The 60,948-nt window shown below is 33.6% G+C and overlaps 3 protein-coding genes across 3 annotated transcripts in view; 2 read left to right on the forward strand and 1 right to left on the reverse strand.

The window, feature by feature from the left end:
* The window catches only part of LOC115887204 (activin receptor type-1), a 10,838-nt gene extending 4,207 nt beyond the window's left edge, over positions 1–6,631 (forward strand). Inside the window, exons 7-8 of the mRNA XM_030906564.1 lie at positions 2,743–2,968; positions 5,992–6,631. Coding sequence (XP_030762424.1) covers positions 2,743–2,968; positions 5,992–6,141 — 376 coding nt within the window. The 3' untranslated portion in view covers positions 6,142–6,631. The remainder of the gene's footprint in view (positions 1–2,742; positions 2,969–5,991) is intronic.
* Positions 6,632–19,098: 12,467 nt separating this feature from the next.
* LOC115887210 (opsin, ultraviolet-sensitive-like) lies at positions 19,099–25,906 on the reverse strand. The gene is made up of 7 exons (XM_030906577.1): positions 25,846–25,906; positions 25,515–25,709; positions 22,393–22,571; positions 22,019–22,186; positions 21,575–21,747; positions 19,617–19,876; positions 19,099–19,327 (listed from the first exon to the last, which is right to left on the reverse strand). The coding sequence occupies exons 1-7, from the start codon at positions 25,887–25,889 to the stop codon at positions 19,216–19,218; spliced, it is 1,131 nt and encodes a 376-aa protein (XP_030762437.1). The 5' UTR covers positions 25,890–25,906; the 3' UTR covers positions 19,099–19,215.
* Positions 25,907–33,576: 7,670 nt separating this feature from the next.
* LOC115887218 (probable 3',5'-cyclic phosphodiesterase pde-5) lies at positions 33,577–58,664 on the forward strand. Its single transcript, XM_030906588.1, has 17 exons — positions 33,577–33,630; positions 34,272–34,368; positions 37,275–37,374; positions 38,115–38,180; positions 38,236–38,401; positions 39,379–39,414; positions 40,444–40,584; positions 40,757–40,952; positions 41,132–41,358; positions 44,696–44,814; positions 48,624–48,830; positions 50,953–51,167; positions 51,246–51,445; positions 53,476–53,602; positions 57,429–57,587; positions 57,705–58,000; positions 58,382–58,664. Exons 2-17 carry the CDS (start codon positions 34,276–34,278, stop codon positions 58,605–58,607), a joined length of 2,574 nt encoding a protein of 857 aa, XP_030762448.1. The 5' UTR covers positions 33,577–33,630; positions 34,272–34,275; the 3' UTR covers positions 58,608–58,664.
* Positions 58,665–60,948: the final 2,284 nt, after the last annotated feature.

Consider the following 60,948-nt stretch of genomic DNA (forward strand, 5'->3'; position numbering starts at 1 on the left):
AACGCAGATATTTGACATAAGTTGACACAAAATTTTAACCTATAGTTTGGCAAGACTTTGACAAGTCTCAAAAATCTAAAGGCCAGTTCATACGTATCGGCGTCCGTTTGTCGTTCATCGTTCCGTCAAACCATAGACTTAAAATAAAATATAGACTACACTATTTACATCTCAACGCGGACAAACAACCTTTTTTGTACACATGTTTACTTCTGGGTACAGTCGACCGAGCCTTCCTCATCCAGCCTATGTTGTCATGTCTTTAATATTATCAATATTCTTTTTTCTTGTTATACACATATATTGAGATATTAATACTACAGTTTAATAAAGTAGGTTTTAATATTCCATAGATGTATTAAATAGTCCTTATACTACTAAATTATAAGTCGGATACTGTTTAAAAAGGATAAGTTCTTTACAATATGATAACACCGATTAGAGGCGAGGGAGCCTATTCATTCATTTATTACCTTGTAGTACGCGTGGCAAGTGTGCGGTAAAGCTTTGATGCCGCTATGTCCCCGGCTGTATTAACGCATTTTCTTAGTTTGTAGTCCTTAAGTGTTTATTTTATTGACTTTTTCTGTTCAAGAACTATAAAATATGGTTCGCCAGTGCCAAATTTGCAAGAAATTTGACTTAAATAATCCATTTAAGTCTTGAAACGACTTTCGACCGGTAGACAACTCTCAATTTGCCCATTGGGAGCCAGTGGCGTTGTTGTAGAAAGGCGCTTATTTAGATAATATTTTAGTAAAATGTAAAATCTGAATTTTTTCTCATTACATTATTTACTTACTTACATTGTAACAAAGTCATAATTATAACCCTGTTAATAATTAATAATGATTTTATTAAAAATATGGTTTATTCTAAAATTATCTTGAGCATATAAAATAACATACAAGAATTTTAAATTGATATTACATTATGAAACAATATTTTTTAATATACCGGGTCGTCTCAAAAGTGGCTCACCCCCTATAACTTTTTTATTTTTTCAGATAAAAAAAACAGATTTGTATGTTATAGGTATATGACATAAATTAGGATTTATTGATGTATTCAGTTGTTTTTGGTCTCTTCCTGTTTCACCGAAATGATTACATCTTTTTATTTTTAAAGGCAACCTCGGTATATTGCTACTTTATTCGATAAAAAATGACACTCTGAATAGAATGACATATCATATGTCAACTTTTGACATTGTCGCTGAAAAACAAATCGTATTTTAAATTTCAATCCAGGGTGCCATGGTGTTGTTAAAAACACTAAGTTTTAATCAAGGAGCCTTGGAAAAATAGTTTTGATCGTCTAATAGGTTTCGTGTCTTGTCTAAGTCGGTTAAAATATGTACAAATCGTATTTTTAATCATACATATGTCAATTTTTTCAAATGGAACAAGGGTGACTCATTAGCATATTTGGAAAAAGCATTTTTTTATGAATATATGATACCACACACTTGGTATTTCGAGTCAAATTGTCGTTATGAACCGCGTGTTACAATTACAATTAAACCATATGCGAAAATGTCAAAAGTTGACATATGATATGTCATTCTATTCAGAGTGTCATTTTCTATCGAATAAAGTAGAAATATACCGAGGGTGCCGTTTAAAAATTAAAAGTTATAGTCATTTCCGGTGAAACAGGAAGTGACCAAAAACAATTGAATGCGTCAATCAATCCTAATTTATTTCATATACTAACATACTAAATCTTGTTTTTTTTATTTGAAAATATAAAAAAATTATGGGGATGAGCCACTTTTGAGACGCACCCGGTATAATAAAGACAGTACCGAGTTATAAATGTAGTTTTTATTTTATCCACTTCCTATCACCTTCCTTGCTTTAATGGAACAGATTTATGTTTTCTCTAATTTACATAATAAGACATCACTTAACCAGAAAAAAAATTACAACAATCATATTTTTTTTCTCTCCCTGTTGCCGATTCTATTATATCTGTGGAATAGATCCTGTTTTGATTAATATTAGGGGTTGTAAATGTTTGACTAAAATTAATAATTTATTATTAATTTCAAAAATTACCTAATTTCGATGATAAAATTTCTTCTATAACGTGTATTTTATTATTTTTATCCTTTTTGGACTCTAAATTGTTTTTTCTAAACTTTTATTTAAAAAATCTTAATAAAATATAAAAAAGTTTAAATACGATATATTTTTAATTTAATTATAGCTTCATTAAAATAAAAAAATTACCCGGCTATGATACGGAGAGTTCAGGTGTACTTGAGAAACGAAAGACAGTGTTGTGTTTCTCGGCAGAGTCGTCAGGGAACGACCGTTACGACAGAGACAACCTATCTATCTCTCGTGTCGCACTCGTTATAACCTAAAACAATAACACAACAATAACAAGACAGTGTCTGACCGCATGTTCCAGCTATTTATGAATGAGATGCTCAGTCTATATTTTATTTTAAGTCTATGCGTCAAACCAATAAAATTGAAATATGATCTGTCATTTTTGAAATAATGGTTTATTTCAAAAATGTCCCAGACACCAATTTTCATCGAAATATTGACGTTACTTCTGAAATTATTTGAAAAAAATCGAAATAAAAATGAAACTTCTACACCCTGTATCTCCGAAACTAAGTATTTTAGGACATACATTTATACGAACTATTTCAGCATTGTTGCTCGCTAGGTATAGACTTATTTTATTAATAATTTATTCTATATGCTTATAATTTTTTCTTTACAGAATCCGCATGGATTACTTCGATTCGTTTAGACGTGCAGATATTTATGCCTTTGGTTTAGTTCTATGGGAAGTATGTCGTAGAACTGTAAGCAACGGCATAGCGGAGGAGTGCAAACCTCCGTTTTATGATGTAGTGCCCAGCGATCCTAGTTTCGATGATATGCGAAAGGTTGTTTCCATCGATCAGCAAAGGCCGAGTATGCCAAATCGTTGGACAAGCGATCCAGTAAGTTGAATAGCATTGATTTATTTTTATTGAATACATTTAAAAGTTTGTTTATACAGGGTGGCGCACCTCATTCGCCTCGGTTGATTATATGACAACGGAAAGATGTAGAAACAAAATATTTTATGGGTATATGTAGGCAATGTGCACAATTTAAAATTATTTCGAAATATACAGGGTGTTTCAGAACTAAGATCCATACCAAAGTTATATTTTTTCTTATAGAATATCCAGTATTTTATTCGATTTTTGGATTCTTGGGCCCAAAAAAGGCATTTATTATAAGGGTTAAATATGTTTAAAATCTTTGGTTTTTGAGATATTTAAATATATTTAAATATGCATGCTACAAATGAATAGATTATAAACATCCTGTACATTACTTTTCAGAATTAATTCTTGTGCTGAGTTTAAAGGTAAAGAAATATTTATTAAAAAATGTTATTGCTTCCTTAAATGTATACAGGGGTACCAAAAATTGCTGGTCTATTTTAAATATTTATTTTACATAAAAACTTTGTTATTTCGAATACTTAACCTAACCTAACACCCTGTATTTTTTAAAATAAACCGAAGCAGATTCAAATCAAAAAATCAATCAAAATCTTTCAAATTATATTAGGGTTTCCTATACCTATCTAGCTCAGATTTTGAATAAAGAGCAATTTTTCAATTAAATGGCAACCAAGAGGGCTAGTGTCGTCATGGCAAGTTTCTAGTGACAATTAGTAACTATTTTTAAAATCGAAATTAGTTTATGGACTTTATTTAAATTTATATCAGTTTATTTTTATTTAATTTACATACAATAGTTTAATAAATAATATTTATTAAATATGTATTTATTATTCTATTAAGAAAAACGAAGAAGTAGTTCTTTGTTTTATTTTACGATGATTTGTAGATATTATATGGATTATCTATAAAAGAGCCAAATTACGGCAAATTCATTTACTTCACTTCCAACGACAGGTTTCTGCCTAATAGGTTTTTTTTTATATACTACACTATCAACTCTGCGAAATAGGACAAGTAGTTTTTCAAAGGAACACTTATCAGAAAGATTCCTATTTGGATATCTTTGAGCATAATCTCTTGAGGCCAAGAAGCAATTTTCCTAACAAAATAAAACCACTAGTAACATATCCATTCGTTCCGCCAGCAGATACTGTTTAGTTTTCGTTTAAAAACTTTTTTGATGGCATCTTGGTGAACATCCCAAGGCGCAACTTTGCCCTAATTTAACCATCTTCATATCTATTAAGGTTTCCGAGATACCAATGCTCGTACCTCGAATTTGTAGCACCCTGTATAGGTCTTTCAACAGATCTTCTTCTTATACTTCCGAATGCATTTTGTACTCTTTGTTGTAAATGTTGAGGTGTATTAATTTCACTTTTACAAATGACGTCAAGTAATGCCCCCGCCCCTTTGGCTACATCAATATCATAACAATGAATAGATTAAATATTAAAAAAAAACAGAGCCGGACTTGAAATTAGTTTAAATAAATTGTGTTTAAATGCCCAAAACAAAAAAAAACATATTAAGTGTGGCACATCATAGATCAGGGGCTTGGAACACCCTCAAAAAGGAAATACCACTCCTGCAACTCCCAGTGGACGATATGCCAAGAACGTACAACTCTGAGAAACATCTCAATGTAGTATTGAGCAATAAAAAGGATTGGAAGAGCGAAACGCTTGCCCAGCAGTTAAAAGACCATACCATAACTTGGTATACTGCTGCTTCCAAAACCAATAGGGGAACAGGGATCGGAGTGTTTGGGCCGAGAGCTAAATACTCCGAACCAATGGGCACTTACCCTAGTATCCTACAGGCAGAAATCTACGCTATCGAAAGATGCGTACAACTTATCTTAGATAGGAACTATCGGAAACAAGAAATAGCCATCTTGTCTGATAGTCAAGCAGCGTTAAAAGGATCAACTCAGTATCAATCAATTCGAAATTGGCCAAAGAATGCATAGAGAAGCTGAATAAATTAGGCAAAGAAAACAAAGTCCTCCTACTCTGGGTGCCTGCTCACCAAGGGATAGAAGGCAATGAAAAAGCAAATGATCTAGCTAGAAAAGGAGCGAACACTCCACTAACTGGACCAGAACCGTTCTGCTTTCCAAGTGGTAATCAACTCAAGGCGGAACTCAAAAACTTGGAAGATTCCGTCCGCAACCTGGAGTGGGAATCTTGCAACGGTCTAAGACACTCGAAGAAGTTTCTGAGGGCTTATGATTAAGAAAAATCACAGATCTTCCTGGGTTTAAGTAAGAACAATCTTCGGATTGTCACGGGGTTTTTAACAGGACACTGTCTCCTCAATTAACACCTCAGTAGATTGAAACTAAGAAGAAACGGCGAATGCAGATTCTGTGGGGAAAATGAGGAAACACAGTACACCTCATCACTGAGTGCGCCGAGACGACAACCATTCGTGCCATGAACTTTGGTACGACTGATATTGGAGATGGAGAACTACCCTCTATAAAACCGTCCCAGATACTGGCTTTTGTCAAAGCCCTGGGACTGTATGATGAGTTATGACTCAAGAAAGGGGGACACAATGGATCTGTAAGGTCGCAGTGATTAACCCCCCTCCCACTCATTCTAAATGCTAAAAAAAATTCTAAGTGGCACATCATTGTACTCGGGAGACCGAATTCTTCCAAAATCTGAAATAAAAAATGCCGGTTGTGATCCGTTTTTTCCAAATAACTCGGCAATCCTTAAAAATTTTAAAACTTTTTTGATGGCATCTGGGTGAACATCCCAAGGCGCAACTTTGCCTCAATTTAAACATGTTCGTATCTATTATGGTTACCGAGATATCAATGCTGCTCGTACCCCGAATTTGTAGCACCCTGTATACTATATTAAATGTGTTAAAAATTCTTGGATACACGTATAATTATTTTGTTGTTGGGCAGAAATTTTTTGTGGCTGATTTTTTTATATAAATCTTTAATGATTGACTACTTCTAATGAAAGAATTTATTTAATTTGCAGGTTCTAAGCGGAATGGCAAAACTAGTAAAGGAGTGCTGGCATCATAATCCAAACGTGCGATTGCCTGCGCTTAGAATTAAGAAATCTCTTATTAAATTAGCTAGCTTAGACAATATTGTGATTTTGGAGGACGTTGAAGTATGTGTCTGAGAAATATAAATCATGATTCATAAGATATTTTTTGTTGGAGGTGTTGTAACAACGATTTGAAATACTTGTTGCTACAACAGAAAATTACTCTAATGTGGTTAAATCCACAATACACCAAAACACTTTATTTTCTACTTTGGTATTTTTTTAAATTATATTAAACATTGTTTTAGTAATTTGCTGTGTTTAGGTGTATTGTTGCAAATTCTGTCACTGGTGTAATTTTCTATGATTAAGTGTACTGTATGATAAAGCGAGGGACACATTTTAAAGTGACATAGACTGATTGAGCGTAGGCTAGGTTTAATAAATGCTTTAAAAATGTACTGTATAGTATGTCCAAATATATGTATCTTTTCACAGTATGGCAGAACACCAAAATATGTGTTATTTTTTCTTGGTAATTTATATTTAAATTGTTCTTTCAATATGAAGAATGGTTTTTAAAATATAAGTAACATAATATTAATACATCTTATACCATATGATCGAAAAAAAAACCGGCGTTAGCGATGGCTTTGAAATGAAGATCGCTGTCATTTTATATGTAAAATTATAAGGGGAGTGTCATTGATGTTTATTTCCAAGCCAACTGGACGCCGTTTTTTTTTTTCGATCATACGGTACAATATTATATACATCTTAAAATCAAAATTCATATTCTAAATACGGATTGTAATGTGGCCTTTACCACATAATGCATTTGTTATAGGTTTGTTGTACAGGGTGGGTCAAATTCGACGCTTTTAAATGGAAACACCCTTTTCTATAGGAGATAGACAAAAACTAATATCGGTGTCTGGAGCTCAATTTTTGTCAAAAACATAACGGTGAAAACCGCATATCGATATCTGTTACCGTTTCGGAGTTAAGGGGTGTTTTTCAAAAATATGCATTTTTAACAAATCGCTGTAACTTTTTTGCTATGGAAAATTTTGTTTTTTTATGAAAACATTTCCAAAGCACCTTTTTACGTAAAATTTAATGGTTTAAATATAATTTTTTAAAATTAATAATTTAAGAATTATCAACAGAAAATTTGATTTTTATATCGGACACCCTGTATATTTTTAATTTTTATTGAAAAGAATTTAAAAATTAGCTTTCCAAAAATATAACACATTTGATATTTTGCTCAATTCCTCTTCGAGATATAGAGTATATAAAAATTCGCCCTCTTTAAATAAGTAGGCTTTGAACGGCACCGGCTGTAATGCAAAAAAATTCTAGTTGTGAGCATCAATTAAAACGAAAATAATATTTGTTATGAGAGATGCAGAATTTTATAACAATTTAAAATATATTTAACCAACATCAACACATTTAAACTATATCTAATAACAATAAATATAAATAGCAAACCAAGACATGAGATTTTGCTACAGGTGTTCGACATATCAACCGTTCTTCTGTTATGGACAGACGGGTCAGTTTTTGAACATTTCTCGCGGAATTCATTAACTCGGTGGGGGTGAAAGATACCCCCTCATAACTGCTAAGTATTTTTAATTCTTGTCTAGATTATATGGAAGAATAAGGAACCTTTATTCTTCCGCAAATATATCCATAGGATTATATCCATGGGTACTAAGTTAGGCGGCCTCGACGGCCAATGGCTGGGATCTTGGTTAGCTATTCAATTATTCTTGAAATTGGCTGCAAAAATTTGCTGATAACTTCAGCGTTCAGAGGCGGTGCGTCGTCTTGCTGGAAATATAATGTTTTCGATTTCCATTAAGGGCATATCATCAATAAGGGGTCCAAAGCCTACTAATTAAAAGTGGCGAACTGTTAAAAATTCTGTATTTCGAAGGGGATTATAACAAAATATCAAGTGTGCTATATTTTTGGAAAGGTAATTTTAAATTCTTTTCAGTTAATTAAAAATATAGAGGGTGTCCCAAATAAAAAATCAAATTTTCTGTTGATAACTCTTAAATTATTAATTTTAAAAAAATTATACTTAAACCATTAAATTCTACGTAAAAGGTGCTTTGGAAATATTTTCATAGAAATACAAAATTTTTCATAGCAAAAAAGTTACAGCGATTTGTTAAAAATGCACATTTTTGAAAAACACCCCGTAACTCCGAAACGGTAACAGTTTGATGAAAATTGAGCTCCAGACACCGATATTAGTTTTCGTCTATCTCCTATAGAAAAGGGTGTTTCCATTTAAAAGCGTCGAATTTGACCCACCCTGTACATATATATTTGTACAGGGTGTCCCACTAAGAATAGCTCTCGGCTGTATCTCGGAAAGTATTTGTAACTAAAGAGGCTATGAGAAATTGCTGGAAATTATTTTCAAGTTTGTAGAAAGGTCGCAAGAAGGCGCAATTGCTATAAAAAATAAGAAAAAGGTGTTTTGTTGTGTTATTTTTTATTAGAATGAGCGTAATCAAGACGGCTAGTGATACCGTGTTAGAAAATAATGTAACTAAGGGCTTACTTTAAAAAAAGATATCAAGATGCGGTTTTTGCTGACTTTTTAAGCTTTTATTACTCTTTAGTATCAGCTAAAATTACATATACTATCGCATTTAACTTTTTTGGAAAAACGCGTAATGTTTGTTAAATTGTAAGACAGCGCCCCCTAGCGTCTACATTCAAAAGCTTATTTTTGATGTTTGTGTAGTATAATATAGAGCAAGAAACGCTCTTTTAAACGAGCCCTCATTTGTTGGATTTCGATCATCCAGTCCGGAGTTATTAACATTTAAATAAAAACATATCTAACCTTCCCCCACCACTTTATTTTAGCAGATAGGGAAAAATGGTTCTGACAAAAAATATTCAAAATTTACCAAAGATTATAAAGCTATTACTTATAATACATCGTATCTAGGCAAAAATTTCTTAAAAATTCGATTTTGTTATTTTCCATAACAGTTACGCCTTCTAGCGGCCGTTCTACAAACTTGAGAAAAATTTCCAGCAATTTATCATGGTCTCTTTAATTATTATAAATATTTTTTCCGCAAGCCCTCACATAACACAATTATGTATAGAGAAATATCACGAAAATCTTTTCCTTTCACAGACAAGCAGTGCAGATGTACCTACGTTGACCGTATACAGAGAGCAACTGACACAACACACGACACAACAGAGTTGCTCTCTGTATACGGTCAACGTAGGTACATCTGCACTGCTTGTCTGTGAAAGGAAAAGATTTTCGTGATATTTCTCTATACATAATTGTGTTATGTGTTTTTTTTATGTAAGTGTGTTATGTGTTTTAAAAGGAAAAAAGGGATATATACCACTCCCCTCTATACCATCCGTGTATTAATGGATATGACTAAGAAAGTCCAGATTTAAATTGTCCTGAAGATGCAAATAAATTTTGCGAAACGTCGACAAATTTAAAACAAAGGACTTCTGTTGATTTCTTTCGATCCTAATCCAATTTATAAAAAAAGAACACATTATTACTTATAGTACATCGTATCTAGGCAAAATTTCTTAAAAATTCAATTTTGTTTTTTTCCATAACAGTTACGCCCTCTAGCGGCCGTTCTACAAATTTGAGATTAATTTTCAGCAATTTCTCATGGTCTCTTTATAAATATTTTTTTCCGCAAGCCCTACGACTAATACTTTCCGAGATACAGCCGAGAGCTATTATTAGTGGGACACCCTGTACATTAAAATGTACAGTATGTTATAAATACTAATCAACGTGTTTGAGTATATTTACTACAAAACCAATATTTTTACGATTTACTGAATTTAATACCGGGTGCGTCTGAAAAGTGGCTCGCCCCTATAACTTTTTTATTTTTTCAGATAAATAAACGAGATTTGGTATATTAGTATATGACATAAATTAGGATTGATTGGTGTATTCAATTGATTTTGGTCACTTCCGGCTTCACCGGAAATTACTACAACTTTTGATTTTTAAATGGCACTCCCGGTATTTTTTTACTTTATTCGATAGAAAATGTCACTCTGAATAGAATGACATATCATATGTCAACTTTTGACATATTCGTATATGGTTTATTTGAAACTAAAACTTGCGGTTTGTAAGTGTGTGGTATCAAATTATTCGTAAAAAAATGCTTTTCCAAATATGCTAATGAGCCACCCTCGTTCCATTTGAAAAAATTGAGATATGATTAAAAATACAATTTGAGCATTTTCTAACGATCGAATCTATTTTTCCAAGGCTCCTTGATGAAGAATTAGTGCTTTTAACATAGCCATGGCACCCTAGATTGAATTTTAAAATACAATTTTTTATTAAGCGAGAATGTCAAAAGTTGACATATGATATGTCATTCTATTCAGAATGTCATTTTCTATCGAATAAAGTAAAAAAAACCGAGGGTACCATTTAAAAATCAAAAGTCATTTCCGGTGAAACCAGAAGTGACCAAAAACAATTGAATACACCAATCAATCCTAATTTATGTCATATACTAACATACCAAATCTCGTTTATTTATCTGAAAAAATATAAAAGTTATAGAGGTGAGCCACGTTTGAGACGCACCCGGTATAGTTTGATATAAAATGTCGAAGGGAAGGAAAACTCTTGATTTGTATTTGATTTTTTTTCTGTCTATTATTTGCTGTTGTCTGCCAAACTATTCTTTTGTTGGACAGTCTATACTTAGCAATACTCTGTACTATATAATTTTAAAATATATATTTTTTTAATGTATCAAGCATTTGTACAGTGTGTGCCAAATAGATTGCAATAAATGTGGAAAATATATAAATAAATATGTAATATAACATACAGGGTGTTCCAATATTCCATGGACATAGAATTACTACGTATTTTTGGAATCAAGATAAGTTCATTGGACACAATTTACCTTATACAAAAGTGCTTCGTTTGTCTATTACAGAGCATCAAACTTTAAAAATTTTAAACTTTAAAAAACTTTCATCAAACTTTAAAAAACACATTTTTTCAGATATTTTAAGAACCGTTATTCCGATTTGAATTAAATTTTGGGTGTCTATGTTTAGCTAAGTTCTTTAACATTTGACTTTCACAAAAACCGAGAAAAAGTACCTATAATATTTTCCAACTCGACCACACACAACCTTCTAGTATTTACTACATTTATTTTCTCATGTCAAAAAAACGTCACCGCGCTACTTTTTGAGAAAAAAAACTATTTGTCCAAAGCTGATTTCCAAAAAAATGTTTCTTATCACATCAAGCTATGGAGGCGCATAAAATCTATTATGTTCTAATAATTTAGTTGACGAAAATATGGAATTTTATGTTAGCATCACAAATTATATTTGATAGTAAGCTTCATAAAAAGCTTAAAAAAATAATAAATTTTAAAAGTTTGATGCCCTCTAGCGGATAAACGAAGCACTTTTGTATAGAGGTAAATTGTGTCCAATGAACTTATTTTGATTTCAAAATTACGTAGTAGTTCAATGTCCACGGAATATTGGGACACTTTGTATATAGAAGTAAATTAATTTTTATGAAAGAAGAACAATTCTTTTTACAATATTTTTTAGTGCCCTGTAAATAATTGTAAAAACTCGAAGAGTCAATTTCGAAGATGCAAACTTATTTTGTCATTAACTTATGGCTTTTATACTAAGACTCGTATAATCTAGAAATATTATTATAGAGTTGTAAAATAAAACTTTTACGTTTGACACTTTTTTACATATATAAATAGCATTTAATACTCCCGCGATGACAGTAGACACTTGACATGTCAAAATATCTTTTTGACGTTTGTAAAATTCTGGCACTCACTGTATATTTAATTTTAAGTTAGCTCTGAAAACGTGCCTCTTTAACTTAGGTGTATATTTTTATAACGATCGATCAAGACGTCAACTCTGTAATGTTGAGACTGCGCGTATCTGATATTTTTAGTAATATCAGTCGTACCAGAAAATCGTATAACACCTCTTTACATCAAAATTGAATTATTGATGCTATAGGCTTGTTGCATTCTCCGACGGTGCTGGGACCATCGAACTAAAACACTGACTTATACAAATACACGAGCTTAAATGGCGAGTACACGAAAAATTTGATATAATATTATTTGAAAAGTATTAGTAAGTGTAATTTGTACAAATTCTAAATAAAAAGGTAAAACTTTTGATAGCTTTTCAGGTCTATTATAATTTATTATTGAAGCTATTAAACTTTTTAAGGTGCGGTCACACAGGTTGCGCCGCTCCGCGCCGCGCCGCGGATAACATTTTTTTAACATTTCCTTTTGAAGTGTATTTTTTTTATGCGCGCACAAAAGTATATGTTAAAAAAACGATTTGCGCGGCGTGGCGCGGCGCAGTCGGGGTGAACGCACCTTTAGATTAGTTCGACTATGGTAGCTAGCATAGTTTGACGCTAAAAATGAAAATGAATCGCTGTTGAAATGTACCAAGCCTATATATTTTCACAGCTACACACAATCACATCAAAATTGGTATTCAGTTGTTATTGAATAATTTAATTAATTTACTATCTAGTTAATTAATTAGAGAATCGCATTTTTTAATTATTTAGAATCTCTTAGTACATAGGGTTATATCTCTATTGTCAATTTTTGATAGAGAATACGTTGAGGATTTCTGATTCTTACTGATGATTCTTGGCGTTATACGATTGTGGTTTCGACAACATATATTTTTCTTTAATAATTTGTCATTTATATTCTTATCGTAAATACTCATTAAAATAATTCACTCATTAAAAGTGATTTGTAATTAAAATTTGATCAAAAATTGCCATATTTAGAGTAGGGAAAATTTTATTTATTTAAATACAAACGTTTATTTTGAGATCAAATTTTAATAAGCATACAATTACATGTTATATGGTCAAAAAGCTTATAAATTAGATTCTTTAAACGTTGGTAGATGTAAAATATGTATAAGCTTGGTGCAATTCTCCGCCGGTGCTGCCACCATCTGAGAATACTGTAAACAGTGGACTAAACAAATACAAGGGTTTAAATAGTGAATACATGAAAAATTTGTTATGTAATTATTCTAAAAGTGTTAGGAAGTATAATTTGTGGAAACTTTAAACATACAAATAAAAACGTAAATATTTTGATATCTTCAGAAGGTCTAACTTGTATTATAATTTATTATTTAAGCTGATAAAACGTTTTAGATGAGTTCAACTACGGTAGCGAGCATTGTTTTACGCACCGGTTTTGCTAGTGGGGACATAACTGGGGTTATTTCGGCTATAACTATTTTTTTTAAAGATCCATAATTGTAAGTTTAGATACTCATAAAAAATTAAGAACTAGTTGAGTAAAAAAGTATAGCATTAATAATGCAAATTACATTTTCTCGTAGTATATTTACTTTTTGATTACGTAATGGGCACTTTCTTTACTCAGTTGTTTCGTCGAACTGCTTGAATCCATTTTTGCTTTTGATCAAACCGGTGTGAGAAGCTGCGAAGCTATAAAATATTGTTTCGGGAGTGTTGAACATTCGGGAAAGGTGATTTATTGAATGTTATTGCACTCAAAACCACGTAATTACGCCCTTCTTTACGCGTTAACATTTTTTCGGCAATTTTATTAACATTTGAAATACAAGAACAACACACTTTTCACTTAATTTTTACTATCCGAAACAGCGTTACATCACACAAACCTCGTACCTGAGTGTTTTATAGTTTAAATAACTGCACTCGTCAAAACGAAAATACTTAAATATTATGATAAAGTCACGATTTTAATAATATTTTAATTCGATCGGCATAAACGATAACGGGACTGCCTGAAATACTTTAGTCGGACACTTCTAATTTCTGCCGTATGGAGCGCTGCGGTCGGAATTTTTAAAATCAACTGAAATGCATCAAGCCTATAAGTTCCATTAGAATTTGTTTGTTTCATGATCATATAATAAAAATGTGTTAAGCCTTGTCTACATCTAAGGTTTTACCTTATGTTTTGCCTCTCAGTTAAAACGGAAGACATTATTTTTGAATGATTCCCTCAGTTCTCTAGACAGTATTCCGTCTTAATTTAGTTCAAGTAAAACGTCCACTTTTTGTCTACCCACAATCTTTTATTTGATACGTTTTGACCGAACAGACAAGACTGACAGGTAAAACGTTATGTGTTGGACGTGGCTTTATTATAAACTTTTTTTTGTTACAGTATGAGTGAATGTGCAAATATTTTTGTTTATAGGAATAGGTAATAAAATTATAATAGGTTACATCGTTAAAATTATACAAGTTTTGCTTTTATAACATTACAGTTCAAAATTGTAATAATATCATTTAAGTAATTTTATAAGAATTTATCTTTCTGTAACTAATTCATATCAGATTTATTTATCAGTAACTTAAAATGTAATGGTTATTATAAGAATTATTTGTTGTGACAGTAACTAATATTCATTTCATTTGTATATATACTTCATATTTGTTATGTATTTCATAGTTACTTGAGCAATATATTTAATTGAAATGAATTACTGTAATATTATTTTCTTGTAATATTGTTAAAATACTGTTGGGTATTTCGCCATTGAATCATAAAACTTAAAATAAAAATAGTTAAGTTATAGAATTCATTGGAAATCAGCTTTCAAGACACCAACAAAGGACACTTAACATGCTCTGTATTGTATTTCCGTAGAGTACTGTATCCTTTTACAGATGCTGACTTGTATTTCCTGATGATGTTCGGTGGCGTGAGGGTGATACAAATTGACTGCAGTATATAAGGCTCTTGTACAGGGTGTCCCATTTTGGCTACAAAAGAGGGTTATCTCTCTTATTAGCAAAGCTAGAATCTTGAGGATTTTGCGATCCTGAGTACGTTTTTGCGAAACCAAACATTTGTAGATAAAATTGTCATGATCTCCTTAGTTTTCAAGATACAGGATGATTTTAACAAAAAAGACACCTCTGGTTTCTCAGTTGTCTGACAACCTATCAAAAAGATATCAACGGATAGTTATACGACATTTTACGCGGAATTCACTGATATAGTTAATGTTTTTTCTTAATATTACCGTTTCTGAGATATTAACCGATTTTACGGGGTTTTAAATGGGACACCCTATATATTTGCCAAGCAATTAATTTGTCCTTTTATAAGCTTTTCAAAAATGTTTAACATTATGGGTCTATTTTAATAAAGAACGACCAAAAATCATAACTTTAAATTTAGACATCGAAAATTTTGCAAAACGTTGCATGGTTTACTGGTTTTTAGATGTAATATGTCAAAATCGTATATTCTCTCCGTGAACAGTCTACAGTACGTCTGTCCGTTCTGTAGCTACGGAGTATCCGTGAGAGGGGAAACGATATTCTCTCGATGTTTTTCGTAAAAAATTAGACGACGCGTCCCATCAATAAAAATTCGACAAATTTGCAAGTAGCCAATAAAATGAGTGGGCGGAGCGATTTGCAGTGACGTACTCGTCAAGTCGACGTATAAAATATATTGCTGTTTATTTAAATGTTTTTTGTCCGCATTCCTTTCATAGACACAGATCCAGCAGACGTACTTTATACATGCATTGTCTTTAATAGATATTTTTTATATCTTCTCGTAAACAAGGCGTCTTTCTTGTAGATGATTTTGACCTTCCAGGGCCAGTGTTCTGTGAGGACTCCTACAATTGTCCTAAGATAATTTCTGTTTAGTGTCAGAAACTTAAGGAAAAAAGACTACGGATGGACATATAATTTTCTTTTATATGCCTTGTTGTTAAGAAGAGCCCTTTTGGGTCACAACGTGTGTCCGTATTGGTCCCGTTGGGGCAGAACCTTTCTGATCCAATACGTCTTATGTCTCTTTTAATTTCAGACATCTATCGACCAAACGTCTTAGTCTACTATGAATAAGTGCGTGACATTTGGTTACATACACAGATCACGTCTATTGTCGACACATTGTCTACAATACGAAATTTGTACTCTTATACGAGGTGGCAAGTGATTTTAAACCTTACACTGTTCTTTGAGAACCCTAAAACGGCCACTATACCACTTGCAAAATAGGCCGAAACAGGTCAAAGTCGAATGGAAAATTGGGGTTATTTCGTATTTCCTCGTCTAATGAAAATAAGGCGAGACGAGGCAAAGTTAGGCGAGAAAATACGAAATGTCCTTCACTATTCGACTTTGATCTACTTCGGGTTATTTCGCCAATAGTTTAGAGGCAGTTTAAAATTCGTGAGATTGTTGCGATCCTGTGCGGGACCGGGGTATAACTAGAATAGTCCCGCGGTACACCCTGCCTGTCGTAAAAGGCGACTAAAAGGGTACCAGTATGTCCTGTTCAAGTCCTGTTAAGACTAACAAGAGGTAGGGGAGGAAATACTACTACCATCTGCGATGATCGTATCTCCTGAGGCTTGTCTGGACTCTAAAGATATCAACCTTACCCGTCAGGCTGAAATCCCTTTTTGATTGACGAATCTATCAAGACTAATGGACGATGTTGGGCTTTAAACACAGGACACGATGTAGTACATGGAATACCAAAATAGTCTCACAATCGGGTACACTTGTTCAAGTTGAGAAGGAGATAAAGAAATACAACATCAATATTTTAGGCCCTTGCTAAATTAGATGGGCTGAACCAAGGAGAGATCCAATGTCAATTTCTACCCCTTAATTATTGAAGTTATTCAATGACTGCAGAACCGAGAGAGTCTTCAAGTCCACCAGCAAAATGAAATACAGAGGGAACTCCCCCATAAAAGTTGGAGAAAAAAAGGATGGTTGACGATACTGATGAGTAATGCCAATTCACTATTATATAATTTTCATTGTAAATCTTCCCTCCCCCTCTCCTTGATAATTTTTATGCTAATATCTATAGTACCGTATGATCGAAAAAAAACGGCGTCAGCGATGGCTATGGAATAAAGATCACTGTCTTTTTATATGTAAAATTATGTGGAGAATGTCAACGATCGTCATTTCCAAGCCAACTCCGTTTTTTTTCGATCATACGGTATCTACATGTAAAATTTCCACCTATAAAATGTTTCTCTGCAGTTAATGGGATTATTTAGTTTTTTTCTGTATTGAAAATAGCTGAATGTATGTATCGAATTCGTGATACGCATGTTTGAAAGACAAAGTATTGATTTTGGACCAATGCTATAGTTGGTTAGGAAACGTTTGGCTAGAAAACTCATATTTTTCCATTGTGTAGGTACGATGTAGACGTTGACTGTATGGTTATTAATAGAAGAACAGAAAATTGGAATTCAATATAAATTCAGTCAGAATTTAGTAATATATTCATAATTAGATATAAACTTAAAATAATGAAAATGTGTTATGAATTATGAACAGTCTGATTCATTATACTCATATAGGATTATATTATGTAACACAGTGTTAAGATAATAAAATGCTACTTAATTGTAAATATGTTTTATTTTTACAACGGCCGTTTTCAAATATTTTTCCAGGAAGTTAAGTTTATTGAAACAATTAATATTTTTTAATGAAAAGCTAAATTTAGTTATTAAAAATTTACTTATGTCGATTTATTGAGATGACATCATGAAATCAGAGATAAACATGAGACTTGCCTCTGGAGTTATTCAGTTCGCATCACACAAGCAATATATATTGTTTTAATAATTGGCTGTGTGCGATGTTTAACATTTTGAAAAACTATTAATTTATTTAATATATTTAACTAAATATGTGAGCACTAGATGAATATTCCACTGATAATCGTATTATAATCAGTTTTTTTACTTCTACCCTGAGAATATTGGTTGCGAAAATGATGAAAATGGTCAAATGATAAAAGATCAAAAATATACAGATCACTGAAAAATTGATGTACCTAATACCTTAATACACTCAGATGCAAAAAAAACGCAACAGAGAAATTTTTGGTCAAATTTAAAGTGTTATATTTTTTTTATTTTTAGCCCTATTTGCATGAATTTTTTTAGCAAACTGTATATGATTATATCAACTTTACTTCGTAAACTCAGTTTTTTGTAAACTTTAGTAATTGGGATATTATACAGGGTTAATCGAGGGGTTGTTTTTTTATCCTAACTTTAAAACACCCTGTGCAATAATTTCGTGTGTAAATTTTCCTAAAATATAATCTTACCCTAATTATGCCGAAATCGACCTACATGAAGATGTAAACGAAACGTCGGCGTCGTATCTACCTTTGCAGGGTAGGACCGTGGGTACCTCGCTCACATAGCCTACCCACCAAATTGGGCCGCGATCGGACATCAATTTTTGACGTTATTCTTATGTCAAAACTAACTATTACAGTGAGGGTGTATCGGCGTAAGAGGGTGTATCGGCGTAACGACCTTGTATCAATTTTCAGCCAATAAAATTGCTGCCAAATTCATCTGTCAAAAGACGATGTGGATGCACCCTGACACGTGTCGTACATGGTCAAGTTGGCCTTGGTCGAATCTATTAACATACCAAATTTCATTTAAATCGGACGATTCTTTGATTTGATTCATTGATGATGGAGTTTCGTAGTGCACGAAACGTCGTCAAAATATCATGAAAAGATGGTATTTTGACCGTAAGAGACTTAGACCGAGACTTTGCAGAGATTTTGACCGGAGAGAGAGTCTCTTCTGAGCCTCATCTACCTTCCCTAGAGTTTCAGCTCCTCTATATTCCCCTAGAGTTTCAGCCCCCTAGCTTACATAGGGGCCCATGTTACGATGTTTCAAAACCCATCTCGACTTTTTTTGTAAGGCATAGGCCGTCCTTGGACACTTTTATTCTCGTGTGCCATGTGGGGTCACGGCCTTGAATTTTTACTCCTAGCGCGTAAAGAAGTTTCTGCTTCAAAAATAAACCACTTTTTTTAAATACTGTTTTTGTAGTGCCGAAATAAAGAGCCCGGAATCAATCCATGTGACTTCGGAAATACTATACGTAAATGTGGATTTTCTTTATAATATCAAAAAAAGGAAAGACAGTTAGATCTATATTTTTTATTTTATTTTCAATTGAAAAATACAGTTATTGTATAACACAAAATACTAACGTATAGTAGGTAGTCTGTGTAGTCTGTTAGCACTGGTAGGTGTATCCGATCATAATTCCAAGATGCCATCTTATGTAGTAGATGGTGGCGGTACTGCAGTTTGCTGGGAAGCAACAGATTGAGTGTCACTCACTTCTTTTTCTTTGATTGCTAACCATGGTAGTTTCTTTTGTAACTCCAATCTGCAAAAAATAGTTATCGATTAATTCCTGATGAGTACTGAAATATTGAATAGGAGTAACGAATTCTCCTCCAATTTTCTTTTCCAACCAAGTTTTTCGGGTGTGAGTTACCTCTTCTTTATCAATACCTACAGCAATCGAAGCTAATTCGTCGTCTGTACAGTTACTCATTCCGCAAATATTAAGAGAAAACCATTATAACTAGGTAACTCACTCAATTGGAGAACAATTCTTAACTGATATGTATGAATAGCCGTCATATATTATGTTAACTGATATTTGTTATTACCTGAATTTTGGATGACTGATCGCATAAATATATGGATCAATGCATGCTACTAGTTTGCAGTTGAGTGCTGGTATCATGGAAACTCCAGGAGTTAGTAACGTTTGATCGCCAAATGCTCCAATCAAGGCAAGTACCGCATATGGTGTCCAAGATAAAACGAATAGAAAGCAAATTGTAATAGCAGCTTTGGCGATTCTTATCTCGGCGGATTCTGTGTTTTGCTGGTTTGCCCTCAGAGATTCTACATTCATTTTTTTAGCCTAAAAGATAAATAAATATTAAAAATAAAACGGTTCCTTGAAAGATGTTTGGGAATTTCACTACTAAGAGAGAAATATATAAATAAAAAATATACACAGGATGTTCTTTAATGACATGCTAATTAGGGGGTGATTCTTGGACATATTCTAAGGAAAAACATCATATGAATGTGTGTCCTAAATGCCTTAACTTTTGAGATACAGGGTAGTAAATTTTTCTAATTTTTTTTTATAATAACTGATGTTATTGTAAATATCTTTATGAAACTTGGTACAACGTTTTCTATGCATCAAAATGCCTATTTTGATGTACAAATAGTTTTATTTATTTCAACCTGCGGCGCCCATACGGGTTTTGCATTGCCTATTTTTGAAGAAAAAGATGGCGCGTCACTGACTTCCCTTAGAATAAAAATTATTTTCAAAATCTTCATTCATTTCTAAATAATTGTCATCTCCAGATTTTTTTTCGTTGGATGCATAGTTTTAGCTTAAAAAAATAAGAATCATTTTACTTTAGGGCCAAATCGTTAAAAATCTGATGCGGTGACTGGTGTGTTCGTTTTCGCATTGGCTAGATGGAAATTAAAAGATGCAACAAAAAAATGTTGTACACCAAAAAAAAAACAGTTTTATGCATAGAAGACGTGTATGAAATTTCATAAAGATAATTATTATAATAAACTCAGAGTTTTAGAAGATTTTAGAAAATTATACCACCCTGTATCTCAAAAGTTAAAAAGTTGAGGACATATATAAAGTTTTTTTTTTCTTAAATTAAGTTCGTTAAAGATCGCCCCCTTAAATACTAGCATGCCATTAAGGAACACCTTGTATATTTCAATACGCTTTCGCATTTGACTTGTAAAACAACTTTGTCTAACCAACAAAAAATGCTTAAGACTAAACAGGCAACTATTTAAAATATCTAAATATAGCCACATTTAGAAAACATAAGAGAACACAAGTAAAAACCGCTAATAAATGTCAGAAAAAATGTATAAATAAGAAAAAAAAACGCTAAAAACAAAAAAAAACATTAAAAAGGAAAAAATAGCTTAAATGAATAAATAAAATGAAAGAAAAGTTTTATTCTTCCATCCTTAGTGATGAGCGACACTGACCTTGATCTTAGTTTTGCACAAAAAGCAGCACCAAAACAAAGACCGACCAGTTCAAGACTTCCGCAAGATCAAGATAAAGCGTGCAAGACTCTTGCGGTCCTGCATTTTTTACGTAATTATTGTCGTTATTTATTACAAACAGTGTTTCCCCGACTATAGATATATAATTTTAAAGTAAATAACACTGGTTTAATATAGTATATTGAAAAATATAAATTATCATCAGACAAATATTCCAACATTTCTTTCTTTAATTTTTTTTAATGTTTATAAATTTGACAATAAGTAAGTAATATACATAAACAAGGGTAATATTAAATGTTAGTTATTTTCTAGTCTTCATTTTATAAGAATAAAATTTGATTTAATTTTCTTTTCTTCATTGCATTACTAAAAATACTATTTAGTTAAAGATGTTCTATGTAGAGGGTGCCTCTAGTAAAAATCTATTAAAAAATACAAGAATTACAAGTCTAAGACCATGAGAGTCTTGGTCGTGATCTTGCATTTGCTCATCACTATCCACCACCGTTGCCACTGATGCAAAAATCCCCTTATCAATCTACTCACTTACTTGTTCCCGAAGAGCCTTCTCATGAGAAAATACTTTGCTCACAATTTGACTATAAAAATAAATGATCATAAGCATTGGTATTACGTAGGAAAAGGTAAAAATGGCTCCCACAAATAGTCGATTGTCAAATGTTCTTGTTAGATAGTCGAAACTGCATGCTGTCAGAAATCCCTCTGCAAATAATAAGTACAGGTTTTCAAGAAATTAACTCGCCATAAAAATAGGGACATTATTTTGAAATATACAAATAAAACAATAAGATTCTATAATTATTATAGAATCAACGCCATCAGGGAAGAAGGAAGAGACAAGACCAGGCTTTGACAGGTGAATTAATTTACTGGAACGTCATACTAGGAAAATATGGGGTGTGTTGTAGATAGAGACAATTGGTTAGAACTCATTACAATTGACTGACACAAACATGTATTTGCATTCAGTTACCTGGAACAAATCTACCCCACATTTCAGTTACAGGTAGTACAGTCCATGGTATCGTATAAAACCATATGAAAAGTACTATGACTATTGACTTCATTTTGGTAATTTTTCCATCAAATGGTTTTGTTATTGTTGTGTATCTGTCATAGGCAATTGCTGCATTAGTCATACCTGAAAGAAATAACAAAATAACTTATCTATAGTTAATATAATAATTAATATAATATAGTTGTTTAGATCAGAATGATTATGAATTTGACAATAAGTAAGTAATATTAAATCTTAGTTATTTAATCTTCATTTTATAAGAATAAAATTTAATTTTATTTTTATAAACTAGATTCTTACACAATTTATTATTATAATTATTATATTACCTGCTCCTATTCCAGAAAGTGCTCCCATCCCTGCAAAAATTTGACAGCCTAGATGGCCCGAGGCAAAACCAAAATGGAACGAATTATAAAGAAAAACTGGCGCTTTTAACATCATGAGAAAATCACAAAATGCCAAGTTTACAACGAAAATATTGGAAGCAGTTCTTAAAGATTTTGCGCTAAAAATAAAAGAAATAGGTATATAAATATTATTATACAAACTCATATTGTGATAATATGACACTAAAATTTTCAATATTTCAACAACCTTTGAATATATGATATACAGGGTGTCCCAAGCTGAGCGTTCATTAAGTTTCTAGAGAACTACAATAAATAGATCGGATATTTTTTGCACATCGTTGTTTCACAACGAAATCTATCGACTAAAACTATTTTCATAGGGCGTTTCTTTCATGAGCTTTTCTGTGACTGAAAAGCCCGATACGTGATGTTATCTGCCTACCGCACTCCGGACATTCAAAAATCTCATTGCTTTGTTGCCTCTCTACTTTTTGGTTGCCGCTGTTAACTGAGTTTACAACCCTTCTCCATTGAGTTCTATTGTGAGCTGCTTTTTCCCACTCATTCTGCATGTTAATTCCCTTTAAATTTTCGTGGAAAATGTCCTTGTATCTTTTCAGTTGTCCACCCGGCCTCCTCTTACCGTCCACAAGCTCACCGTAAAGCAGAGATTTTGGTATGCGGTTTTCTTGCATTCTGCATACGTGACCAGCCCATCTTAAGCGGGATTTTGTGACCATGACTTCAATACTCTCGCAGTTAGATTTTTCAAGGACCGATACGTTTGAGACATGATGGAACCACCGGACTCTTAAGAGTTGTCTAAGGTGTCTCTGTTGCAACTTGTTCAATGCGTTCATGTGTCGGCGGTAAGGCACCCAGGTTTCGCTCCCATATATCATGGTGGGGATTATAATTGCTCGGTATACTGCAAGTTTTGTTTTTGTACTCAAGTCATGATTGTAGAAAACCCTGTCTTTTAATTTCCAGAATGCTCTTGAGCGCTACTAATCCTGTGCTGAGAGAACTACGAACTCCTGTGCTAGAGAACTACAATAGACAGATCGGAGATTTTTTGCACATCATTGTTTCACATCGACTAAAACTATTTTCATATGGCGGCACTTCCGGATTGGAAACAGACGTTATGCCACGATCCACGATGGTTTTTGCTGTTCAAAGTTCACAGCACAGCTTTTTAAGTTTTTAATGCCACTTTTTCACAATTATCACCGGTTGGAGTAAATAAAACTTGAATTAAACTCACAAGATAGCAATAATTACTTTGAAAATGAACGCTATAAACACTTTTCGGAATTTCTTTAATTAGAGCGGTTTAGATTTTGAAAGATTATTATGATTTTTGAAGATTCTGACTTTGACAAGAGAAAATTATTTTTGTTTTTGTTTGCCGTTGTTCTTAGCGACCGCTATAACAGCGCCAGATCGCGTATAACGGTCGCGACCCAAAATAATTTCGCGACCTAAAATTTTTACGGGCTTTCCAATCTAAACTTGTTGCATTTATCTATGATTTGACGTTTAGACTATACAATTTTTATTGACAGGCAGTTTTTCCTCCAAAAATTTTAAATATTTTTTTTTCTTAAAAACGGTTAATGTTAGACATAGTGTTTGATATCAAAATTCATAAAATTTTACAGAGAATTTAAATATGTAATAAAAAATGGGGGTATCCATTTAAAATAAGAAAGTTGCTGCCAACTTCGGGTATTTCCAGAAGTGCCGCAATATTGAAAACATTTTTATTCGATAGATCTCGTTGTGAAACAATGATGTACAAAAAATCTCCGATATATATAGATATCGCAATCGCCCTTTAATAATTGAAAAAAGGTGTCCTTTTGTCTTGGAAATAAGAAAGAATAAGAAGGTCGATGATATTCCCCATTCAATTTTACATATAAAATGACAGCATTCATTTCCAAGCCATCTCTGACGTCGTGTTTTTTTCGTGCACAAAATGTTTATACAGAGTGTTTCAAAAAACATGTGCCATCCCTCGTGGAGAGATGAGATTTGTCACGTTAAAACAAGGTTAATTTTTCATATCAACATATAGGTCCGATTCCGCTTTGTTTTGTAGTTACAGGGTGTTAAAGTCTTAATATTTTTTTGATTTATTATAATTTTCTTCCAAGTACTTTTAGCGTTTCGAAAGAAATTTTGTTGGTAAAAATTACTATAAATGCGACATATTTTAAAGCCAAAAGTGTCTACATATTCACCAGGGACGTGCATATGGGTTATCACTGGAATATTTTTCTGAAAAAAAGCATGTACGCCACTGAATTTTTTTCTTTTGTTAGCGAAATAGCGTAAGCAGTTTAATGCCGATTAAAAGTTGTCTCTTTATATTTTGTCGATTTCGGCCTCCTTGATGAGGTAAATGCAATTTTATTAATTTGCCTGGATCCAAGTCTAAAGCAACCTTTAAAAAAATTAATATCATTAACTTGCGGGAATTTTAAATAAGTACTCATTTATTCCTCATCAAAAAATATGAAAAAAGTTCCTATAAACATGGGTATGGCAATGCATAATTTTAGAGTTACAGGATGTTAAAATTAGGTGTTTTGTAATCATCTTAAATACCATTATTTTTTTATTTGAAATTGCTCTAGGTTGGACTAATAGTAATAATATTTAATAATAAATTAGGTAAAATATATAATTTATTAATTTTATTTTTATTTAAATTTTATTAATTGCGATTAATAAAACTGCGTTTATCTCATCAAGGAGGCCGAATTCGACAAAATATCGAGAGACAACTTTTAATTGGCATTAAACGACCCACACAGTTCTGATATTTTTTGAAAAATATTATAGTGATAACCCATATGCACGTCCCTGATGAATTTATCGACACTTTCTTAGCAATAAAATATTTAGCACTTATATACTAACTTGTACTCCCAAAATTTTATTCGAATCACTAAAAGTACATGGAATAAAATTATAAGCTACGAAACAAAGCAGAATCGAACCTATGTTTATATAAAAATAAATTGTATTTTTACGTGAGGAATCTCCCCACGAGAGATGGCACATGTTTTTTGAAACACCCTGTATACCTTGTAAATATCCATAGAACCAATCCATTTCCAATCATCGAGGCTATAAAGAAAAATATATAAACCATTCCCAACAGTAAATGCAAACTTTTATCGGGTTCTGGATAACTTTGCCAGTGTTCAGGTACATGAATCAATTCGTCAGGACTTAGGTTCCATCCTAGGGTATGTTGAATGTTAGAGTCGACGAACGTCCTAAATAATAAACAATTTATATTTTATATTAAAACAAGAAATTCTAAAATCAGTAATTTCTCAGTGAAAAATAAAAATCCAGAATACTTTCTAAAGCACAATATCTCTTGATTAAAATTAGTACAAATAAAATCACCTTGCTTGAGCGAGTCCTTCGTTTGTCCAATTATACAGCATCATTTTTATAACATTTTCACTACCTTTATTTGAATGATAACATATACGCATATTACAGCTATTTTATAATTATAACTAATTTAATTATAAAAAATCAATACCCGTTAAATTAAACCACTCTTTAATTTGATTTCAGATTTAATCTGATTTAATAAAAAAACAATCCTGTAATGTCGCGATCTAAAATTTCATTTGCTTTGCAATTATTCTGTTCTGTTCCAGCTTATATAAAACTGTATTCGGTGAACTATAAAATTACGTGGAATATCAACATCTCCTTTTTCCAAACTTGTTTTTTAATTGAAACAAAATTGTTATTAATATTACTTATCTTTCATTATTTAATAATAGTATGACTGATTTATTCATATACAGGGTTGTTCACCACATACGACACGGAGTATTGTAGCTAGACGATTAGATTTTTGCAAATTGTAAGTTTTGGGTTCGTTGCAGGACTATTAGGGCTACAATTTAAAAATATTTTTACAAGATACAGAGTGTCCCAAATAAATAAAAAATATCAAAGTTGTATTTTTTTAAATGGAACACCCTGTATATTATTACATTTTTAGTTTCTACGATTAAAATAAAGGTAAATTTGATTAAGGTTTATCACACTTAAACTTTACCGTTTTTGAAATATTTTTAATTGTGTGAAACTGCAGCAAAAATTTTAAGACTTCGTTTCTCCAAGGGTATCGAAGTTTTTAATACTAAATATTTACTGAAGTTTATTTATTGATGAGTTATTGTGTTGCAATAATAAAAATAATACTACCTCATACAGAGTGTCTAAAAATTGATTTTAAATAATTACTAGCTTTAAACGGCAATAACTTGTTTAATTTAAATGGAACATCCTGTATATTTTAGGAGTATCGGATGCACAAATTAATTGTCTATCAAATTGTATTGTAGCATTTTTTACTATATCTTCAATTTTTTGTAGAAAATGCATTTTCTTATAATTTAGACCTCATTTATCAATATACCCATGGAATATTGATATTTTAGATTATTTTTAAAGATGTAACAAATTTTTAAAGAGAACAGATACTAATATTGTCGATAAAGTTGGTTAATTTCATTAAAAATAAAAAAAAACTGTTCTAAATATTTGTTAAAGTGGACCAATTAATATGATTCCAGTATTCAAACTACATTAATTGACTGTTTGCTTTGATTAATAATAATTGCTAATAATACTAAAAAACTGACTTTTGTATGTGTATTAGACAGTGTGGTAAAAAGTAACACCTTAAAAATATTATTTCATTTTTTGACGAATACTTATTTATAACAACAGGGACGTTCATTTTCATAACTTATTATTATATTGATTTCAGATTCAAATCCACATTTATTTAAAATCATTGATTAACTATGTTAATAAATGATTCAATTAAGTATGTAATTAATTAGTATTTGGGCGGAAATACTGGTGGTATATTTAATTATTGGTATACTATTTTATAAAGATTTAAATAGTTTTCTTTTTGTATACAAATGGGCTAGTAATTATCGTTTTTAGCACATGTACATTTTATACATTCTTTGCTTTAAAAACAATCTAAAATGTCAATATTCCATGGGTTTATTGATAAATTGATGTGTAAATTATAAGAAAATGCATTTTCTACGAAAACTTGAAGGGATAGGTAACAAATGGTATAATACAATTTGATAGACAATTAAATTGTGCATCTGATTCTCCTAAAATATATAGGGTGTTCCATTTAAATTAAACAAGTTATTGCCGTTTAAAGCTAGTAATTATTTAAAATAAATTTTTAGACACTCTGTATGTGGTAGTATTATTTTTATTATTGCAACACAATAACTGATCAGTAAATAAACTTCAGTAAATATTTAATAATAAAAACTTTGGTACTCTTGGAGAAATGAAGCCTTAAAAATTTTACTGCAATTTTACAAAATTGAAAATATTTCAAAAACGGTAAGGTTTAAGTGTGATAAACCTTAATCAAATTTTTACCTATATTTTAATCGTAGAAACTAAAAATGAAATAATATACAGAGTGTTTCATTTAAAAAAATATAACTTTGATATTTTTTATTTATTTGGGACACTCTGTATCATGTAAAAATATTTTTAAATTGTAGCTCTAATAGTCCTTCAACGAACCCAAAACTTTCAATTTGTAAAAATCTAATCGTTTAGCTACAATACTCCGTGTCGTATGTGGTGAACAACCCTGTATATAATAACCTTGTAATTTGTCCATAGAATTATTTTTATTACTTTTTATCATAGTGTGACCTTTCCCTACCTATTGTGGCCCTCTTTATATCTAGTTATATTCTCCAGTCGTACTTAAAAAAAAATTGTGTGTGCACTATGTGCGCATATTTGAAGTGAAACTTCTTACTTCTGTCTGTCTGTCTGTCCTTGTCTGGGGACTCCATTCGGGCACCTCTATCCACGTGCCGAGCTTAGTTCCAATCGACCCATAATTAAGAAAAATCCTGATGATTTCATTGATTTAGAGGTATCTGTTTGAAACGTCGAGGGGGTCATCCTGTAGCCCGTCCCTAATTATGCCAAAATCGACCTACATTTTTTTTCAATATCAAATCCTTAATCCCACCCTGATGTAGATGTAAACGAAACGTCGTATCCAAGTTCGCAGGGTGGGACTTTGTGCACCATCGTCAGTCACATAGCCTACCCACCAAAATGGTCACGGTAGGAGGACATCAAATTTTGACGTTTCTTACGTCAAAACTAACTGTCACAGTGACACGTGTCGTATACGGTTAAGTTAGCCTTGGTTCAATCTATCGACATACCAAATTTTCATTAAATTCCGTGTGTTCGTCTGTCCGTCTGAGGACTCCATTCGAGTACCTCTATCCACGTGCCGAGTTTGGTTCGAATCGACCCATAATTAAGAAAAATCTTGACGATTTCGTCCATTTAGAGGCATCGGTTCGAAACGTCGAGGACGTCGTCCTGTAGTCAGTCCCCAATTATGCCGAAATTGACCCAAATTTTTTTCAATATGAAATCCTTTGTTCCACCCTGATGAAGATGTAAATGAAACGTCGTATCTGTGAGAAGGGTGGGGACCCTGTGCACAGTTGCTCATACTAAACCTACCCACCAAAATTGGTCGTTATCTTTTTTGGGAAATCTTAAACACATTTGCTTTTTCGAATTTCGATCACCTTTTTATGCTAATACCCCACCGTGCGTCGTAAAATCCAACTTCGCAGGGTGGGACTTTGTGCACCGTCGTCGGTCGGCTACATAGCCTACCCACCAAAATGGTCACGGTAGGAGGACATCAAATTTTGACGTTTCTTACGTCAAAACTAACTGTCACAGTGACACGTGTCGTATACGGTTAAGTTAGCCTTGGTTCAATCTATCGACATACCAAATTTTCATTAAATTCCGTGTGTTCGTCTGTCCGTCTGAGGACTCCATTCGAGTACCTCTATCCACTTGCCGAGTTTGGTTTGAATCGACGACCCATAAATTAAGAAAAAAATCCTGACGATTTATGCCGAAATTGACCCAAATTTTTTTCAATATGAAATCCTTTGTTCCACCCTGATGAAGATGTAAATGAAACGTCGTATCTAACTTTTCAGGGTGGGACCCTGTGCACAGTTGCTCACATAGCCTACCCACCAAAATTGGTCGCGATCGGACGACGTCAACTTTTGATGGTTGTTACGTCAAAAATTATTAAATTGATTAAAATCGGACGATTTTTTGATTTGATTCATTGAGGATGGGGTTTTGTAGTGCACGAAACGTCATCAAAATATGAAAAGGTGGGGCTTGAAGATGATATTTCAGCCCCCTAGCTTACATAGGGCCAGAGTTACGACGCTCCAAGATTGTTACCATGTTTGTGACGCTTGGCTTTACGATCGGCGAGACGCTTCGCTTGAAGCTAGCTAGTGTCGCGCCATTGAATTTTTACTCCCATCGCGCGTAAAGACGGTTCACTTATTACTCGTATTGCCTAGTACAAAGAATCACACATTTGTCAAGCTATTGCAGAGAATGTCTTCTGCCGTTTCTTCTTCTCTCTTCCTGAATTTACAAAATCTACATATGGCTTTGTCATCTTTTTACCTTATCCGCTGTAAAGGCTCTTAAGCCTACAATGCCCGTTTAGTAAACCCACTATAGTTTTGACAATTTTCCTGTCTTTGCTTATCAGGCTTTCTGCAAACTTTGCAGAGTGTTCTATGAATCTTTTCTCCTGTCTTTGTTCTGGAGATTTTTTCCACCATTTTAGAGATTTGTGTGCCACCCCACCCACTGCTTTGTGGCTAACTAACACTAGGTAACTATTATAAAAATTGTAACATCCTTGGATATACTATTCCAGCTCCTATCCTCTCTGACGTTCTTGAGCTATTCCATGAGTAAGCCAGGTTGCCTCAGATTAAATTAGTGACTTTTAAGTTTAGAGAAAAATACGTTCACTCTAACAACTATTTTTTGCATAATTAAATAATATATGATTCTCATTTTGTATTTTTATTGAAATTGACGATATAAAGTAGATCTCTAAACTTATGTCGTTGCATTTTTGTTTTATATAGCTTGATAATATATTCACCTGTTGCTACTTATAGTATAGTTTATATACTACGTTCGTTGAGTTTTGCTTATATTGTACGGAGCGATCAATAATAATTGAAATAGTTTGTTATTCTGATTTTGGTCCTTTGGTTGGCAATAAAAAAAATCGAATATTTATCGGTTGATATCACTAGCGTGTCATTATCACTGCGATTGTCTCTAATAATATAATAAAAGTACTATACAACCTTTTGTACTTAATAACACCACTATTGACGTCGTGGACTCTGTAAGATTCTTAGGACTTGTTGTAGACAACTCGTTAAAATGGGACTTGCACATCGAAGCTTTATCAAAGAAACTAAGCGCTGCCTGTTTTGCGCTAAGATCAGTTTCTAAGGAACTTAACTCATCAACCTCTAGAATGGTCTATTATGCCCTTTTTGAGTCGCATCTTCGTTATGCCCTTCCATTCTGGGGTACTTGCTGCGCGGCAAAATTTGACCGCATTTTCAAACTTCAAAAGAAAGCAGTTCGATACTTATAGGGACTAAACAGTAGAACTCACTGCCAGAATTTCTTTAAAAATTTCAAAATACTGACTCTTCCTTCCTTATTCATTTTTGAATCCGTTTGCTTAATCCGCAAGCACATATCTGCTATTCCGGAAAGGCCTTCTCACAACTATCCACTTAGGAATGCGGAGCACGATATTTATCTGCCAACCCCGAGCTCAGAACTAGTTAAGGGCTCAATACTGTACAATGCCAAGAAAATGTACAATCATTTGCCTTCGAATATCGAGTCACTTTCATTCTTTCCCGCATTTCGCAAAGCTCTGAAATCATATTTACTGGTGAGAGCCCTATATGCGGTAAACGACTTTTTTGTTGATGTTTAATCATGAACAATTTTGAATTTTAAAATTTTGATCATCTCACACACTGGTTAAAGGTCTAGTATTTAATATTTAATATTTTATAACTCTTGGTTTTATGATATATAACATGATTTTATCCATTTACAGTTTACCTTTTGTAAAATTTTCTAGATACGCCTGTGTTTTGCAATGTCCATATATGTTTTATTTGTAATTTTATGACGTAAATTTTTTTGAATTGATTTGTATTGTATGACATTTTTTTTTATTATTTGTATATTTGTTTTTGTGCTTTTTTCTTTTGTGAATGCTTTGTCGATGAAGCTGTTTTGGCTTTTTGTACAGTAAAGCGTTTTTTTTTTGCAAACGCTGCTAGATATAGTACATGAAGCTAGTTACAAATGGGTTGCAAATGGGGGGTATAAATATTAAGAAGACGAAATTGATGTTTGCGGGTAAAATACAAATTAATCCAATCCCGATAAAAATCAACGGACACAATATTGAACAACTACCACATTTTAGATATTTAGGGAGCTGGCTAAATAGTGAAAATACATGTGATGAAGAGGTTAAGGCAAGAATTGAAATAGCACGTAAACATTCAAAAAAATGGAATACCACGCTCACTAATAGAAACCTGTCATTCCAAACCCGATTACATTAAATGGTTAAGATTTTTAACCGAACATACAAGCAACGAAGAAGTTTTTGGACAGCTCAATAAAGATCGGGAACTCTTAACCACCATCAAGACCAGAAAGGTTAGCTACTTCGGACTATAATCCGACGCACCAAATACTATGTTCCTCGTTTGATCATTCAAGGAAAAGTCGAAGGTAGAAGATGGATAGGTCCAAAAAACTGTCATGGCTGAGAAACATACGGAAATGGACCGGCCTGGGGGTGGAGATGCTGTTTCATGCAGCAAAAATATAGACCTATTTAACGAAATTGCCATGGAGATCGGCAACGCCTGACGTCAGGCCTGAAGAAGAAGATCACTAGCGTGAAAACAAACCAAATATTAAATAATATGATTATTATAGTTGAGGGTTGGAACCTTTGGTGTTACACAGCAAAATAAAAACACTAAATCACCACAATACACCAAAACACTTTTACTTTTACACTGGACGCGCGTTTCGCTAACCATGTTATTATATATATATATATATATATATATATATATATATATATATATATATATATATATATATATATATATATATATATATATATATATATATATATATATATATATATATATATATATATATATATATATATATATATATATATAGGTATTTATGAAATTTCTTGTAAAGATTGTTATCAGAAATATGTTGGGCAAACTAGAAGATCAATATTAACTAGATTTAAAGAACATTTAGCTCAGATAAGATATGGTAGACCGGATAAATCTTGCGTTGCCGAACATATTGTTGATAATGAACATTGTATAGATCTTAATAATTTAAAATTAATTAAACAAGTCTCAAATTACAGGCAATTAGATGCATATGAAAGCATCAGAATTAATAAATGTAAAGATAGTATGAACAGAGTCAACGGTCCAATTCCTTCAAGTTCTTTGTTCCTACTACTCTAGTGGCGGAAATCTAACTGTTACGCTCAGTTGGCTCTAACTCGGTTGGCTTGATTTTGCCACGCCCACTCGGTGCCCACTGAGCGAGTATATAAACGCTCAACTTGTGGATTATACTTTAGTTTATAATCATCTGCTGATGATGCTAACATGGTTAGTGAAACGCGCGTCCAGTGTAAAAGTAAAAGTGTTTTGGTGTATTGTGGTGATTTGGGGTTTTTATTTTAATATGATTAATTTTTTATATTTAAAATCATTTTTCATAATAATGTGAGGCTAATCAAAACGAGATTAGAAATAAATAGATTTAATCTGAATCTTTTCTAATTTCACACTGCGTATTTTAGTAGCAAGTAAATAAGGTACCTCAATTATATAATTCTTAATTTTATAGGGAACTATCGTAGTTTTGGTGTTATTTTTAAAACAAAATCGATCATTTATGAAATAATATTAGGTAAATGATGAAGTTTAGCTAATAAAATGTATATATAGAGAACATCTACTTGTTCGTGACTAGTAATTAAGCATGCAAACGCCTTAATATAATTGAACATGCAAGAACTATAATACGATCTTAAAGATAAAACAGACCAAAAAGCACTCCAACTATTAGTATTAATGGTGTTGTCTTGGGTATATCTTCTATGCTAGTGTTCTAATATAGCTCCAAATTTTCGTAACTGTAAGTAAAATTCCGATTTATGGGTATATATTGAAGTTTTAACTATGATTCGTTAATTTAGTATTTTTACTATCGTTTGATAAAAAAAAAAACGGCGTCAAAGACTGGGAAATGACATTCGATGATAATTTTAGCGAGGTCAATTCCTAGGTGTAATTTACTAAAAATTGACATAAAACTTGTCAAAATAGAACGTTTCCAGACATAAAAATCTATTTCCAATATAAACTACATCATTAAAAATCATTTTTACTCAATATAAAAATAAATTAAAATCTTCTTAAGGCCAACTGGCAGTAATCGCCATTAAAAAATAGAGAAAGGCATGGGCCAAGTAAATGCCGGCTTGACCTCGCCAAAATTATCATCGATAGTCATTCTCAGCCGTCTTTGACGCCGTTTTTTCGATCGTATGATTAAATCGTTAAATTAAATAAGTTAAACGAAACCATATTAATTTATGTATAAGATATCAATAAAATACAATTGACGGTTTATTATTTTGATAAGGTATATTTTTAAGCTCGTATTGTTATTGTTATTATAGGCCATTTTATTCAAATCATATAATGGATGTTTTTAAAATCGCTCGTGCTTCGGTATTTTATATATTTCTTTATTAATCTTATATTTCTTTTCAGATAAATGAACTTCAATATGAATAGCAATTTTCTGGTTGAAAGAACTTTTGATGGTTTATCCAAACTTGAACCGCACGAAGAATGTAACCAGCATAAGGTATTTTCTTTTGGAATATTCTACAAACTTACATAGAAATATCTTAAGACGGATTTACAGCGAAGAACTTCTCAGTTACATTTAGGTTTGTTTATAAAAGCAGAAACATTCTTTCTGTTTCACAAACAGGAACATGTTTTCTGTTTCACAAAACACCCAAACTCGACTTCCACCAAAGGGACCAGTCAACCGCGTCTTTTGTTTTGGAAACGTTTCCTGTAGTTTCTATAAGATGAACAGTTTTTATCATGCTTTCCTCTTTTGACGATTTATTTATTATTGTGTGGATTGCTTATAGTCCAACATATTGAGCGTTACGTTTTTCGTCGGTTCCGTGTGGATAGAAAGTGTAATTTATTTAAACACAATTTATTTTATACTAAGTAACAAAACAATAACGATAAAACTACTTAAAGAACTATTCACAACTTATTTACTATTTATCTAACTAGTTATCTAAAAGGAATTTATTTCGAATTTAGCGCGGCAACTGTACGCGGTGACCGATCTGTTTTTTCTGTCCTCCTCAGGCCCCAGGCGTCGGGTTATACCGTGCTGGCAACTGTTACTTTTGGGTCGGCATTTACATGTGTGGAAGTAAATCGCATAGGGATCTTATTAAGTTGGAGTGAGAGAAATGCGACCGACCGACGCGACGCGCGACGGTGTGCTGTTGCGGCGTTGCCGATACGCCTTTCCCTATCAAGTAAAGTAAAATCACGATCGCAAACCGCTTATTTTTAAAAGACTTTTTTTCAAGAGATAACTAGATAAAATCATTAGACATATTTCTGAGCATCTGAAATGGAATTATAAGGATGTCGTTAGGGTCATTTTTTCATAACGAGAAAACGTCAGTAATCGCGATAATTTAAAAACTCAACTTTTTAACACATAACAGGCCATAATTCAAGAACCACTTTAGATATTGAAGCTTTTTTTATTTTCAAGATCGGATATTTTACAATATGTTTACATAAGAAAAATTCGATATGGTTGTTTTTTCCATTCAAAAATTGTAAACAATCCATCCATTTACTTTTAGAGCATAGCGATTTTCAGCAATCGTGTAATTTTTTTATTGATAAAGATTTTCACATACTGTCTACAAAGAAAATACAGCAGAAACATTAAGAAAGTTCTTGAAAAAATTAGAATCTATTATTTCTAATAGATTTCGAGATATCGATTTTTGAATTCAGAGTTCTAATAGCGCGACCACTATCGAACACCCACTCAATTCCACTTATTTTTACCAAAAATGCAAGTGTTTCTAGCTTGTACTTAAAAAAATTCAAGCTATAGGGAAAATTACAACGACTCGTTAATAAATAAACAAATCAAGTATCACGAGACGTAATTAAATCGTGAAGCTGGACGCATGAAGTACACCTCTCCCTAGAACTTTAAGTGTTGACAGAGGTATTGATTGGGTCGACCGGTCAACTGCGACAAATCTGCTATATCCCCTTCCACGTCTCTTAGCGATGTGCACAGTTTCTCGGTTTATTTCATACGTTTGGCAAGTGTTTACTGTCCTCTCTTTGTTCAGTACATTATAAACGCCATTGTACTCTTCTTACATACGGAAATCTCGACCCAAGACTAACCTTTGCCAGCCCTTAGTATAGCCACAGACAGAGAGGCTACAGGTGTATTCTTTTTACCCTTTTTAAGTGAGTTAAATTGAGTTCAACTAAGGTACTTACTTAATCTTAACTGTCTCAGTAAATTTAGCATGTTCTATTTACTTATCATAAATTGAGTTTGAAAAGTGAGATAAAATTTCCCCCCTTGCCCTGACTGAGCTTGCTTGTCAGCTAGCTTAGTTGAAAATTTTAAGTGAGACGAAATACGAACGAGGTTATAAATCGCTGCTAGCTCGAACCGAACTGTTCTTTTTTCTTTTTATTCGTCTGAACTCAATTTGTCTTATCTTATTATATTTTAGGAATTAAATTTACTAAGATAGGTAGCCTTGTAGGTAGTCCCTAAATCATTAGGTGCATAGAGAAGATTTAGAATGTTCTCGTATCTACGCCGAGATTCCAGTGGAACTCGATTGTTCTCGAACGTTCGATTGGCTGAGTGACTGCGGTGTCTATTCTTTAATGCGATATTAAGGTTATAGGGGGGCGTGACATAAAGGTGCGTATTTACTATCCGAATGAACGAACGAACGTTTGTTCGTTCGTTTGGTATTAGTATGGACGGGATCGAATTTTAGAACCAAACGAACGAACGGCTGCATGTGTTCGGTTCCCCGTCCAAATATACCGAATTCCATTCGTTCGCTCGTTCGTTCGTGCGTTCGTTCGGATAATGAATACGTACCTTTAGAACGGTTTAGGTTTAGGAGTCCACACAGGTCCGCAACAATAGAATAGAATGTAGAATGTTTAGGAGGGGGGTTAATCACTGCGACCTTACAGATCTATTGTGTGTCTCTTTCTTAAGTTATAATGGGTTATAACTCATCATACAGTCTCAGGGCTTTGACAAAAGCTAGTATCTGAGACGGATTCACAGAGGCCAGCTCTCCATCTTTGACATAAGCCGTCGCACGAACGGTTGTCATCTCGCCGCACTCAATAATAAGGTGTTCTGGTGTTTCCCCATTTTCCCCACAGAATCTGCATTCGCTTCAATCTACTGAGGTGTTCGTTGAGGAGACAGTGCCATGTTAGAAACCCCGTGACAATTCGAAGATTGTTCTTACTTAAATCAATGAAAATCTATGATTTTTCTCGGTTGCAAGTTTTGAAGAACTCTTTCGAGTGTCTTAGACCGTTGGATGATTGGTTTTATATGTATTATGTATATTTAAATTCTTGTTAATTTACTATTTCGGTGTACTTAGAAATAATTATTAATAAACAGTGTAACTCAAGATGTATTTCAAATAGGTCCAAGTAGTCGTAACACCGGTGAATGGACGGGAAGGTAGTGCTGAGATTAGAATAATGGGAGGAACTACCAATTGGACAGATTCTGAGTTACGAAGAAGTAAGTAACAACTCTATTATTGAAGTATTAATGCATTGAAGTTTAAGAGTCCATTCCACTAGTCCGAAAAAGTAACAAAGTAAGCATTCGGCAATTAACGTTTTATGTAAAACTGGCTAGGTATTTATGCACAAATGAAGAAGGAAATTAAAAATAAAGGATTATACTATATCCGTATTGTACCACATTTTTAGACAACTTCTTTATTTTTAAGATTGTGATGGTCAAACATCAACAAAATATTCCTTATGTTTGGACTAAATTTTCTCGAAAATAAAGACATAATTTAAAATTCTGTTACAATACGGAAATAGATTGAAGTTTTGTGATTACAGTGATATATAATTTATATGGTTTTGTAACAAATTGCTAGTTATTTTATGGCAAATGCTGAAGCTCTGCAAACCTTAATCAAGCCTTAATTCAAGCACGTGTATTTGGAATTTTGGGTGTGGCTTAACACGATCAACTCTCTCTCTCTCTCTCTCTTTTTCTCTCTCTGGATTATTCTATATGTAAGAGGAATATCACATTAGGCGAATACCAATCAGTAATGACGAACAAAAACACAGATGCATCTTGAACGGTCATCTAATACCTATTACCTAACATTTATCCTTTCCGTCTCTTGTCGGCAGTTTTACCTCCCCCTACCTATTTCAAAAAAACTTCTCTCCAATTTTCCAGTTTAAGTAAATAAAGATTTCCTAACTTTTTAGCTAAGCTGTTTTTTTTTTCAGATTCTAATTACTCTGATAGTCACATTAGCATTTTTTCAGGCAATAGTTCTAACAATTTAACATCAGGTAAGTTTATATTTACAAATTAGATTTTAATGGAAATCAATACTGATTTCGGTAGATGCGGTGACCGATTTTTTATCGAAACATCCCGAGTTTTTGGAGAATTACATAATGAAAGAGGTGAAAATCGATCAAGTTGAACGTTGGATCATTCGAAAATCACGACGCGACTGTAGATCATCAGATGTAGAGGAGCAAGGTGAAAGAAATCTGAGTTTATCGAGGTATTAATTCATTAATTTAAAATTTTCAATATTAAGGTGCGTCCAGACCTGATGAGACGAGAGCGAGGCAAGAGCGAGACAAGAGCAAGACGAGATCGAGACACCTTCTTTCCATTTTTTGAGGCAAGTCTGCCACGAGACAAGCGAGTTGGATCATAGTGAAAGGAACCCAAATACATATTAAATTGTAATTTAATATTATATAACATATTGGCCAAATAATAACGCAAAAAGGAATAAGTTTTTGTATCTTTAACATGGTATTTGGTTCGTCGTATTTTATTCGTCGGTTGTTTTCCCTTTTGGTTGTTTTCCCCTTTAATTCTTCATTTGTTTCGAGACACGACGTCTTTTACAAAATATGTTTTTTAACGTTTTTTAGAACATATATGTTAAATAGAAAAGTTATAGGGAAGGTTAAGAAGCCCATTTTTAAATTACTGTAGAGTCTACAGAGTACATCAAAAAAGTGTTGCGGATATGACATATATTTTTTAATGGGAATACCGTATTATTTATTTTATTATTAGATTCTACGTACAATTCGGCAACTTTTTTTGCATATGATATTATATATCGAAAATTAATAGATTTTGTAATAATTCAATTTGTTTAAAGAAATGTTAGATTTCTGTACGGTAAAAATTATGAGTACGCAAAATTTGTAAATTCTACCAGAAAAAATGATAATACACACGGTCCGGTGTACCATTTATAAAATTTGTGATTATTTAATTTTAGATAGTCGAAATTCATATATCAGAGCTAATATCTTGCAATCTGATCTTATCTGATTTATCTGAGCTTTCTTTGATCGGCCGTCGCAAAACCGACAGAGGACGGATAGCAGCGAGGCTCCGTGGGTTGTTACTTAGCGAATTTGGAATGTCTCGCGCTCGTCTCGCTCTCGTCCCGTCAGGTCTGGACGCACCTTTAACAATATTAATATAAAATAAATTGTATGTATACTTTTTTAGCTTGAGAATGTCACGTTCTTTTAGCTATCCACATGGGTATGTATTAGAAATTGGATTCTACCTATTCAATTCAACTTTTATTTGGACAGGGTGATTCAAATTTTTTGCCTCGTACTAATTCCAGGAAAATAGTAAATCAAAATGTAAATATGGTCAATGAGATTGAACAGAACTAGTTAAATATTTTTTTTGATATACAGGGCTATTCACCTCATTCGACACAGAGTATTGTAGCCACACGATTAGATTTTTAGAAATTGTCAGTGACGGGATTGTCGAAGGACTACTAAAGCTACAATTTAAATTATTTTTGAAAGGTACAGAGTGTCACAAATAAATAAAAAATATCAAAGTTGTATTTTTTTAAACGGATCATTTTGTATATTATTACATTTTTAGTTTTCTACCATTAAAATAAAGGTAAATTTAATTAAGGTTTGCCGCACTTTAATCTTTTACTGTTTTTGAAATATTTTCGATTTTGTGAAAATAGAGTAACAATTTTAATGCTTCATTTCTCTAGGCGTATTCAAGTTTTTAAAAGCAAATATTGTACTCAAAAGTTTTCTTATTTACTAAATTTTGTGTCGTAATAATAAAAATTATTGTATCTTATACAGAGTGTCTAAAAAAGTGATTAAAAGTGATTACTAGCTTTAAACGACCATAATTTGTTTAATTTAAGTGAAGCACCCTGTATATTTTACGAGAATCAAATGCACAATTTAATTGTCTGCCAAATTGTATTATACCATTTTTACCTTTTTTAAGTTTTCGTAGAAAATGCATTTTTTTATAATTTAGACCTCATTTATCAATATACCCATAGAATATTCAGGTTTTAGATTATTTTTAATGTAGTAACAAATTTTCTAAAAAAAGAGGACAGTACAGATACTAATATTGTCGATATAATGCGCTTATTACAATAAAAAAATAAAAAAAAACTGTTTAAATATTTGAAAAATACTATACTCCGATTCATGAAAGATGGCGTTTAGTTTAAGGCGTCAAGTTTGAATCATCCTGTGCCTTTTTCAAAATTAATATACTATACGTTTACAGATGGAAGTATTCCGTACATGCGGATAAGCAAGAAATGCTAGAAAGTTTAACACATCGCTTGGAAGAAAAACCTACCCAAAATCACGTGTTATGGGAATTGTCAAAATGCATATGTTCGGCTGTCGGTGCAGATGGATTTAAGTGCGTAAAATTTCCTTGTTTTACGATAAAAAAACGACATTTCGGATAATTTTCTTTTCGGTGAATTGTGTTTTCGGGTAATTCTCCTTCGGTCAATTGTTGTCGGGCAATTTTCCTAGGTCCTAAGTTAGTTATATAGAACGCTGAAATATAATGATAACTATTTTCTCAGGTTATTTGTGGTGCCTCAACATCCGGACAAGGAAAATCTAAAGTTATTTGCAGTGACAACTTCAGAAAATGGCCGCTTAGAGCTTAATTCGACTCAAAATGAATTAATCCCACTTCAGGTTGCCGGAACTAAAGAACCTTTAAGATTAACAAAAGATATTGATGATGATCGATTTCAAATTGGCGTTTCCGGGGAGGTAATACTGTATAATCGAAAAAAAAACGGCGTCAAAGACGGTTGGGCCGTCTAGATTAGCCAAAATTATCGATAGTCATTCTCCAGCCGTCTTTGACACCGTTTTTTCCGATCGTAAGGTACTTCTAATATACAACTAACAGTATAATCTATATGGTAGCAGTTATATTTTACTTTCAGGATGATGTTGCACACATTCTAGGCCAGCCTATATTGCAACCTAATGGGGAACTGTTGGCTGTCCTACTGTTGTGGCGCAATTCATCTAGAGAGCCATATTATAAGGAGGATGAAGAAATAGCAGCTAGCTATCTAGTGTGGGGTGGTATTGCTCTACATTACGCTCATTTATATTTAAACATGAACCAGCAAAAAGATCTTAATGATTTTCTCTTGATTGTTGTCAAGTAAGTGTTAACATCTCGATTACTAGACATATTTACTATGGTCCCTCATTTACATCGTTAATATGTGATTCAAGTAGGTCATTTACATTATCCTGATGCAAATCATTAAATTCCTCTCCAGGCAACGACTTTCCTCAATCAGCAGCACTTTTTTCATTTGATCTCTGATACGAAGCATCTGCGCGTGGTATAATTTCTGGCTGTATGTGGTCAGTATCTTTGTTACAATTCGATAACTCGTTGATTTGTTCTCGTATTGAGTTACATACATATAGTCTATAGGGGTTTTCGGAAATAAAATCCTAGATTAGGTAGTTTACTAATCAGCTGTTCCAAGATCAGTGCTGAGAGTAATCAGCTGGTAGTTTAATTACGAACGGTTGGATCATTAGATTTATTGGGTTAACAATCACATTTAAATATATTTCGTAAAAAGAGATAAATTAAACAAATAATCCTAATATTCTTATTATATTATTATATTTCTAATCTTTAACGATTGTATAAGATCTATTTTTATCCTATTTGTTTTGCTTTAAGTATACTTTTTAGTTTCTGTAAGACTATTTTTTATAAAAACAAAATGTGTTTTATTTTAGGCTTTTTTAAAATTATGCCATTTAAAACAAAAACACTATAAACTTTATTTTAATCATTTATTTACTGCCAACATAATAAACATTCCATCATATTAATAATAAAAAAATATATCAATTTTTATCTACCAATTGTGATGAAAATTTTCAGAATTGTCTATCAAGTTCCATTCTTTCATTATGCCTGGCTATTTTAATCTAAATGTTTTAAACCACTTTTCTGTAGTTGAGTTTTCATTTTTTTCCTATTGGGTGTCTCCGATAGTGCTTTTTCGCAGTCAGTATCTTTAGAATTACTTGTTGGTTTTTTATTTATTTAAAATCTAGAGTTACTTGATGCTATGCTGATTGGCTCATTTTTACGGTCACTAACAAAATATCATGTATTTGATCAACATTAGATAAAGTGATTTCGGACAAAACGGTTATTAAAAAACTTTATACTTCTATGCGGACCGTTACGTTTAAAATTATCCTAGAAATGATCAGCTGATTAATTCTACCCACCTCATTAGGAGGGTTAGTAGGATCACAACATATGGCAAAAATCGAGTTATTCGGATCACTTTCAGAACGCATTGACTCGTTTTGAGATCACTTTTCGAACGTCTGGATTAGTAATCCTATCAATCCGATCAATCAGATCACAGTTTCCGAAAAGCCCTTATAAAATGAATAACTTTGAATTTTGACCGTTATTTTTTACCAACATGGCAAATATAAAATCCCTCTGTCAAAAAAGTTACTGATATTCTTTAAATTGAGCGCCTGAATGAATCAGATAGGTAACTCTTTTTACTTCCGTGAAATAGAAAAGGGAAATAATAAAACAAGTGACTGATCTTCCTCTTCTTGCAAAAATCAACACGAAATTCATAATTGTCAAAAGTAAAATGTCATCAGCTTGTGACATTTCTAAATATCAGACCAATGCCGTCTCTAATAGAACAGCCTCGGAGCGATATTTATGACGTCACGCTAGTTAGTTACTACGGATTATTAAATATGTTGTAGAATACATGGAAAACATAATTATTCCTCTATCTTTGGTTTGTATTTTAAAAATGATATAGTTTACATGAACTATACATAATATTCAGTTAATAAAAAAACAATATAATATATACCTATTTATCGTAATAAATACTTTGGCAAATAAACTATGAACCATACCAATGCAGCAAATGTTTTACAATAGGTATACAAATAGTGAATAAGTGCATAAGATAATGGGTAAAATGTAAAATATATTTTAAATTTTGAGGTTTGAAAATCGATCTAATTTAACAAAAAAAAATATTCAATATCTACTAATAGTGATTTATTACTTGCATTCACAAAATTTATATATGTATATTTTGCAAGTATCAATGTTCGAAAAATTATATTTGCATATTAGTAGATATTGAATGTTTTTTGAAAAATTAGATCGATTTTCAAACCCCAAAATTTAAAATAGATTACATTTTACCCATTATCTTATGTACCTATTCATTATTTGTATATTGTAAAAGATTTGCTGCATTTGTATGGTTCATAGTTTATTTGCCAAAGTGTTTATTACTATAAATAGGTATACAGGGTGTTTCAAAACAAATGCGAAAAACTTCAGGGGGTGATTCCTTGTTCAAAATAAAGGGTAGTTTGCTTCATAAACGTTGGGTCAAAAGTCAACCATTAGGGAGATATTGCGGTACAAAGATGGCGGAAAAATAATGTTTTTATTTTTTATCTTGAAAACGAAAATAGATAGACTAATAAAATTTTATGGAAGCATTACTGTTATGAAAACACACTTTCTGGTAATTTTTTCACTTTTTTAAAATGAGTGGAAGGGGTTGAAATAAACTACCCCTATCATTCTTGTTAACGAAATTTAAAGAAAAATCTTACCAAACTTATTATTATTTGCATGTGTTTGATAAGATTTATCTTTAAATTTCGTTAACAAGAATGATAGGGGTAGTTTATTTCAACTCCTTCCACTCATTTTAAAAAAGTAAAAAAAATACCTGAAAGTGTGTTTTCATAACAGTAATGCTTCCATAAAATTTCATTAGTCTATCTCTTTTCGTTTTCAAGATAAAAAATAAAAACATTATTTTTTCCGCCATCTTTTACCGCGATATTTCCCTAATGTTAGCAAACTACCCTGCCACGAACGAAATACTCTAAGTTTTCGCATTTGTTTTGAAACACCCTGTATATATTGTATTTATTAACTGTATATTATGTATATTTCATGTAAACTATATCATTTTTAAAATACAAATCAAAAATACGAGGAATAATTATGTTTTCCATGTATTTTATAACATATTTATTAATACGTAGTATCTAACTAGCGTGACGTCATAAATCTCCCACCCTGGCTGTTCATTTAGAGACGGCATTGTGTCAGCATGGCCGCAAGTTGCTAACCTAATAAAATTAACACTAGAAAAGCCCGCGGGAACTGTCAAATTCAAAGTTATTCGTTTCACAGACTATATAAGCCCTTCCTAGCTAATATGGAATTAACAAATCACTTAAAATAAGTCGCTGGTGTCAAAAATGCAAACGCGTATAAGCGAAACCGCATATAAATATGCCGCTTAAAACGAGGGACTCCTGTGTTTAAAAAGTCATTAAAAAACTAAATATCAAAGTTGTAGATTTTTTGATGAATAAATATAGTCAACTATATAATTTGTTTAGTAAAACAATCTTTTAATACCTACCTTTTTTTTCTCTTATATTAGGTCTATATTCCAAGATATGGTAAGCATGGATATGTTGATTTTGAAAATTATGAATTTTGCTCAGAGATTAGTGAATGCTGACAGAGCGTCTTTGTTTCTCTTAGACAGCAAAAACAAAGGTAGATATAGTTTTAAAATATGTTTTGGTCTTAGGGCTCAAACGCACTGACGACCAGGTCGCAACGACAAGCCAACGGCCAGGACGGTAGTGCGCGTTGTATCATTTGATTTAATGGTATTACTGGTCTGGTCTGGTCTGGAGGTTTAACCGCTTGTGCGTGGATGTTACTGTGCGTTGTATCATTTGATTGGTGGCCGTTGGCTGGTCGCTGACCTGGTCGTTAGTGGTATTAACCCTTTATTGGTTAATATTACCGTATGGTTCCAACAATTTTTAAGACCCTTAATGGACAAGATGTTAAAGGCATCAAATAAAATGTATTGTGTGTGTAGTGGTTTTATTATTCATCACTAACTCCATTACTATCATTTAAATGTCAGTGTCGTTCGGTTCTACGTTTTTACAGATTGTAACCAAATGTCCAATAAAATAACAAAAAATGCAATTTTGGATAATAATAACTTTATTTTTTTAATTAATCAAATGAAAATTTTTGAAACAATTCTTGCTCTCTGTAAGACACAGTCTACAATCACATTTTTCGCACATCAGTCGGCTAGTACCCTTTACACAATGTCTGCATCTTCCCTTAGTCGTGTGTTTGGGCCAATGAGCAAAACCATCGTTTCTTGATGTAGAGTTTGGCCTTTCAACTATAGGTCGTTTTATACGCGAAATCTCGCTAGTTGTTGAATTTGATGATCGTCCTTTTCTAGCTTCTTTCCCACATTTAGCTAAAGCAGCTGCAATTTGTGGCCTAAACTCCTTTAGTGGCATATGCTTTTGTTGTATAGCTGAGCAGTCAATTCTATAAAGAAGCTATGCATTCACAACCCTTATATCTAATAAGTACGTGAATATACAGAAATACCAACGTTTTGCCTTATGCGGTGTTTTGTAAAGCCCCATCAAAGCATTTACTGTATCTACTCCTCCCATATACCTGTTATATTTTTTTACTATAGATGGGCAAATAATATCTACTTTTGTCTTGGCAGTTTTGCTAAATCTTTTTACGGTTTCTGTTGGTTCTATACCATGAACAGTGCTTCCTAATAGAACAGGTTTATTATCTACCCACTTGACAATAACGAGACCTTTTGCAACATCAGCTTTGTAATCGAATTGCCCTCTTCCTTGTTTCTGCAAGACCTTATCGGTTCTATGGGACAACCAGCAATTCTATTTGAACGTAATGATCCAAGGCTGCGTATATTCATTTTATCTCTAAGATAAATAAACAGCGGTAGACCAGCAAAATAGTTATCAAAAAAAGTATTGAATTACAGGGTTCATGCAAAGATTTTGACAAGGCTATGACGACTCCAGCTCCAACGCCCATTTCACGTTCTTCTGTACTCAATTCATTTATGGACCCTTCGAGATCATCAAATGTACCTGCGCCTTGGTATGGAATAAAATCTAGTATAAAGCCGGATACTCCAGCGATGAGAAAAAACTTGTATCCCCATTTGTGTGGCTTATTTTTGATATATTGTCGCAGATTTCCAGCGCGTGTACCTTTGTATGGAACCGTTGTCTCGTCGATAGAGTAATTATTTTCAGTATGAAATGCTCGGAAATTTGCCCTTATTTTGTCAATCAACGGACGAATTTTGAAGTATCTGTCTGTTGTATTATTTTCGTTGATGTTTTCATTATTATTGAAATGTATTAGGCGCCTAAGACTTTTGAAACGCTTCACAGGCATTAGATTTGCGATTTGTTCAACTCTTGTGCCATTAGCCCAATAATCTTCGTACGCGGGGAGACTTATTACGCCCATGTAAAGCAATATAGAAAGAAAATCTGTCATTTCTTTAGGATTAGTGTTGACACACCTGTTGCCTGTGTGCTGTAAAGGTTTGTTTGATCAATAATGTCATTGATGACGTCCATGGAAAAGAGTTTCATGAAGTATTCAATTGGAGTTAAAACGTTCTCATTGATATTTGGCGTAAAAGGCGCAAAAGCACATGATTGTGGTAAGTCGTCTTTCGTCGAACTAAAGGATATGTGCGAAGATTTTTTCAACTTTTTGGCAACTGGCTCAGGCTGATTTTCGTCATTTTCTTTTTCCATATCAATATCGTCGTCAAAATCGAAATCAACATTGTCATTTTCAGCCAACTCTTGATCTAGATCATCTGCAATAACCTGGTATAGAGTATGTACAATTTTAGAAAGGTAAAAAATACCTAAAGCTGAATTTCCATTTTGTTTCATTATATCTTGAATTTGCTTCAATGTCAAATTTTCTTCATCATCTGAAGAATCAGAACCGTCCGAAACCTGAGGTGGGTGTGGCAGAATAAACTTCTTTTTATAAAACGAACTTGTCGCTATTGTATTCAGGAAATCCATAAATCTGAAATAGAGAACAAAAAAATCAGGACAATGTAACCATATGGATACACTCTTATTCGAAACTCATTTCCACAACAAGTAACAGGAATACCAAAAAATTGTTATTATTATCACTTACCTATTGGTTTTCACTAACACACATACAGAAAGTAAACCAATATCAAATTTTTATAATATTTTAAATTCAAGTTTTTTACCGGCGTTTACCTAACCTCATAAAATTACAGCGACACAGGTTGTGACGCGGCAGCTGTAAATAAAAATGGCGCTCTAAAATGATTTGCTTATAATTTCCTCCACTTCTATTAGAATGTAACCATACGGTAACTTTGTCTTGAGCTCGAAATTTAACAAGGTATTGTTAGAAACAGGGTTTGAAATTCAGTGTAACCATATGGTTACATAGTCTATTAAGTGATACTAATTATTTTGAAATCTTTGCCGATAAAAGGTTAAATACATTCAGATGCAAAAAAAAACGCAACGGAAACATTTATCGTCGAATTTAAAGTGTTATATATTTTTTATTTTGAGCCCTTTTTTTCATGATTTTTTAGCAAACTGTATATAAATTATGAATTTCAATTCTTACACTCAGTTTTTATAAACTTTAGTATTTGGCTTATTAACAGGGGTAATTGAAGGGTTGTTTTTTATTCTAATTTTAAATCACCATGTGCAATCATTTCGTGAGCGAATTTTGTTAAATCACTATTTTTCAGTTAGAACTATGTCTTCTGAGCATTTTGTTTTTTGGCTCATGTCAACACATGCCTTGGTTAATTTTTAAGAACCAGACAAACTTGCCACCAGCATTTTACAATTTTTTCTATTGTCATTAATTTTTGCTATTTGACGAGGTGGTTCACACACATTGCCACCTCTTCATATTGAAAAATAGCATAGAAGTAATAACTGAGAAGATTACAATTTGTTGGTGACAAGTGCATTTCGCTCTTCAAAATTAACCAAGGCATGTGTTGACATGAGATACAAAACGAAAAGCTCATGAGACATGGTTCTGACCGAAAAATAACATATTTTTATGCTTACGAAATTATTACACAGAGTGTTATAAAGTTAAGGTAAAAAACAACCCTTCGATTAACCCTGTATAATAGGCCAAATATTAAAGTTTATAAAAAATTTAGTTTATGAATTAAAGCTGAGATATTGACACTTGTGAGACACTTGTGAGAATAGAGTAAAAAATAAAAGAAATATAACAATTTATTTTTGACAAAAAAAACAAAACTATAATAAACATAACATAAACAAAACCAAAGAACACTGAAAATATATTTTTAAAGGTAAAGGTTGGAGAGAAGAACTGTCTGATAAATATTACATCACCTATCATTTTGGTATTATTTCTAATTAGTTATTCTTCATATTGAAAATATTTTTTCAGATTAGTTTTTATTAAACATGTCTTTTCAGAGTTATACGCGACAATTTTTGATATTGGAGTAGAAGGAAATATTGATGAAATGGATGGAAACAAAAAACTTTCAAAGAATAATAAAGAAATTAGATTTCCTCTGGGGACAGGTATTGCAGGTCAAGTAGCTATGACTGGAGAAATTCTAAATATCAAAGACGCATACTCGGACGAAAGGTTCAATAGAACAGTAGATCAAATCACAGGTAATCTAAATCAATCAATATTGAAACTGTGATAACATTTTTAAAATAAATGATCAACATTTCCTTACATCTAGTTGTTGCCATGTAATGGTAAATAACTGTCAGGAAATATTTATTTTTGTAGGTCCTGTAATAGTCTAATGGTGCGTTTAGACTTGAGCACGCACGCACTGATCCTCCGCGAATGCTCAAGTGTAAACGGCTGTGCGCGCACGCTCACTCTGAATCTGTCTGCTGTCTGTGCGCGAGCAGCCGCGAACGTGAGCCGTCTGTGTCGGTTTTTGGTGTGCGCGAACGCTCAGTTTGCACCGGCAATTTGTTTTGCTGCGTTCGTGCGTGCGTGTGTGATTTTTTTTCGTTTTCTTTATTAAAATTATGGAGTGGATCAATGAATCTTCGTTATTCTTTGTATTATTAAAAAATAAAAAAAAACCATTGTAAGATCTTGTAAATAAAATTAATATTGAATATGTCGATATTAATGAAATTGCCATTCTAAAATTTGTATCTTTTGTTCGTAATTTTTGGTGTTATTAAATTTTGTAAATATTCAAAGTCGGGTCTGGTCATTCTTGTAAAGTTTTTGAACTGATCATAGCCCTCCTCAGACACTAAGTTGTTGCAGTAAATTATATCGATTTCTAAAAATTTGGGTTTGCCACCAGCGACGATGTTTTCGATTCTTCTCCTTTTTAATAATTAAATTGTGCATAACAATGACTGCAGCTTCGACTATTTCTTGGTCGTCCATTATTTTCGCCAACACAACTGTGCTGTGCGCGCACAAATGGATCACTTCATTCGTCGAAAAATAAGTTTTTAATTTGAACGGAGCCGAGAGCGCGAACGAATGCCGTGCGCGCACTCTCAGCTCGTGAGTGCTCAAGTCTAAACGCACCATAAGAGCTAGAAACGTTTTCGAGAAAGTATTTTAAAAAAGCTGGCTCTTTGATATATCTTTTACTATGGTCTCTGGAACAGCATGCGGCCCGTCTGGCTGCCGATAACCCTTGCGTTCACTACTGCGCATCGAAAGAAGATCCTATATTTTTTTATTTAGTCCTATAAATTCTAGTATTGAATATAAACCGACCGAGTCTCCATAGCGCAGCGCGTAGAGTTTCCGACTACGAACCGAAGATTCAGAGTTCGAATCCGGGTCACGGCAAAAATTTTTTATTTTATTTTCGTTTATATTCTAATAATAAAGTATTAAATAATTCTGTTGATTCAAAAAAAATATATTTAATACTTTACTATCAGAATATAAACGAAAATAAAATAAAAAAATTTTGTCCTGACCCGGATTCGAACTCTCACTCCTCGCTTGATAGGCGGAACCTCTACGCGCTGAGCTATGGAGACTCGGTTTATATTCAATACTATAGTAAACACCACGAATGTTTGGGAATGATTCATCGGTCGCTACCATGTGAACTAATCTGTTCAAGGTCACATAAAACTTAATTCCAGTGCCGTGGTGTTTCAAGTCATATAATAATCAATATATAATCTGTTGTAATTTGTTGTTTTAACTGTCAAAGTCTTGTCAAAACATATATTTGGTTATAAATATAAACTGGAATGCCCCAATGCTCGCACTGCAAGCACACCAATGGACTGACGCACAAAAACGAATCAATCAAAGAAACGCGATATAGTATCGTCTTTGTCAATCACGCTAACATTTTAGAATAAGTAGGAGGAGCGCAGGCAGATGATTAGACTGGGCCTTTAAAAACCTACGTCTGCGGTAAAAATTTACGTTTTTAATGTAAAAATGATAGCGCGCGTGTCGATTCTAACTTCATCAAGCGATAAATCACTCCCAAACATTCGTGGCGTTTACTCTACAATTTAAAGGGCTAATAAAAATATAGGATCTTCTTTCAATGCGCAGTAGGGAACGCAACGTTTACCGGCAGCCAGACGGGCCGCATGCTGTTCCAGAGAGCATAGCAAACAATATATTAAAGAGCCAGCTTTCTTAAAATACTTGTTTTCCCGACGTTGCTAGCTCTTATACTATAAGGAAATATTATATCCTTATAGCACCTACAAAAATAAATATTATTTCCTTGCAGTCTTATTTTTATTTCTCTTCAATAGATTATTTTTACAGGTTATACAACAAAATCGATCCTTTGTATGCCTATTTATATTAAAGGATCCATAATTGGTGTAGTTCAAATGGTGAACAAACATGCTGGATTCTTTAATGAGAACGACGAAGCCGCTTTCGAGACGTTTGCTGTTTATTGTGGATTGGCACTCCATCATGCCAAGTTGTACGATAAAATAAAAAAAAGCGAGCAAAAATATAAAGTAGCTTTAGAGGTAACATTATTAATATTTTAGCTCCTATATTTTACTTCAGATGTTTTGTTTAGATGTGGTAACGTTGAAAAATTGTAGGTGCTGAGCTATCACAATACATGCACAGATGATGAACTTACTTCCGCTTTAGAAGCAGGTATTCCTGATGATTTGACTGGACTGGATGATTATTATTTTAATCCGTTTACTCTAAACGATAGTAAAAAAGTGCGTCAGTCGATAAGCATGTTTATAGATCTCTTTGGATTGGCACATTTTGATAAGGAATGTTTGGTACGGTAAGTTTAATAGTTAAGAACACTAATAATATTAATAGTCACGGACGCTTAAACCTTTTAAACTCAAATTGTAACATAGTGAGTGGTAATATATTGAAAGTATACATGCTATAATTTTTTTCAGTTTTAATTTTTTAAGCTAGGAATATTTACATAGGAATATTTACTTAAAAAATACATAGGAATATAGGAATATTTACTTAAAAAAAATTGGCGCCGAGCCCATACTAAAATATGTTAATAAAAAGTTGGTAGGCAGTTCTTTTCGTTTCAAAGGAATTTTTCCAATTTTTTTTATCTGAAAAACTGCGACTTTGACTGATTTTGATGTTATTACAAATTTTGTTGCAAATATTATTCCTAATCTTAAATTGAAAACCGCCTTTCGCTAGCTCCTGTACATACATACATACTGCCATTACTCGCTGAGAGTATTTGACACGCATCAGAAGATGGTCACGCAAGGCGTTTTCTTTCATGAGCTTTTCTGTGACTGAAAAGCCCGATACGTGATGTTATCTGTCTACCGCACTCCAGACATTCAAAAATCTCATTGCTTTGTTGTCTCTTTACTTTTTGGTGGTCGCTGTTAACTGACTTTACAATTCTTCTCCATTCCGTTCTATTGTGAGCTGCCTCTTCCCACTCATTCTGCTTGTTAATTCTCTTTAAGTTTTCGTGGAAAATATCCTTGAACCTTTTGAGTTGTCCACCCGGCCTCCTCTTATCGTCTACAATCTCACCGTAAAGCAGATATTTTGAGATTTTGGTATGCGGTTTTCTTGCATTCTGCATACGTGATCAGCCCATCTTAAGCGGGACTTGTAATCTGTAATCATGACTTCAATACTCTCGCAGTTAGCTTTTTCAAGGACCGATACGTTTGAGACATGATGGAACCATTTTATTCTTAAGAGTTGTCTAAGATGTCTCTGTTGCAACTTGTTTAATGCGTTCATGTGTCGGCGGTACGGCACCCAGGTTTCGTTTCCATATAACATGGTGGGAATTATTATTGCTCGGTACACTGCAGGTTTCGTTTTTGTGTTCAAGTCATGATTGTAGAAAACCCTGTCTTTTAATTTCCAGAATGCTCTTAAGGCGCAGCTAATCCTGTGCTGAATTTCAGAGTCGATATTGGCCTTTCCCGAAATCAAACTGCTGAGGTAATTGAATTTCGCTACATATTCCAACAGCTCATCTCCGATTTTTATAGCATTGTTGTGATCTTCCGGGGGAGTGCACATGATTTTAGTTTTATCAATGTTCAGCTTAAGTTCCAAGACCTCGTATGCCCATGTATATGTGTTCAACATTTCTTGCAATTGCTGTATCGTAGTTGCAACTAGAGCACAGTCATCAGCATATTGAAGTTCTGTGATGAATTTTGTACGTGTTTTTGCTCTGAGTCTTTTTATGTTGAACAGACCGCCGTCGTATCTGTATCTAATGCCCAAACCTCTCTTCTGCAGTTTGCTGTCCACTATAATGGAGAGCGCTGCCATGAATATATTGAATAGGAGAGGCGCTAAGACACATCCCTGCCTAAGCTAGCTACTGTAATTTTGGAGTTACGATTTTTTATAATTTTTAACCCCCTCCCATACCCCCTTACCAACCCCCCACCCCCACCAAAAACTAACGGCCAGATTCTCGGGTGCCACAGTATTTTTGTGCCAAATTTGGTTAAAATCGGTTTAGCGGTTTTTGAGTTATCGTGTTACAGACGGACAGACGGACAGACAGGCAGACACCATGAAAATATTTTGTATTTAGGTCATTTATGACCCAAATAACTCATTTTGAGTGAAATTAAAAAAACTTTTTTTTGCCTATATTAATAGCCTACCATACCTGTTGGTATGGTCGGCTAATAATATAGGGTTTTAGTTAAGTTTTGATGCTTATTACTAAAAAAATGCATAGACTTTCAAATGTCACAGTTATTAATACTTCTAGATCTTGTACACTACGTAAATAAGGCGGAATTCGAAAGGCTAAAACATAATTTTTGTGCTTGTAATTTTTAGGTTTGTGTTAACAGTCAAAAAGAATTACAGGAAAGTCCCGTATCATAACTGGACACACGGCTTTTCAGTGGCTAATAGTATGTATTGCGTGCTAAAGAGGACTGCGTCCCGATTTAACAAAAATGAGGTAAACCAAAAGTAATATTTTGTTTGTGAAATCGCTATGATAAACATTTCAATGGCACCCTCTATTAGATATCGCATTTTATATTACAAAATTTAAAAAATCAGCAAAAAGGACCAGATAATTCATATTACCTTTCAGTTTTAAAGTTTGATCCAAATTAATTTATAAAAGTTTTGTCTCAGTTGAGAATATAACTACTAATTCAAATACCACATGGTATATATTTTCTGTTATTTAAGAAGCTCTTGTAAAAAATCTGGTACGCACATCAAATTTAGATGATTTTTAGAATTTTGACAAGTTAGTTTGATTCAATAAAGTGAAAAAAACCTTTCCTATTTTAGAAAAATAGTTTCTAGTAGAATAAATTTACATAAACGCATCTTATAGTTAATGCCTACTTATACTGATTTGGGCATTTTAGAAGTGTGGTCTGGATTTTAACGTGTAAGATAGAGAATAATATAAATACCGGCTGACAGACCGAGAGACAAAATCAAAAGCGGCATACAGTGTTGCCGGTTTTTTACGTTTGTAGGAAAATTTGTGCAGAAAAAAAATAAACAATTTTAAAAACTTTCATGTATACTACTGAAATGGAGATAATATATCTAAGCTAAATATTATAATTTATTACATCTGCAGTAAATTGTACATTACTGTGAAAAAGTGTAAAATGTGCAAAATGTAATGTGTGTAAAATGTACACTTATTGTGAAAAATAAGGTTCCCACCCTAGATGAAACATTTTTCATAAATGCCTACTTGTACGATTTGAATTTTTGATGCAAAATCCGGCAATACCGCATAGAAGAAATGTATTAACCAAACTTTTATCTCTTTTTAATACATTTAATTTTCCATTAACCTGTTAAAATCCAAACCACACTTCTAAAATGACCAAATCGGTATAATCATTACATGTATCAACATAATTAGATAAATAATATAGAGGCAACTGAAAAAGCACTAAAGAATGCGTGCGATAGTGTTAGGCCGAAAGAGCGACCACGGAAAGACATCGTGTATTGGTGGACACCTCAAGTCTCCAATGCTCTTAAAGTAAAAAATGCTGCACATCGCAGGCTTGCGAGGCTGCACAAGAGAGGTGCAGCAACGGAGGAAGAGAATGCCGCCAGGCAAGAACTCGTAATAGCCAGGAGAGTTGCCAAATGCGCAATTGAGGCTGCAAAAAAAGATTCGTTCAGAAATCTCATCAACGAGGCGGAGAACGACATTTGGGGCACGGCATCGGCATATCGTCTTGTGACAAAAAGATTTGGCAAACAGGCGAGTCCGGTAGTGCCGGATAACATTACAAAAGTGCAGGTAGATAGGCTGTTTCCTGACACACCTATAATTAGATGGGAGCTAGATTCAACTCATGGAAATAGTATCCCCCTCATCGAACGAAAGGAGATAAAAATCGCGGCAGCCACCCTGAAAACCCACAAGGCTCCAGGACTTGACAACATTCCTGCAGAGGCGGTAAAAATGTTGGCAGATGATTATCCCGAAGAGCTGGCTGAGGCCATGACAAAGTTACTGCGCGAGGGACGTTTTCCTGATCAGTGGAAAAGTTCACGAGTCGTTTTGATTCCCAAGCCGGGAAAAGATCCAGGAGAGCCTGGAGGCCTACGACCAATCTGTTTAATCAGCGCGATGGGCAAATTACTTGAGCGTATAATCCATAGCAGACAGAGAGGAAATATATGACAGCTAATAATCAAGAACTGAACTCAGAACAGTACGGGTTTCGCAAGGGATGCTCCACCGTGGAGGCTGTTAAGAGAATTTTGCAGCTCGCTGAGCAAAGGCTGGTGGATACAGGCACAGGGAGACCTGCCTGATGGTAGCTTTGGGCGTGAAAAATGCGTTTATCACGGCCAGGTGGGACATAGTTATAGAAGAGCTGGAGAGAAGGAGAATACAGAAATATTCACTCAACATCATAAAGAGTTATTTCTCCAAACGGGTGGTTCTTACTGGGAGTGGTTACAGTAAGATAGTCAGTATGGGAGTTCCACAGGGGTCAGTTTTAGAACCTTTTTTGTGGAACATCATGTATGATCCGGTCCTCGCCATCGATCAACCCAGTGGCGTCTACACGATAGCCTTTGCGGACGACTTAGCCATTGTGTCTATAGGTAAAGGTCTGGATGAAGCCAAGAGACTTGCAACAATAGCCGCTGAAAATATAAGGCAGTGGATAGAAAGCAGAAGGCTAGAACTAGCTCCTGAAAAGACCTGTGTTTGCAGACTGACCGGCAGAGCAAAACTGGTAGGGATTTTGGAGGTCAAGATTCTGGGAGTACAAGTGCCAATTAAGGACGAGATTAAATACCTGGGAGTCTGGCTAGACAAAAACGGCACCTTTGTCTACCACACTTAGACAAAGGCAAAGAATGCAGCGGAGAGTGCAAGAGCTCTAACAAGGCTCAGGCTGCGCGATGGTGACGCCGGCGATTAGGCAGGCAGGATGCTGGCAACTGCACACGCGTCTGCTGTGCTGTATACTGCACCCGCATGGGCCGAAACCGCTCTAAAGCTTGCAAAGAATGTTGACGCTCTAAATCGGGCACAGAGGACGGTGCTCCTGTATGTAAGCAGGGCGAACAGGACAGTGTCCACAGAAGCATTACAAGTGCTCGCTGGGATAATGCCTCTAGACCTACAAGCTAGATATAGGAGTGAATCTTACGGGCTAGAAAAAGGTGCTATAAAGGCAAAGAAAGAAAAATTTCTGGAGCTATTTAATAGAAGATGGCAAAGCAGCAATCGGGGCGGCTGGACTCGGCGCTGGATATCAGGCCTGAGACCATGGTTACGGAGAGACCATGGGAGACTAACCTACTGCTTGGTGCAGTTTCTGAGTGGACATGGCATTCTGAGTGGACATTTGCTGTCTACATGCATCGCATCGGAAAAGCTGCCTCTCCCCACTGCGAAGCTTGTGGCGATGTAGAGGATGCCGGGCACGTACTATTGGAATGCGACCGACATGCGGCACTGAGAACTGAGACGGAAGCCATCACCATCACAGGACCTCTGACTGAGGGAAGCCTCATCACGGTTATGCTGCGTGATGAGCACTGCTGGAAGGCTGTTGACCAGCTGTGTCTCGACATTGAAGTCGACGAGGTCGTGGCCGCAAGATGTAATAGAACTATGTGAATTGTCCTGCATGGGCCCCTGTCAGTGATAATCGATTCTGTGATAATCAAGATTAAGTTTAAGAACTAGAGGGATTCAACGTCGACGGAGTGACGAGTAAAGGTAGGAGTGGATGCATCCGTATGCCTTACGGCGATCGACATCCACACCTAGCATAGGAGAGGGGTTTAGTGGGTATTATGCGGCTAGTATCGCATTGTCGCATCGAACCCCAGACTTCGGCGGTAAATCGCTTCCCCTCTTCTCTAACAAAAAAAATGTATCAACATAATTTATGAATATACGATTCTACTTATATACTTTTGTTAAAGATGTAATATATTTTAAATGTAGTTAGTAAGTATATACGGGCTAATGAAATCAAGATAGATGAATAAACTAATTGAGGAATATAATAAAATGTACTTTTATAAAAAAAATTGTGTGTGCAATATGTGCGCAGATTTGAAGTGAAACTTCCACTTACAATTTTTTTTGTCGCTAGCTCGTGTGTCAAGACCGTGTGATGTCACGGCCTTTTATCCCATTGCGCTTAAAGAAGTTTCACTTCAAAACACAAGCGATAAGAGGCATAGAATGTTATAATAACGCCAATTATAAATATGAATAAGACTCATGGTACCTCTTGTATGTTATTATAATATTGTTGTAGGGGTTGGCTCTATTTGTTGGCGCATTGTGTCATGATTTGGACCATCGAGGAAAAAATAATAAATTTATGAGTGATACAGCATCGCCTTTGGCAGCAATATATTCAACATCTACTATGGAACACCACCATTTTAATCAAACTGTGACGATTTTGCAACAAGTAAGTATATTCACTCCTATCTTCATCTATAATTTTTTTAAATAAATCACTCTCGTTTTTTGTCTTTAAATATTAAACCAATCTGGTTTAGTTCTTAGTAATCTATTTGATTTTCAGGAGGGTCATAATATATTTGGCAAATTATCCAGTTGCGATTATAAGCAAGTGTTGGGGTTATTAAAGCATTCTATATTAGCTACTGACCTAGCATTGTTCTTTCCATATAAAGCAAAACTTACGAAAATCATTGAAGATAAGATATTTTCGTGGAGCAATGCCGAACATCGTCTTCTACTTCAAGCTATATCTATGACTGGTACTGATTTGAGTGCTAGCGCAAAACCATGGTATATACAAGAACAGACGGTCAAAATCATTTTTGAGGAATTCTACCAGCAGGGTGATGCTGAAAGGTTAGTATAGAAGTTAGAAAAATTTATATTTAATTAGGTATTAATTTAGGTAACTTAATTCATACCCATATACAGGGTGTTTCAAAAAACATGTGCCATCTCTCGTGGGGAGATTCCTCACGTAAAAATAAGATTTATTTTGTATATCGACATAGGTTAGATTCTGCTTTGTTTTGTAGCTACAGGGTGTTAAAGTCTTAATATTTTTTCGATTTAAGTGATAAAGCTACAGGGTCTTAAAGTCACTGAGAGTTTTGTCTCTATATATTCTGAAAGTAACGGTATATACATAAAACAGATAATGTCTTGTTTCAGTTGCAACGTTGCAAATTGCAAATAGTTCAATTCTATTATGTATGTTAGTCTATTTTATAAATTTAGGGACGCCGGTAGAGAACCAATCCCCATGATGGACCGACAACAACCCGATCAACAAGCAGCTAGCCAGGTAGGGTTTCTGAACGGGATATGCTTGCCGTGTTATCGACTTCTTTCCGAACTGATTCCGGAATGCAAACCGCTATTGGAAATGTGCGAGGAAAATCTGCAGAGATGGAAACAATTAGCAGAAAGTGTAAAAAGCTCATCAGCAACTGAAGGAGAGTAAAAAAAATAATGAAGGTTAAATAATCTTGTTTTTAGAGTAATGATGCTATTTCAAATATTTAAACGCACCGTATATAAAGTACTAAAGTAATTTTTGCCGTGTATTATTTTTCCTTTTATTTGAAGATAATGTCTATTAATTAAGCCTAGTTGACACGGTTTAAGTGGATCAAATACACATGGACACCACTTGGGTCGTATACAGGGTGTTTCAAAAAACATGTGCCATCTTTCGTGGCTGGATTCTTCACATAAAAATAAGATTTATTTTTTGGTTTGTTACGTAGCTGTAAGGGGTTAAAGTTATTTTATTGTTTCGATTTATTATAATTTTCAAGTGCTTTTGGTGATCTTGAAAAACACGTCAATTTTGTTTGTGAGGGGGACAACTTTTGCCCCAAAAATGATCGCAAAATCTTCAACCCTCTAAGCGGGGGTGTCATCCCCCAATTTTTTTCAAACGGGAAGGGGGGTCAAGTGGTACCGCAATGAAAAGGGTTGTCTATTCTCTATACTTTCCCGCTTCGTTTTTGAAAATCGGTGGAGTCATTGAGAAAATATGAAGGATTGAAATTTGAAAAGTTTATTTAAACATTTATCAGAGTAAGTGATAAGGCTCCTTCGACCAATTTGCTATTTTCTTATTATTTCTAGATGTTTACGCATTTTTTCACTTGCCCCAAGGTTGAACGATCAGGTTAGGTAGAGTGTACAGGGTGGGTCAAATTCGACGCTTTTAAATGGAAACGCCCTTTTCTGTAGGAGATAGACGAAAACTAATATCGGTGTCTGGAGCTCAGTTTTCATCAAAAACATGATGGTGAAAACCACACATCAATATCTGTTACCGTTTCGGAGTTACGGGGTGTTTTTCAAAAATGTGCATTTTTAACAAATCGCCGTAACTCTTTTCCTATGGAAAATTTTGTATTTCTATGAAAACATTTCCAAAGCACCTATTTACGTAGAATTTAATGGTTTAAGTATAATTTTTTTAAATTTAATAATTTAAGATTTATCAACAGAAAAATTGATTTTTTATTTGGGACACCCTCTATATTTTCAATTAACTGTAAAGAATTTAAAATTACCTTTCCAAAAATATAGCACACTTGATATTTTGTTATAATCCCTTCGAAATACAGCATTTTTAAAAGTTCAAGAATAATTGAATAGCTTACCAAGATCCCAGCCGTTGGCCGTCGAGGCCGCCTGACTTAGTGCCCATGGATCTAATCCTATGGATATATTTGCGGAAGAATAAAGGTTCCTTATTCCGTATAATCTAGACAAGAAGTTCGGTGGATAAGACGGAGGGGTGCAATTGAGTGGCCTCCCCGGTCACCTGACTTGACTCCTTTAGACTTTTTTCTATGGGGACACATAAAAAGTAAAGTGTATAGCACTCCACCCGCCTCATTAGAAGACCTGCGAAGACGAATTATTGATGTTTGTCGAAAAGTGACCCCGCAAGTTCTTCAGAATATTCTAGAACGGATTGAAAATAATTTGTTTTACTGTATGGAGGTTGACGAGCAACATTTTCAGCATTTGGTTCATTAATAAGATATATTTTTTTAATTAATTCAATTTATGCGTTTTTTGCAAAAAGTACTTTTCAAATTTCAATCTTTCATATTTTCAAAATGACTCGACCGATTTTTAAAAACGAAGTGGGGAAATATAGAGAATAGAAAGCCCTTTTCATTGAGACGCCACTTGACCCTCCTTCCCATTTGAAAAAAGTTGGGGGATGACACCCCCGCTTAGAAGGTTGAAGATTTTGCAATCATTTTTGGGGTAAAAGTTGTCCCCCTCACAAACAAAATTGACGTGTTTTTGGATTTTTTAAAAAAAAATACCCTGGCTGTTATGCCTTGCGGAACGTTTTCGATGGGCCACCCTGTATTTTAGAGATTTCATACATGTTTTGATATAAAATAATAGCACGGCATATAAAACAATCGGCACGCTAACTCTCTTTGGCGGGAACGCTACGCGCATATCCTTGCGCACGCCGCCATTTGGGTGTCCAACAACAGAAAGTAACCAGTGTCGTAGTTTTTGTCATCGACAACAGACAGTTGCGGCAGCTTTGAATCAATAGCGTGCGTCATCAATATCGATTAATAATATAAAATTAATAATATATATAAATAGCTCTAAAAGCCTAAAAGGCTCATGGCTTGATTGGTTATCTTTCTCCATTTGTTTCTGTCTTTCGCCTTTATTCTCCACCCATCCACTCTTATCCTTTTCAAGTCCTCTTCTACATCCTTTTTCTATCTGATTCTCGGTCTACCCCTCCTTCTCTTTCCACCTATTTCACGTTTCATTATCAT

The sequence above is a fragment of the Sitophilus oryzae genome, unplaced genomic scaffold, assembly GCF_002938485.1.
Source record: "Sitophilus oryzae breed Bouriz unplaced genomic scaffold, Soryzae_2.0 scaffold_1146_pilon_pilon, whole genome shotgun sequence".
Lineage (NCBI taxonomy): Eukaryota > Metazoa > Arthropoda > Insecta > Coleoptera > Curculionidae > Sitophilus > Sitophilus oryzae.

Coding starts and splice junctions, on each gene's coding strand:
- LOC115887218 (XM_030906588.1), top strand. CDS start 34,276: ATGAACTTCAATATGAATAGCAATTTTCTGGTTGAAAGAACTTTTGAT. Junction 39,415..40,443: donor TCTTTTAGCTATCCACATGG/GTATGTATTAGA, acceptor ATACGTTTACAG/ATGGAAGTATTCCGTACATG. Junction 51,168..51,245: donor AATATAAAGTAGCTTTAGAG/GTAACATTATTA, acceptor GAAAAATTGTAG/GTGCTGAGCTATCACAATAC.
- LOC115887210 (XM_030906577.1), bottom strand. CDS start 25,889: ATGATGCTGTATAATTGGACAAACGAAGGACTCGCTCAAGCAAG. Junction 25,710..25,845: donor GAAGGACTCGCTCAAGCAAG/GTGATTTTATTT, acceptor TTTATTATTTAG/GACGTTCGTCGACTCTAACA. Junction 22,572..25,514: donor GTTCTATGGATATTTACAAG/GTATACAGGGTG, acceptor TTTTATTTTTAG/CGCAAAATCTTTAAGAACTG.